Source organism: Mustela nivalis, assembly GCF_964662115.1.
Source record: "Mustela nivalis genome assembly, chromosome: 9".
In the NCBI taxonomy this organism is placed as follows: domain Eukaryota; kingdom Metazoa; phylum Chordata; class Mammalia; order Carnivora; family Mustelidae; genus Mustela; species Mustela nivalis.
In genome coordinates, this window is record NC_139028.1 from 66,548,251 (window position 1) to 66,620,339 (window position 72,089).

Genomic DNA, 72,089 nt, shown 5'->3' on the forward strand with positions numbered 1-72,089 from the left:
ATCTGCAAGTGAAAAGGTCATTCACTGTGTGAGTCTTTCAGAGATAAGTAATAGCAACTGCCATCCTCAGTGTCCTTACAAGTAAACTGGTATAATGGTAACCGGTTTTCCAGAGTAAAGAGACCTACAGGAATGCGGAGTGTTGTTGAGTTAGGGGATGTGAGATTTGAGGATTAAACTGGTGAATTCTGTGTTTGATAAATAGTACATTTTAAAGTTAAATGATTGATTTGACTTTATCTGTGTTTTTTTCTAAGTAATAATTGTTGTAATCATGATCAATTTAAAGAGTATTTGTTAATGGTATATGTGCATACTGTGGTTACGCAGCTAGTAGCAGATTCTCAGATTTCATGGACTGTGTTTCTTAATGTGATAGCTTTCCCTGGAATCAATCCTAAAACTCAGGTCTCATGAATACATTTTGCAAACATGCATTAGATTTGACTAAGTTGGCATACTCTGTCTTTAGATGCAAAACCACGGAGAATATCAAATGATTTTGCAAATTCTGAAGCTTCCTTTCCCACCTTATTAAGCAAAAGAACTTTTCCCAATCTAAATGTTGAGTTCATGCCTACTGGTGATAACTGTCATCTTCTTTACAAGCTTCAAAGTATTCAGATGAGTATTTGTGTTTTGGGAAAATGACCATTCAAAACCAAACTTGTGTATTTTGATAAATAAATAAATATACACAGATATATATAGATATATATCGATATATATATCTATCCTGGGTGAAGAACTAGTTCTAGTATTTAGAGACTTGCTGATCTGCAGCTACAACCGTGTGTTAGTAATATCAGATGCCATAATATTCCTAATCTCAGTTCTCTGTAATGTCACATTAATTTTGCAGAATTACACAAGGAATATTGTTCCTTTACACAGGAAGCATATTTGCTTTTCCCAAATTGATGTTTCCTTAGAATTCTCCTTAAATTCCAGCTCATCAGTGAAGCCTTCACCAGCATTCCCAAGTTAACATATATGGAATGATTTAGTTATGAACGTGAATTAGGTATATACCTCTGAAGCAGACCTCAACACATTAGTCCACAGTAACTTTTATAAGTTTTGCTTTCAATTCTGTCAGCATCACAATAAGCTCTTCTTCTGCTTTCTGTTTAATCTTTCTAAAATGATTACCCATACCTTGACAATAGGAGTATTAGTTCTCAGAAAGACTAAATGACCCTCTGGAGTACATAAGGGTGAATAACAAAGCCAATATTTAAACCTAAATAATTTAGTTTCTTTCATAGTGCTGTTTTATCTGGTTCTGCAACTTGGATGGTATGTGACACAAACAAGGTTCTCTTTAAAAAGTACATAATTGACAAAAGGTAGTATAAAAGAACAACATAACATAATATAACATAACATAATGTAACTTCAAAGGGGAAAGAAGTAAAAGAAAACTTTCAGCAGATGATATAAAATGTATTTAAAGCTAGGTCTTTTCCTTGACCAAAATAATGGATTTATTTTATTTATACATAACTAATGTCATTTATAATTATTATACTATAAATATGTTATATTTATACATTTTTGAATAATGATTTATTTATATATAATCATAGAACATTTATAAATAACATTGTATATATTTATTTATAAGTAATATTTATAATATATATTTATGTATAAAATAATATATAATAATGAAAGCAGGATTAAAGAGCTGGAATCAAATGAATTATTTTCAACTTGTTTGAAGCTTGAGTTGTGGTAAAGCAAAAAGCTTTTATGCTAATAACTAAGATACATGCATAAAAGATAAATGTGAACGAGTGGGGTTTTTTTGTATTGTAACATTTTATTCCTTTACAAAATGTTATCTGAAAAAAAAATGGCAAAATGTTAAATCTGCTAAATGTAGGTAGTGCATACATTGTTATCTTTTAAAGTGGCTTACTTTTCTGAGTTTCTACAGTTTTTATGTAGGGGTTTATGTGTAAGTGCAAGATATTTTTTAACTAGATGTTTTATGTGTTCTTTTTTCTTTTTAAATTTTATTTTATTTTTTAGTGTTCCAAGATCCATTGTTTATGCACCACACCCAGTGCTCCATGCAATACGTACCCTCCTCAATACCTACTACTACTAGGGGCATTTCTCATTTGTACATGTTTAAGATAGAGCCTTCAAAAAATCAAAGTGAAATCTTTTTAAAAATTTGTGTATGAACATAGCTTCTGGTTGGACTTTGCAGGGAAAAATACATACACATATACACACACATATAATGCACTCAATATTCATATATTATTTAGATGTACATTATTTTATATATCATATTTATATTGATTATTTAGTTTGTTTTCTTATAGAAATCCAAGTACTGGGATCTAGGAAATATGTATTGACTTCTTCACTAGTATATGAAAATGGGCCAGGTATCAGCTGTACTTTAATTAATTTTAAATTAATTAAATCAGCTGTACTTTAATTAATTTAACTGTACTTTAATTTTTCCTAAAATTTCCTTTTTCCATTCTTCTTTCCCTCCCTCTTTTTTTTTCTTGTTTTCTTCCATTCTTTCCCTCTGTACCCCTGTCTTGTTCTGCCTCTCTATCTCTGTTTGTGCTGCCTCTTCTTTATCCAACATACAATCAAGCTTCTATTATTGACCTGGAATATTGGTGTGATCAACTATGACCTTAGTTTATTTTTTACTGTTCTTTCAAAAATATGAACAACACACAGAAAAGATTTGATAGCTACACATATGTGTGTATAATTTAGTTTATATATACATATAACTTCTCTGAAATACTATAATGTTTAATAAAATTGATACATGATTTTAATATGAAATTTTAAACTATAAAATAATGTGAGATTTTATTATTTTGCAGAAATATTTTAATATTTCATATTGATCACTATGTGTTCTAATGAAGTTAATATATGATTTTTCTAATCTTTACAATTCACTTACACATACATTTGTATTGAGTTAAGTATTATGAAAGCCAAAAAACAAATGCTGATTGGTAAGTTTTAGGCAGTGAGTGTGTCGCATGCTTTTTTCTCTACCTCACACAATTAATCCTCACAGCACCATTTAATATAGTAACATTATTACAAATTTACTGGGGAAAAAAACTTGAGGTTTAGTGAGATCAAGCAATTTACCTCAATTGTTCTTAAAGAAGTCAATCATTTATTTATATACATTGTTTATCATAATACATAAGGTTTTTCAGAAAAAAAAAATCTCATTGTGAGAAATAAAGAAGCTTATAATCTCAAGTACTTGCAGACTACTCCACAGGGCAGAAAAATAATCACAAATTCAAAACTTTGTGGGTGTAATGATAGAAACATTAAAAAGTACCAGGGAAGAAAGTTTGTTTAATTCTTTTTGAAGGGATTAGGGAATACTTTCTAGATAAATTAAATTTAAGATTAACTTTTAAGACTGAAGAGAAATTCACAAGGCATGTAATAGAGAGGGATATTTCTGAAGAAAGCACAGGAAAAAGTGGTAAGCATCAATAAGGGTTAAATTAGCCCTTATGCTTAGGGTATATACTTGAATTTCCTTTGAAACAGGGGTAGAGATATCTATGGGTCACCTGAATATATATTCAGAAAACAGATCTGGGTTGAGCATGAAAATTTGGGAATTAACTGAAACCTTCAGAGTACTCAGAAATTTTATATGACTCAGAAAAGAAGAGGAGCAGATATGTAAACCAATTTGAAATAAAGAAGCTATGTTTTTTGTCCAAAGGCAGGTTTAGATTTCTAAGGGATAAGATGCATGTAGGGTGTTACAGCTCTTTAAAGACCCTGTCGACAAAAATGGTAAAGAGGACATAGAGATTTTTATTTTTTTCAGTATGGGATGTGGACCATTTAGACAAGAGTCAGATTAATGTGTGAAAAACATAGCCTAGCACTCATCTCAGATATGATATATTTCTGGTAAGAGGGTCAAGTTATTTCACAAACGACAGTGACAGTTCCTTTATGAATGAGTTGAAAGGAAGGATTTGGAGAAGACATCCTAAAGAGATACTTTTTGATGAACTGTAGATTTAAAATAATTATAAAGTTATCCTTCATTCAAAAATCTTATATTTTTCGTTAACATTATTGAGGTGGAACTCACTTAACATAAAATGACCGATTTTAATAGTAGAATTTGATGAATTTTTAAAAGCATAGAAAGTCATGTAATCAGTCATGGTATGGGACATTTTCATCTCCCAAAAAGATAGATCTGCCTGTTTACAACCAATTGCTTCACACTCTGGTTCACCTCGGAAACCTCTGATCAACTATCACTATGATGTTGTCTCTTCTAGAATTTCATATAAATGAGGCCATACAGCATTTGATCTTTTATGTTTGTTTCTTTCACCTGGCATAAATGATTCATTCATATTGTTGGATCTATCAGTAATATCTTCCCTTTTGATTTAAAATATATGGATTGGCCACAGTTTGTTTGTCCAATCAGTAATGGCTGTATATTTGGTTTCTTTCTGCTTTATTTTTGCTATTATGAATAAAGCTGCTATAAATAAATGTGTACAAGCCTTTGTGTGAATATGAGTTTTTATTTCTCTTGGGAAAACTTTTAGAAGGGAAATTTCTGGATGATGCTAACTGTACAAGTAGTACACGTGTAACTTTATAAGAAAACTGCCGAAATGTGTTCCAAAGAGGTGTACTATTTAGATTCCATGTATGAGAGTTACAGATGTTCACATCATCATCAACATATAGCATTTTTGATCTTTTTAATTCTAGCCATTCTATTCATTGTATCTTATTGAATTGAATGAGAAATGACATCTACCTAATAAATAATGATGGTGAACATCTTTCCATGTACTTAGTTGCCAACCACACACCAAAAGAAATAATTATGAAGCTAAAAATATAAACTCAATTTTGAGTTCTCCGTATCTTAATTTGATCATTCTGTGCATTAATTACTTTAAATTTGGCTTTCAAATTTCCTGACACATTGTTTCTCCTTTACAGGTTTGCAAGCACCTTGGACTATCGTCCTTCATACATCCTATCATGTTGGCTTTTAATAGTACTGCCTCTACTTGGCCCACTTTCTCCTTCATTGGTATTCCTGGTCTGGAGGCTGCACATATATGGATCTCCATCCCCTTCTGTGTCCTGTACCTCATAGCCCTTGTGGGTAATGCTCTTCTTCTTATCCTAGTAACAGCTGAGCAGAATCTTCATGAACCTCAGTTCTATTTTTTGGCTGTGCTTGCCCTTACTGACCTAGGCCTTTCATTGTCCACAATGCCTAGTGTCTTGGCTGTCTTCTGGTTTGATGCCCGCCATGTCGGCCTGGATGCCTGCCTAACTCAAATGTTCTTCATCCACACCCTCTCCTCAGTAGAATCAGGTGTTCTGGTGGCCATGGCTTTCGACCGTTTGGTAGCTATCTGTGCTCCACTAAACTACACCAGGATCCTTACCCACTCTACCGTTGCCTGCCTTAGTGGGGCTGCCCTCATACGAGGTGCCACTCTGCTGGCTCCTCTGCCTTTTTTCCTTAAGACCTTTCCTTTCTGTGGGGCTAATATCCTCTCACACTCTTATTGCTACTACCCAGATGTGCTGAACCTGGCCTGTGGGGATGTCTCTTTCAGTAGTGCCTACGGATTGGTTTTTGTACTCTGCACATTTGCAGTGGATGTGGTCTTCATCATAACTTCATACATAAAAATATTGGGCACTATTATGAAGCTAAAGACTCAGGACAGAAACTGGAGATCGCTGCACACCTGTGCCTGTCACATATGCACGGTGCTTGTGTTTTACCTGCCCCTCATCAGTTTAGCAGTGCTGCATCGCTATACCCGGAATGCTTCTCCTATTCTATATACCACCATGAGTAATGCCTACCTCCTCATGACACCACTGCTCAACCCTCTTGTATATAGTCTCAAATCCCAGCAGATCCAGGCTGCCTTACGCAAGCGATTTTGGGTGCAACGTGTTATTGCTGGGGAATGAGTAAGTTTTCTCTATTATCAGAAGGGGTGACCAGTTAAAAAATGCAATTCAAGAACTAGTGTGTGCCAAGTAGTATGTAAGGTACCGTTAATTAAAAGATTAAAAAAAATACTTTGGTTTTCCCCTCAAGAAATACCCAGCTTAACTAAGGAGGGAGAGTGAGCAGAATGCTTGAATAAATGATCATAACTGTGGTCATGAATGATGATTGTTTGGTAGTGGTATGGAGAAATGGCATCAGGAACCCAATGTATTTCGTGTACAAGTCAGATGAAAATCATATTTCCCCATGTGCTAAATTGAGGAGTTTAACTCTGGGTTTTAAAAGATCAATGAGGGATTAATTTTATAGCCGAAAACAGGATGTCACCTGATTCTTGACTGCCAATGGTGTTTAAATTAAAGTGTGAAAATTCAAAATTGAAGATAAATTTATTACTATATATGCTTATTATCTGTCTTCTACTTGTAGCCAGATACTGTCTACTGTCTGAACATTCTGACTCTTAATAAAAGATAAAGGAGCTGTCTGCAAAGAATAATATATAAGGATCTGAGAAATGGTTATTGTTACTCGTCTTGCTTACTTATTCAGAATTCATACTTTATTTAGATCTTATTTTCTATTTCATACTGAGAATAAATAAGGTTACATTCTGACTGCTGAAGGAATAAAACTTCAGTTGGTTTCTCGGTTTGTTTTTCCCCTCTAAAACTCTCAATTTGTTTCTTGGAGTCCACAGGCTCTCGTGGTCCATCTCCCTCTCTGATTCCCCCCCTTCATTTTCTGGTCACCTTTGATATTACCATCTGAATCATAGAAGCCTTTATTCTTTTGGATTTTTGTTTAAATCCTGGCTTGGTCTTTGTCCTCTACCATATTTTTGACCTACAATAAAGTGGTTAATGTTTATTGAACATTTGCAATATGTCTGATATTGTTATAAACACATTAAATAAATTATCACATTTCTTCTTATAATGTCCTTACAAAGTAGATAATATCATTAACTTCTTTTCACTGATGGGAACACTGAGGCATAAGAATCGGGGTCACTATGATCCCTGGATATATAACAGATAAGTTGCAGAGTCTTGATTTTAGCTTAAGCACTCTATACTTATATATTCAACTAAATATGAAATCTAAATTCATACAACCTAGGAAAATCAAGTATACATTACATAAATGGTAGACTTTACATACCTGCTTTGCTGTATTTTTGCCTTAATCTTTCACTGAATTTTTGTGTTATACGGAGCTTATATTGACAAGGTTTCAAAGAATTATAAAATATGAACAGATTTCAATAAAAATTATGCAACTAAACCTTCCTTTCTCTCATTTGGAATATTTCCCTCTATAAAATCTCAAACACCTCAAAGATAATAAATGTCTGTATAACAATATAAATATTTTATTTTGGATCAGATTTTAGCCATATAGCTATCTAAGAGGGAGTCTCAAATAGAAGTATCTGTAGGGTTGTTCGGATCGAAATGAGCTCATAGGTAAGTGGTGTAAACATCAGAAATGAGAAATATAAGTGAAGGTGAAAGGAGCTTTAGGAATCTTTCTTCTAATATTTCAAACGAGAAGGGAATATTATTATATTTCTAGAAATATTATGGTAAAACCATATAGAGATGTACCAAAGAAAGTGCCTCAGCCCACATGGTCTTTTTTTTTTTTTTTTTTCAATATCCCCAGTACTTTCCAGTCAGGCCCTCAAAGTGATCCCACTCTGTTGCATCCTCCTACCTTGAGTACAATCTACATAGTGCCTTTCTATTCTGTTTTGTTTTCACACTGTAAACCAGAGGGTTAAGGGCAGGTGTGAGGAAAAGGAAAATTTTGGACATCTTGACATGGGGGAGAGAGCCCTGTGGATCAGGGCTAAGGCAATAAGTGGAACATAGAAAATGAGGACAGTGACAATACGGGAGACTCATGAATGTTTTAAATTGTCCTTCCTGGAAGCAATGCCCAGAACTATCTTTAAGATCAAAGTATAAGACAGAACAATAAAGAAATAAAGAAAGAAGTACCAAAGTAGCAGAGAACCAATGCCAGCCCATAAATGATATTCACACGAATGGATTCACAAGCTAGCTTCATCACGTCAGGGCAGAAGCAGAATGAGTGGGATAAGATGATGTTCCTACAGAAGGGAAGCCATTTGAGCAGGATGGACAAGGGAGCCATCAGTGCCACTCCTCGAGCCACAGCAGCCAATCCCATCTGAGTAATGCAGGAATGAGTCAGAATAGCAGTGTAGCACAGAGAGTTGCATAAGGCAACAAAGTGGTCAAAAGCCATGGCCAGCAGGATGGCTGACTCCATGGAAGAGAAAGTGTGGATGAAGAGTATGTGAGCCAGACAACCATGGAACTCAATGCTTCTGTGGTTGAGAAGAAAGACATTAAGTGCAGTATGCACTGTAGATGCTGATATGTCTATGTCAGTGGCTGCCAACAGGGACAATAACACATATTGAGGCTTGAGAAGGCTGGGATTCTTGTTTATTATGTGAATAATGATGCTGTTTCCAAGGATGGCAATTATATACCTGATGCCCAGGGGGATGGAGATCCAGATGTGAGACTCCTCTAGCCCTGGAATTCCTGAAGGAAGGAAGAAGGGTGGCTGGTAGTAGGTGCCATTGAACGTAGACCTGATCATAAACCTAAAAAAAAGAACAAGTGTAAGGAAATCAAGTGGTAAATTAATTCGAGTTCATTCAATGGTTCAAGAGAGTCTAGAGGCAGAAGCAAGCTAAGTATCTGTTGCATGCAAAGCAAATTGAATAGAGTAGAATTTGGTTTAATTCAAATAGCCCATGTCAGGGGCGCCACGGTGGCTCAGTCATTAAGCATCTGCCTTCTGCTCAGGTCAGGATCCCAGGGTCCTGGGATCATCAAGTCCTGCACTAGGCTCCCTGCTCAGTTGGAAGCCTGCTTCTCCTTCTCCTACTCCCCCTGTTTGTATTCCCTCTCACTATGTCTCTCTCTGTCAAATAAATAAAATCTTTGGAAACAAACAAACAAACAAACAAACAAAGAAAAAGCCTATGTCAGTAATTTTTAAGTGATTTATAACTTCTATATTGTGGGCACATATATATTATTGACACATTGATAGTGTCCAAATACACTACCAGAAGAACTAAGCAAGTTTTGAACAAAAACGTTCACAGAACAAATTAAGAGTCACAAATCACCTGGTTAACTTAGTCAATTTAAAATACATGGTGAGAAGTGGGAGAACAGAGAGGGCGTTGGTTAAGACACTTAAAATAGCGTACAAGTGGAGAGAAGGCCCTGCAGTATCTGAATGCTGGATTATGCAATACTACTCTGCTCTGTCCCTCTGCTGATGGCATTAGGAAGGCCAGAGATGAAGTCTGAGCAAGAGAACCCCAAAGATGAAAGGTACCTGGGGCCAACCTACACTTTATCAGTCATACAGCATCATGTATGCATGGCCACAGCTCTAACTTATCAATACGAATGCTAAGCATCTATGGATTTTACCTGTATTTCTTGTTCTAAGAATAAGTGTGACCAGAATTAAACTACAAGGGATGTCATTAAAAAGTGGTGATTTAGGTACTACCCAGCCACCATTTTGGACATGACGTATTATGTCTCAGGACCTTTTGTCCTTTCTTGTCTATAAGTAACATTTTTGCTTATTCTATCACATATTCCATATATTTTATCTTTTGTATGTTCTTTTTTAAAAATTTTTTATGTTCAGTTAGCCAACACTAGTTGGCTAGTTTTTAATGTAGTGTTCACTAGTGTTCACTAGTTTTTAATGTAGTGTTCAGTGATTCATTAGTTGCGCATAAGACCCAATGCTCATCAAAATACATGACCTCCTTAATATGTTCTTTAACATCTCTTACAACTTATCTATTATCTGTATTTACCATGATTGGTGAATGATGCCTATATCTTATAAGCTACTTCTCAGTTTATTCCCTATCTATGTTTATTGCATCACATGACTTTCATCTACTCCATTTGTTTTCCTGGGGTTTTTTTGTTTGTTTGTTTTTTGTTTTTTGGTACTCAAATTAAATATTCTCAAATACTGCAATAAATATACATTACGACATTTGGGGATACAAAGTTTATTAAGATAGATTTTTTTTTTAAAGATTATATTTATTTACTTATTTGACAGAGATCACAAGGAGGCAGAGAGGCAGGCAGAAAGAGAGGGAGAGGGAAACAGGCTCCCTGCTGAGCTGAGAGTCCAATGTGGGACTCTATCCCAGGACCCTGAGATCATGACCTGAGCCAGAGGCAGTAGCTTAACCCACTGAGCCACCCAGGCACCCCTTAAGATAGATTTCTTAAGCCAATGTTTGGTGAGTGTGATAAATAAGAACAAATAAGAAAATATATATGTGATGCTATAATAGTGGTATAAAATATATCTATAAATAAAATGAGAACCAAATAAATGAATTACAATTACTTGGGGCAGGCCATAATCAACAAAGGACACAGTACGCTTAAATAAATAACAAAAAACTTGGCATCCAGAACACCAAGCTATCTTAACATATTTCCGTTGTCAGCACAGCCATGAGAATCCTTTCATAGAACTTTGGAAAACAGTGTGTCAGTATAAACCAACAGTTGCTGTTCATGAGTTGTGTAAGGTTATATAACATAAATCTATAGTTTTAATGGCTATAGCCACTGGCTTTTTTTTTTTTTTAAGATTTTATTTATTTATTTGACAGACTGAGATCACAAATAGGCAGAGAGGCAAGCAGAGAGAGAGGAGGAAGCAGGCTCCCCACTGAGCAGAGAGCCCAATGTGGGGCTCTATCCCAGGACCCTGGGATCATGACCTGAGCCAAAGGCAGAGGCTTTAACCCACTGAACCACCCAGGTGCCCCGCCACTGGCTTTTTTAAAGTCCCAAACAAGAATTTATCTCCAGGACCCTAGAAGATCAGCAGAACAGAGTTCCCTGTCATTTTAGGAAGTGATGGAGACACAGTAAGTAGAAGTGACTTATTTAAGAATCAATTGATATAGGCTAAGAACCATTTTCAACTCATTTCCTATATTAATATACATTTTATTAATCATGCTTCCTGTTTAAAAAAAATAGAAATAAAACATTTAAACAAAAGAAACAGTGATAGAAAATTTGTATAATTAATAAATGGAGTAAAAAAAAAGGAAATTTATAAAGGAGAACTAAAGAAGCAGGCATTGTAACCCAGATTTTTGTGGACAATGACAAGCCAAATAATAGAAAGCTGAGATATTATTGAACATGTTAATTTGTTTTTCCCCCCAGGGTATTACTCAGTGAGTTAATAAATTAACACCTTTATAAGTGAGACCACAGTATGTTATAAAACAACAGAAATACAGCACAATAAATTCTAGTTGATCCTTGAACAATACAGGGGTTGAGGGCATTAACCCTCCACATAGTCAAAAATCCATGTATAACTTTTGACTCCCTCAAAACTACTAAGCACCTAGTATGGAATAGAAGCCTTACCCATAATGAAAAAAGATGATGAACACATGTTCTGTATTATATGCATTATATACTGTATACTTACAATAAAGTAATTTAGAGCAAAGAAATTTTTATTAAAATCATAATGAAAAGAAAATACACTCACAGGACTGTACTGCAAAAAAAAAAAAAAAAAAAAAAAAAATCTGCATGTAAGAGGACCCGTGTAGTTTAAACTTGTTTTGTTCAAAGGTCAAATGTATTTGGCTTGCTAGGTAACTATAAATAGTTGATTTTTATGCACAAAGTATCCTGAACATATTTAGCCATTATGTAGTTATTTAAGAATTTAAACAAGAAGATGTAAAAGTTTTTAATTCTTACAATATGTATAATGGCATTAAAGGTTAACAAACTTTTTTTCCATTGATATACTTTTAAAAATAACATATACACTTTTTAAAGTAACATTTTGACCTACTTATTTTGTATCCATGTTTATAATGCATCTTTTATTATTTCTATGTATTGATATACTTTAATAAAAATAATACATTTATTATTTTCTTACACCAGATTCCAGTAAGGCCTGGGGCCCCAGGACCCAGTAAGGCCCATCCCTGAGGGTGGAAGGGGAGACTGATCACCTCCCAGAGACCTCTTAGAGGTCTCACAGGAAAAATGAGGAAAATCTGAAGTGACTGAGGAAATTCAAGTGTCACACAGAAATCTGAGAGAGCACAGCTTTGTTTTCCCTGGCTGGTTGGGTGCCCGACAGGGTTAGGGGTGAGTTTTTGTGATCACCGGTGATGGAGGATGGTGGTGGAATGTTTTTCACAGTCTCTCGGGCCAATTGGCCCCCTTTATGTGGAAGTGTGATCTGTGTGGAGGTATCTTGGGAGAGTTCTAGGTCATCCCCGGGAACTTCTTATCTTTTCTTGGCTGGATGGGATGGCCATTTGGTCTTTTTCTGCCTCAAGAGAGGCGGTGGAGAGCAGTGGACAGGAGGGCTGGGGCCCAGGCGTCTCTATTTGCTTCGCTTTCAAGGGGGAAGTCCTTCAGGTCAGGACCCCTCTCCCCCCACCATAAGGGGGGACAGGAAGGAGTTTCTGGAAGTAATTCCACAGGTCAGGACCTCCTGAGGCTGGGGGGGAGGGGGTGGGGACTATAATAACTTCAGTGTGAATGCATGAGTAAATGTGCAGTTTGACCTGATTTGTCAGGCGGCCTGAGTCTGTGACTCCATGGGCGGGCAACCTTAGGGTCCTCAGAAGCCCATAGGGTCTGACTGGCCCTAACCCACTTCTGCGGTGACCTAATGGGGTCTAAGGAGAGCCCCTTTGGAGTGCCAGTCTGGGGTTTATATGGAGTCACTAAGGCTAAGAGGCATCCAGGTATCTTTCAGGATGGGGACTTTAAGAAATATTCCCAAACAGCTGCCAAAGATCCCTTTGTTTCAGGAAAACTCCCTATATTCTCTGGCCCCATGTGGACTGCCTAACCCCTTTCCCTTGTTAGTGGGAAAGCATGGCATCTGCTCCTCTGTTGGAGCTGACAAGCTTTAAAAGCCAGGAACCCTTTCTCTGCCTTCTGGCAGCACTTTGTTTCTTCTCTCTCCCCTTCTTCTGTTTCTGGACCAACTTGGATATGGCCTACATAACTGAGCTCTAGACCATCCTTGGTGCCTCCTGCACTATGGCTCCTCCTCTCTTCACTGTCAAGGAGCAAGGAGAGCACCCCCTGGACCTAACACCTCCCACTCCAGATTTCCCTACCTGTGTCTTGAAAGTGGAGTGGGCTCAGGTAGAATGTAAATCAGTATTTACACTAAGTTATGTTTGTTGTCTTAATTAAGATAAACATGTCTTTTAACTTATCAGCAGTAAATGTGAAACTTCTATCAAGGTTTACTGAAGGTCAAATAAACTCTTGTTACTTGTTGAAATTTGTTAGCAAAGAAATGACTAAACTGATGGTTAATTGTCTGTCTCAAAATTTTCATGGGTAAGTCTTGAGATAGATTTCAAAGTCTTTGGTAATCTGAAAGTTTAAAATTTTCCTTGGATGACAGATGGAATTAAATTTGTTGGACATCTAAGTCTTTTCCAAATAGGATAAAGTGCTAAAGCACTGAGTGCTGGATGTAGGTTTGTGCTTTTGACTTCTTACTGCAAAGAAACTAAAAATATTTGAATCTGTTGGTAAACGTGTCTTGTGCTTAACTGATTCATAAATTTGCCATTCAAAGAATTCTGTTGTAACAGTTCACAAATGATTAATACTTATCCATCACTAGATATTAAGGTGTTTCTAAGTACAAAATTCTGCTAACTGTAACAATGACTGATAAAAATAAGGGAAACAACTCTGTATATGGAAAAGTAGGAGATATGCAAGAAAGATATAAGGAATGGGAATGCATTTTGTTGAAGAAAAAGAGGTAATTTTGACCTAAATGAGATGGTTGTTTAGAAGGAAATGGCTTGGGACAAAACCTAAATGCAAAGGAAAGTTGTAGAAGGTTTGTGAAGGGAAATCTTCAGAAAAAGAATTTTAAGTGGACTAAGATTGAAGTGAATTTTAAAAAGACACTGGTATAGGAAGCTGGTTTTTTCTCTGCTCAAAAGGACCAAGTTTTCTTAGGTTAATTGATCTGCTGTTAAGAAGAAAATGTAAACAGCTGTTTCCTCTTTGCCTGTTCAGAAAACCATTTTCCACATTTTGCCTATATGAGTTCTTTAACATCCCTAATTATATTTAGACATGTGCTTTAAAACTTTCTAATATTTTAGCAAATGTTGACAAGATTTAAATTGTAAATAAAATCTCTTTAACTCATTAGGCTTTTCCTTGGTATGCTAAGTTACTCAGGAAGTATTGCTAAACAAATAATAAACCTTGGGTTACATTGGGGTAAATGCTATAAGGATTCTAGAGGTTCTATACATTTCCTAAAGTTTTAATGTTTTGATAATTTCATCACTTGATATTTAATTATTGAAGTGTTATGTGTCACTGAAATAACCAGATTTCCTTGCCAGCTAAACTATAAACTCTCATTTCATCAGCTCTTTTACCATACCTATTCTGAGTTTTGTCATTTATAATTTTATTCTTTTGTAAAATGAGTTTCACCTTAGTCCTGAAAAGGACTTTCAGAACAAATACAGGTATTCAATATCTTGAAAATACTAAAACTGAAGTGGGAATTTCCAGAACTAAGTAAAGCTGCATACTAAATGAATTAAAAGATTATAATGTTGTGACTCTTGTTTGAAAGATTGCTGGCTCTCTAATGTTTTCTCTTCTACAGTAAAGAAAATTTTACTTAAGTTATCTGTGACATATAGAAATGCAAAAATATTTATCTGTAAACAAATCAAAGCATTCTACTTTTCTCTCTATATGAACCCTCTAAAACTCAAAAGGTCTCAGTAAGTATTCTTTCTTCCATGGCAATCAGTCATTTGCATAAGTTCAATAAAAATCTGTTCTCCTTGTAACAGGACACCATTGGAAACATGGGTTATTTTACCAAGGCTTTGACTGGAATGTCATATTTAAGAAAGACATGCATAGACTCAGATATTACCAGACAGCTTAAAGGAACTAAGGTTGACTTTATGAAACTTGGAGCCATAAAACCCTTTAGAACTGTTGGCCTGATACCTTGCTTACAGAGTTCCCAGCAGCCTCACTAGGTAAGTAAACAATGTCACTTCCTGGCATGTGCAGGAAGAGGAATTCACCCAAATCAAGAGTTATTATAGGCATGTCTAATGGCAAGTAAGTGGCTTAGCTTCTGGTCTGGAGAGGCTACTAAAAGTTCAACCTAGAGATTCCTTATAAGAAGTTCCAGCAAAGCAGATTATAAAGGATGTATATGATCACTCACTATTCTTGATGAGTTTATGTAAATAATTAGGCCAAGTTTGTTAAAACTGGACTTGTTTTTCAGATAAATTAGCCCTGATTTGGCCATCTCTGGAAATGAGGGTTATTTTAGAGAGAAAAATTATGTTTTAGTAACACACCTTGTGGATTCTTGATTTGATTGTCCTTTAATGTTGTTTACCTAACCTACACAACTTGAGGAAAACTTCAGAGAAGTTACACAATAACTCATTTAGACAATCTTCTTGTTTAATATTCTGTGGGGATAATAACAGGATCCCATGGCACATGATTAAACAGCTGGAGAATAGGACTGATTCCCCAACAGTTGTGTAACTTACCACCTTGACCAGTTCTGTTTGGCTGGAATAAGGAAATCATGCTCTAAAAGGAGAGCATACACCACTCCATATGGTTAACTTGTGGAGATAATGGATAATTCCACTTTATGATTGGTTGGGTAATGCACTTGGGGATAGCCTTATCTCCTGAGACAAGTTTTCTCCTACTTGCCAGTGATCCTTTGTAATTAGAATGTTAATACCTCAAACAAAGAGCTTAATGGTATTTTTTAGTTATATTTATCCTAGAAACCACCTCTATTGAGATACAATTGTAAACAAAGCCTTTCTAAGCATACGACAGTGTTCCTGCTAGAAAGAGCCGCAAAGCTCTTAATGGAGGCCAACTTATTAAATACCAGATCATATTGATAGATATGCCTGAAATAATACCCCAAACCTGTCAGACTTTAAATCCAGCTACCCTTTTGTCTGGACCTGAATGTTGTACAGAGAAAAACTGTTGGAGGTCATTGATAGTGTTTATTCTAGTCAACTGGATTTAAAAGATTGCTGCAGCTATAATTCACCTCAAACTTTCTATGGCTGGCCACTTCCCTGTAGTAAGTAGACTTAGAGGAGACCTCAAACAGATCAGAAACTTAGAAGTGTCCCAATATCTCCAAGCCCTGGGTAAAACTCAAAGGCACATCTGCCCAGAAACTTTAGAAAGGACCCCCTCAAACATGCTGAACAGGGCTCCACGCTGTTGTTCTAACAATCCTTACTGCCCTCAGGGTCTTAGGTGTCACTGAATGAGTCCACTGCTCTAGAGTAAAGAAGGCTCTCACCAGTTGGATGAATCACATCAGTGGAAAGCCCAACCAGATCCTACAGACCTGCTCTGGCTCCACCTTTGATGAGACCCCACTGACTGATGGATATCTGTTCACAGTGGTCCCTGGGTATTGTTGACATGACACTGACACCCTCACCTTGCTCCCCTTTCTGACTGGACTTCCTCCCAGAAACTTTTTATTGTTATTGCTTATTGGGCAGCCTTAGGAACCTTAAGATGGATTGCTAAGATCATAGAAAACAATGTTATCAGGTGAGCCATTGCCCAAATACTAGCCTTGCAGGGCCATCATAATAGATGAAAATGATGCCCTCTAAACTAGGTGTTTAAAGGAGCATCAAAGGGGGAAATGATAGGGAAAAACTGTACTCTAAGATGGCTGACTATACCAACAAGGGAATTCCAGTTCCTGTCTCAAAACCCTTCGAGGTTCTTCTTTCCCACCCCATTTCCCGCATGTGCCAAAAGTGCCAAAAGTACCAAGTATGCAGAAGTAGAAGGGTATAAATCCCCCTCCCTGCTTGTGCTCGGGGCTCAGACCTTTGGAGATTGACCTCATCTGAGCCCACTGGTGTTAAATAAACCTTTGATCCTCCAAAGTCTCTGAGTGCCACTTGATTCTTCCACCAGGATCCAGTCCAGTTTCCACAACATACCTATGCTTTCTGGGATGTCTGGGTAGCTCAGTCAGTTAAGCAGCTGACTCTTGATTTTGGCTCAGGTCATAATCTCACAGTCCTTAGAACCAGCCCCCACCATGCTCTGCACTTAGTTGGAGTCTGCCTGAGATTCTTTTTTCCTCTCTCTCTGTCTCAAATTTTAAAAAAATTAAAAATTAAAAATTAATAAAGATACCTGTGCTTTCAGAAACTCCATGGTGCATCATATGCTCAATCTGAACAAGCCTGACAAGGAAGGAGCTGCTCAGGTATGGAATCTTACTATTTTTGCAAGTGAGTGTAGGGCTACAGAGCAATGGTCTCTCTGAATTACTCCTGGGTTGAGATGGGGAGATGTTTTACTGGTTGTTAAACGACTCCACAGATCAGATGTGAAGAGTAATAAGGAAAAGGTACTGGTAAATCTCATCCCATATATGCTCTTCAAATATTCTAACAAAACAAAGTAGATTATATTCTGTTACACTTTCACAAGAGAGGAAAAATAGTGCTATTATAAACTATGACATTTAACAATTAGATAATTTAGGAAAATTATTTAACTTAGGTCTTGCCACGTTAGGGACTTAACCATCAGAGGGAAAAAAAAAGTGTTTCAGAAAGAGATAATGGATAATGGGGAGTCTTTACTTCAGGCTATGGGAAGGAATGAATGGTAAATGCTAATGCAGATAAACAAAAGAGAGTTGGCAATCTTAATGGTTTGGTTACCTTAAATTCAGCCACTGGGTTTTTATTTCTAGCTTTAACCAGCCTATACCCATCTTGAGCTGTAATAACTTACTGTTTTCAGTTGTCCATACAAGAAAGTCCTCAGTCATATTTGGGGCCAAGGCACCTTGGAAAGACAGTGGCATCTACAGGACCCATTTACTCTGCTGGGTGGAACAGCTAAAAGGCAGTAAAAGGCCTTCTGTCTCTTCCACCTCCCTTGAGGACTGACCAGGTGTATGATGTTTTAGGAGATTACAGAATCCCTGCGGAAATGAGATCAGGAATTGAGAAGTGAACAGCAAAAATAACCAGCTCAGCAAAATGCCCCTCCAATTGCCCTGGTACAGTCATTTGTAGCAAAAAATCCTACTGTAAACAGGGCATTGATATAGCTAGATCCATAGTAAGATTTTATGAGAGGTGAAATACAATGCTGTGACTTACATCAGGGAGTTTAAAATAGAAGCAGGAGTTCATTGAGGAGACACGCCATGAACTTCTGAACTGGTTCAAACCAGAATACCCCAAGGACTCAGCTGAAAGGTGTGCTACAACTTGCTATTAGCAGAAATCAGTCTTCTGCCTTCAACAACAATCAAAATTCCTTGTAAACAATGTATCATAGGCATTCCCTTTGTCTTAAAAAACCTTTGACTTTTGTTTCCCAGGAGGACACAGTTTGGGTTGCCCAAATCACAATTATAATTCTAAGGCTTCAAATAAATGCTTTCCTTTCATTTAAGTCCTACATCTTTTTTCGGTTGACAATTTAATGTTGTGTCTTCGTGTGTGTGTGTGTGTGTGTGTGTGTGTGTGTGAATGATTAGAAGAATATAAGGATAAAGAATTAGAATTTATTATTTTTAGTCAAAAATCTGTATTTCAAGCACCTTCTTTCACAATGTCAGTCTGAATCATATTCATAATGTGAAAACACTATCACATATTTGAGACAAGCAAAGTATAGGCATGAAGTCTAAATACACATTTTGATAGACATAAAGGAATTTGCTAAATTCAGGCAATACATATTTATTTCCATGGGCTCAAATGTAGACACTAGGAATCCACTTATGAATAAAAGAAAGAAAAATACCCACTACTATGGAGTTGGTAGCCCAGTGAATGAAGAAATAAGAAAACAATTAAGACATCTCCCTTTAAAAAAATTTTTTTATTAACATATAATGTATTATTTGCCCCAGGGATACAGGTCTGTGAATTGTCAGACTTATACACTTCACAGCACTCACTATAGCACATACCCTCTCTATACCCCCCACCCCCTGGCAACCCCCAGTTTGTTTTGTGAGATTAAGAGTCTCATATGTTTTTTCTCCCTCCTAATCCCATCTTGTTTCATTTTTTCCTTCCCTACTCCCTGAATCCCCCACTTTGCCTCTCAATTTCCTGATATCAGAGAGATCATATGATAATTGTCTTTCTCTGACTGACTTATTTCACTCAGCATAATAGCCTCAAGTTCCATCCACGTTGTTGCAAATGGCAAAATTTCATTTCTTTTGATGGCTGCATAGTATTTCATTGTATATATATACACCACTGCTTCTTTATCCATTCATCTGTTGATGGACATCTAGGTTCTTTCCATAGTTTGGCTATTGTGGATATTGAGGTTATAAACTTTCAGGTGCACATGGCCCTTTGGATCACTACATTTGTATCTTTAGGGTAGATATCCCGTAGTGCAATTTCTGGGTCATAGTGCAGCTCTATTTTCAACTTTTTCACATAAATACACAGTTATTTATTTTCACATGTCTTCAGAGCAATTGTTATTATGTCTCCTCTGAGCCTGTCCTCAGACTCCCTACTTGATCATTCACTAGACAGTAAGCCCTCCACCTTCAAATAGTAAAACTGTTCTCCATATTCCCTGGTTGTTAACTGGAGAAGTATATTCCCATGTGTATTCCCAAATATATTTCCAAAATGTATTCCCTGACTGCCAAATGGAGAAGACCTGGCCTAGCTGTGCTAAGGAAACACAGATACGGTGTTCTGGGAGAAGAACCGCAGCCCCACTTTTCAAGATATTCCTACTTCTATCACTTACCACTTACACTGCTAAAAGTTTCATCAGACAATAAGACAAATTAAGCCTTCAGTACCAAAGGCAGAAATATCACCTTAGCTAGATCTGCTGGTTTCAAATAATTTAATATAGAATCAGTGTAATAAGTCAGAGAAATCACATTGCATGGACAGGACGAGAGTGCCTCTAAATTCTGGAACAGAGAGCAACTCAAGAATGTATGAGAGGAAGGAATCCTGAAGTTGACTTTGTTCTTTGAGTGTGAATCAGACCTCTTTCAAATCTAGGGTATGTCATAAAAAGGGGATTGAAATATGGATAACCTCAGTTTTTTTAATAGAATATTCCAGTGTTTTTTTTTTTTTTTAAGTGAAAGCAAAATAAAAATATAAACATACTGACCTCCACATACAATCACATTTCACAGTGTGGTAAAGCTATACATTTTGGCAATGTTCTTCTTAGAGGTCAGGTTTTTCAGGCATGAAATATGTGGTGGAGTTGAGAGCATAGACATTTGAAGGAGCACAGACAGATGTGAGTTTAAATCCTAGTTTTACAGTGAGCAGCTTTCTTGGGCACTGTATATTTCATGCAGACATAACTTGATAAGAAAAATAGTGTATTTGTGAGCAAGACAAATGTTTCTGGAATCAGGGAACTCTTGGCTTATCTAGTGTAAGTGAACATGAATACAGATACAATCAGGTTAAAATACTACAATTAGGGGTGTCTGGGTGACTCATTGGGTTAAAGCCTCTGCCTTCTGCTCAGGTCATGATTCCAGGGTCCTAGGATTGAGCCCCGCATCCGGCTCTCTGCTCAGCAGGGAGCCTGCTTCCTCCTCTCTCTCTCTGCCTCTGCCTACTTGTGATCTCTATCTGTCAAATAAATAAATAAAATCTAAAAAAAAATACTACAATGAAATAAATGGTGTTCAATGACACCTATGTGTCTTATATCTTTACGTCTTACATGTGTCAGAAAAAAGTTGGATTTAGTAAACTTTATGTGTTCTTTATATAATATCTTGTGGCATTTAATCCTAGGTCTAATCATTTTAATTAGGCAGATACTAACAAATTGTTTACTCTCTTTTAGCTATCTCCTTTTCACTAAAATGGAGCTAGTAAAACTCATCTCCTTTGGTTTAAATGAGGCTCATTTTGGTAATGTAATTAAAAGTTTGGAGCTTGAGGAAGATATCCAATAATTCAGTTTCCTTTCTTCCTTCCATAATACAGTGTTTTAAAGATTTCTCTCACTTGTTTTATAGTTACATTTTAATGTGTAAATATCATACATTTATATACACTAATGTGTAAATATAGTACTTCTACAGGTATTACATATTACCAAAAACATCTCTGACATATTTATTAATTTATTCAGCAATACACATTTATTATAATTTATAGTATAGATATTTCACAAGGTACTGACAATGAAATGGCAAAGACAAGAGACCTGACTCCTGATTGTTTAGAGGGGGAGAGTCATTAATCAATAATTATGTTAGCAGGAAAGAGTCATGGTTGCCAAGTGCAATTGCCTATGCTCACAAATATTTCTTCATTTATTAAAAGAAAACAGTTGGGATTTATTGTGCCAGTGTATAGGTATACACAAAGATTTAGTATAAAGCAGCACAATGCTTTTCCACAATAATTCTAAATTGAAGAATATATATATGAAGTAAAATTGTGCTGTAGTATAATAAAATTATTAATGGGTTATATTGAGGGGAAAAGGAAAGTGCCAATTTTACTGAAATGTTGGGAATACTCATAACAGAACAATTTCTGTTCCATGTTGGTATTGAAATTGCAAGCCAAGCATTGGTAAATGTTTAGAGTCTTATGAGGGCTGGTATACATGTATAAAAATATATTGAATCACCCAATTTGAAGAAAGGAGCATCATGTAATCAGAATTGAGGTTGGAGAGAAAGGTAAGGATAAGAAAATGGAAAAGTTTCTAAAATATGTAATAACTTGGCCTTTATCTTATATTTAATTGTAAATCACTTAATTAGTTAAACTTAAACATTTAAATAGCAGAGAGACATAAAAATTATTTCAATAAGCTCTTTCATGCAACACATTAATGGATGATAGATTAGATCAAAACAATAATAATAAATTGGCTCAAGACAATAACTCAAATACTACCATCTTTTACTCAGACAAGAAGGAAATACATCCATTCTCACAAAACCGTCCTTGGAAAACAGACAGATGAAAGAGGAAGAGAGAGTCAGGGTATCATTTTCACTAAGCCACCCTTGACAACAGCAAGTTTCCCCTGCCCTTGAATACCTTGTGTATTACAGATCTTATCTGTTTGGTTTTTAGGCTATAAACCAAGGGATTAAGGACAGGGGTCAAAAAGAGAAAGAGATTGGCCATGGTGACATGGAGAACAGGAGATGTGAACGTACCGAATCTGTGAATTAGAGCCAGCACAATGAGTGGCACATAAAAGATACAGACAGTGAAAATGTGGGACACACAAGTATTAAGTGCCTTGAGCTGACCATCTTCTGAGGCAATACCCAGCACTGTTTTCAAAATAAATATGTATGAAATGACAATGAGCACAGAGTCAACTCCGAAGGAGCAGAGGACAAGGGACAATCCGTAGATGATGTTGTTTCTGATGGGGCCACAGGCCAGCTTCATAACATCAGGATGGTAGCAGTAACAATGTGATAGAACAACATCTTTGCAGAAAGACAATTTCTTGAGAAGGATTGGCAAGGGTACCATCAACATCACACCCCTAAACACGGCTGCAATTCCCATCACAATAATTCGAGGAGAGGTTAAGATCACAGTGTAGCGCAGTGGGTTGCGAATAGCTACAAATCGGTCAAAGGCCATGGCCAACAGGATGGCTGACTCCATGGAGGAGAAAGTATGAATGAAGAACATTTGTGTTAGACAAGAATGGAACTCAATTTCTCTGCGATTCAGGAGGAAGACCCTGAGTACTGTAGGTAGAGTTGATAAAGACAGACCTACATCTGTGGTTGCCAACATAGATAGGAAGATGTATTGAGGCTCATGAAGGCTGGACGTGGTTTTGATAACAAAGAGGATGATGCAGTTCCCCAGGAGGGCAGTTAGATACATAACACACAGTGGGATAGAGATCCATATTTGCACAGCCTCCAGTCCAGGAATGCCTGTTAGAAGGAGAGTGGGTGGCTGGAACCAGCTACCATTTACAAGTTCCATAAGGATATTTCTCGGGATCCAGCCAAATCAGGTTCTAGGTGTTTTTATTGGGAGAAAAACATAGATTTTAAGATAGGAGGGCATAGTGCACCCAGCTTCTCTGGGACAGCACTAATCCTAGGCATCCTTAGATATCAAAGAATTAACCCTTAAAATGTTTCCCAGTTTATCTGAATAACTATCTGGAGTGAGGACAATGGATACCTAGTATTAAAATGGAAGAGCTATTAGTATTCCTTTGGCCTAGAACACTCCAATCATTGATCAAGTGACAATGAAAATGAAGTACATGATTTTCTTTTTTATCTCAATGCTTAGAAAAATTTTATTTTTAGAAGTGTATTTTTTTAAATTTATTTAGTTGTTTCCATCTACTTTTATTTTCAATTACTTAAGCTGGAACCCCAAAAGAAACTCCTCCACTTTCTCCAGATCTACATCATACCTATAAATACTCAGGCATCTGGAAACCCGGTCATTTTTCCTGTTAGTTTTACCTGTAGAAATTAAGCATGGAAACATAAACTGCAAATCATCTAAAAAAAAAAAAAAAAAACTTCATGTGACATCATTTATTTTTACAATTAATTTCTATGTTGATTTTTAAAATCATATGCTGATTTTTCAAAATATGAGTTATAAAATCATTAAAGTGGATACTGTCATTACATCTTAGCTAGTGCTAGAATAGTTCAAACATTAACAAATAATTTCTTTTTTTTAACAATTTCCTGAGTAAAATTTGAAGTATGTTTACTTGAAAACACAGACATAATTAATTAGGCAATAGATACCAATACCCACTGAGCCACTCAGGCGCCCCTAGATACCAATACTTTAGGAAAAATCTTAAAAATAGCATAATTGATGTGGAATTTACAAAAAAATAAATAAACAAAAAACAGAACCAGAACTATAAAGACAGAGAACAAGCTAATGGCAAAGGGGAGTGGGGGGATGTGAAAAATGGGTTAAGGGGAGTGGGAGATACAGGTTTCCAGTTATGGAATGAGTAAGTCATGGGAATAAAAGTCATAGGAAATATAGTCAATGGTATCGTAACAGTATATGGTGACAGATGACAGCTACACTTGTGGTGAGCTCAGCATAGCAGACTTGTCAAATCACTATGTGGTATAGCTGAAACTTAACACTGTGTCAATTATATTCAAACAAACAAAAATAACATAATTGGAGGAAATGGTCTTAACACTTATGTCTTTATCTTACAAAGAAGGGCAGGAAGAGATTATATATGATTGGTTGAATACACTTAGATTTCAGTGTTTTGTTTAAGATTGCAAACAGAAACAAAATAGTGGTGTAAATGCATTCGGATAAGTGAGATTGGAGAAGAGGGTAAGTATATAACTAACGTAAACTCTGTCTTGAAGAGCATGAAATCAAAACACAATGTATTTTGTAAAGACATATTATTTAAAAGTATGACGAAATTAAAACAGCAGAAGAGAAACTAAATGGAGATTAATGGATTCCTTTTCAGGAAGAAAGCTAGAGACAGGGAGGATTGGGATAAGAGACCAGGCTTTATTTACCCTCAGACAAAATTAGTACTATACTGTTTAAAAAACATGGCAACATAGCAAAGTTATCTTTTTAAAGAAGCAAATATATTTTTGAAGAGTGGATCTCAGATGAATCACAATACATACATTTCCATGTGTTGATATATAGACCTATGTTTATTCAATCCCTTATTCTCATATTCTTGGCAGTGAATGTCTACTATACCCTACTACATTCTTTCATAGAATGCCAAGTAAAAAGCATTCCTAAAGCATGTCTTTTTAGCTGAAGGAGTGAGTCAATCCCTCATAAGGAGAGACCCTAATACGGAGACAGACTTCTTTGGGGATTAGAATACTAAGCTTTATACATATTTTTTCATCTGTACATATGAAATATCTGAGTCTTCTTTGACATGAGTCAAGAAAGAGAAGGAGAAAGAGGTGGAAGAGGAGGGGAAAACTCATAGTTCATAATAGAAAGGACGTCTGAAGACACCACACACTCACAGTAGCTCTACACATTGCATCGCACCAAACCGAGGCCTGGGACATAAAGTTTTGACTTACACAATGGACCTCATTTAAACATACATAAATACATACACTACAGGGTCATACACACATGTATTAACAGTCTTTACTCTGTTTGCTTTATGCTGCAGAATATCTTGGAATTCACTCCCTTCTCCTTTATACACATTTTTCCCTTCTGATTTTGGCACTGAGCCTCTAGCATTACCGGCACCAGCATCCATGCCACCATCAACATGACTGCACCACCAGTGTAAAACTCAAGTATATACTTAGTCCTATTGGTGGCTGTTTCAGTTTTAATACTTCTAGTGCCCTTATTTCTACCCTGTTCCATGAGAATGTCTTTATTTCAACTAATTTTTTTTTTCTAGTCACTCTCCACTCTAGTCAGATTGGTGGATTAATTCTACCACATATGACTCACTCATTTCAACATCACAATATCTGTACACTTTCTGATAGGATCTCAAATCTGATCTTGCTTTACCTCCACTGATGGTAATTAAATTCATTGATTAAAAGCCAGTCTATATCCAACAATATATAAAATATTCTTCTATTTTTAAAAAATATTTATTTATTTATTTATTTAAAAGAAAGAGAGTACACAAGCATGACCAGGGGGAGGGGCAGAGGGAGATCTGAGCATGGGTCCCTGCTGAGCATGGGACCCTAGGATCCCAGGAATCTGTATTGTGACCTCAGCCAAAAACAGATGCTTAACCAAATGAGCCACCCACATGCCCCTATAAAGTTTTCTCATGACAATTTCATATTACAGGAATTCCTCAAGCCATTACAGTCTTACGGAATGTATTTTTCTCCCAGTGACTGACATTTATATCATATGATTTTATATTGTCTTCCAACTGAATTTTCCTTATAGAATTTGATTTTAAACACCTTTAAGATTAGGACTACACCCTTCACATATAGGAGTAAGGAGAGCCCAATACTCTTTAGACATAGAAGGATCATAGTAAGCTTTGTTTAAACAAATAAATTACTTGTTTAAAGATTCTTACTGTAACATAAATGTGTTAATCCCTAGTGAAGATTAAAAACTCACCAGGAATTCATGCTCCCTTTTAAATTCTGCTGTACAAAATTTTCTGGGAGTCATACTTCTCATAAAGTCTCATTTAGAACTGAAGAGTAGCAAGACAGGTGACAATCAGATGGAGAATATTCACTCTGGTATTTATCAACCTGCTCAATTTCCAGTTATCCTTGTGCTAGAGTTCCATTTAACTGTGGTAGATTGCCCATTCTAACCAGAAAGATATCCTGCAGGTTATTTCTAGAGAGCCAAAGACATTTAATTACCAATTATATGTATGCCCCACCTTCAACCTCCTAAAAGTTCCTTTAAGATGTATCACTTCTCTGGCCTTCCCCCCAGAGCCCCAAACCGAACATTGGTCTCTCACTTATATACTATGAATCCCCATTTGTTAACCTTGAACTCCATAACACAATTCTTAGCTCCTTAATCCTCAATTAGGTGACTACTCTCATCTTTTCCCAATCTTTCCTTCTGATATCCTTTCTAAAGGCACTGAGCTTCCATGACTTTCATTTTGAATCTATGGGAAACTTTGATGAAGCAACTCCTAAAGCCAGTTCCTCATCTTTGTTCTTCTCTTTTTAAAGTTTTATTTATTTAAATAATCTCTACATGCCACATGGGGCTCAAACTCATAACCCAGAGATCAAGAGTCTCATGCTCCTCGACTGAGCCAGCCAGGTGTCCCTCATCTCTTTTCTCTTAAAGAACATACATTCAACAGTTCTTTTTATGTGTGGTACAAACTCCTCACCATGCAGCCTGCATCTTCACATGGACTGAGAATGTGAGCTGAGCAGTATAATTCTCCTCTGAGACTCGCCTTCCTTGGCACAGAGAATGGTTTTTCAGAAGATGTTAGAAGACTCTGATACATGTATTTGCCAAATACTGGAGTTATTTAATGCCACAAGTAGATCTGAGATGTAAGGTGCCAGAGGGAGGTAATCAAAATATCCTCAAGAGATAGTCATTTCAATGTGCTACACATGAAATGTAACAAAAAACAAATCACCTGGAAGCAATGATGTACCACACCTGCTTTTCTCAATGCTCTAGAGTCCCTGTAATTAAGCACACATTCCAGCATGAAACCAGTTTTATCTCTGCTATTCACCACAAACATGCAATAAGCTCTTTCTATAAGAAATGATTTTTCCTGATAGATGACCTTTTGTATCCAGACTTAGTTTAGATCATTTTTTGAAGTGAATCATTTTGAACCATAATTTTTTACTATTTTGGTGGGGGGAAGTTGAGGGTTGGACGCTCTTTCAATATCATTATTGTAAATGTCCATGATTATATTCTTTCTCAACATTGTAATGCTACAGTGTTGTTTTTGTTTTGTTTTGTTTTGTTTTAATCACTTATGTTAGTATGAGTTAGTATAATATTATTAAAAGTTTTGGGTCTTCCCCCTTTTCTTCCTGTAAGGCTGTTAGTTTTAAGTCATTTTCTCTTTTTAAGGTTCACTATGTCTTTTCTGTGGTTGTAACATTTTCCTCTCCTTTCAAATTTATAGTCTTCATTTCCTAGTTCATTCACAATGACTAGAATGGTACCCAGTGTGTAGAGGTATTCAATATATCCTTGATCAATGAAGAATAGTTAGTGATGAGGGCTTCCATTTTGGGCCAGAATGGAGTAAGAGGGATTGAATCATCTTCCAATCTCAAACAACCAAAATAATTAGGCAAAGGGTATGAAGCAATAGTTTTTAAGACAATGAATCTCTGGTAACAAAGGACTATAATCTTGGAGAGTCAGGGAAACATACAAAATAAATCCTAAAATATACAATAAATCCTCAACTCACTGATTTGAAAGAGTTTCCAGGAAGAAAACCAGACAGAGCCTGTGAATTTCCTGAGTTGAGGAACTGTTGCTGAGAATCCAAGAGACAAATTTTTAAGAGCTCATAAGACAGAGTAACCAAAAAGAAGAGAGAACTACACAAAGACAGTCTTGAAGATCTGCAGGGTCCTCTCAAATATTTTTTCAGAGTACTAATTGATGCATTTGTGTAGAAAAGCTGAGACCATAGAAACAACCCTCTAAAAGAAAAATGAAATAAGTTTAATGCTCACACATGGCCTGAATGAGTGCCTCTCCCCAACCACACTGGAAGGACTCATATTCCACAGGGCAGGTCATTTAGAAAAATAATGATCCATTAGTGGGGAGTAGATAATAATTAATTCTAGGTTATATACTGTCTGTTCATGCCTCATAAATCTTAAGCACAAAAATTTAAGGATCAAACTATTTCCAGATAATTTAAAAATTATATCAGAGCAAAGCTTAAGAATATTTATAGGTATATAAATAACTTTTAGGAACATAAATTTTATATAATTTTTTAGTAATTATAAATCCTACTCTTACACCCAACAAATAAAATTCACAATGTCTGGCACTCAATCAAAACATGCATACAAAAAAGCAGGACTCACAAGAAAGAGAAAAAAAAAATCAATTCAATAGAAATTGATCCAGAACTGACATAGATTCTTTTGAAATAGCAGTCAAAGGCATTACAACAGTTGTTATAACTCTATTGCATGTATCAAAAATTAAATATCCACATGGCATATATATATATATATATATATATATATATATATATATAGTATATATAAGAAGATAAATGGAGAAGTATATTTGGTAACTGTATTTAGCTTAGGAAAGATTTTGGTTGGAGTATAGCTATAAGAGTCATCAGATGTCAAATGCATTCAGAATGAGAATAATGTATCAGACAAAGAAATAAGTAGTAAGAATTATCTTGAGTGACTATGAGTGTGTGCAGAGGTGTATACATATACATACACATCGTGTGAGGACAGTAAAGGAGTCCATAAAGGAAGAGCAGACTCAGAGTAGAGGGAGTAGCATGCTGAGCTGAGGTGACATACAAGACTTACAAATCTTATAGACTATTATAGACTGAGAGACATATAAGACTTAATCCTATAAGAGATATCACTGCTGGAATTAAATTTACCCACCATTAACACAGAACTAATAGCTTGTAAAGGGTTGAAATTGCATTAGAAGGCAAGAAAATCCTTCAAGGACTAAGTATGGTGAAGAGGGTGAAGGAACTGATCTTAGAACAGAAGTCCCTCCATGTAAGAAACACAGCAAAGTGGAAAATGCCTTAGAAATCATTTTAAGGAAAAGATTCCTGACTTTTGGGAACAATATTGTTGAAAGACCAATAATACTAGAGGAGACAAGATGGCAGGGAAGTAGGAGGAGGTGTCATTTCAACCTGTACCCTAAAGTGAGCTGATAACCTACCAAAGAACTCCAATCACCCATGAAATCAGCCAGAGATCAGAATTATACATGTCTGGATCTCTACAGGGGCAGAAGATGCCAGTGGGCAGGTAAAGCTGAGTGGAAACATCAGACTGATATTGGAAGATAAACAAAGCATGGAGGGAGCCACCAGAGGTGACAGACTGGAAAGTAATACCCCAATATGAGAGGGCCCTGCCTCTGGGGACCAGCATCAATTTGGAGTCTGGTTGAAAGCATTCAAAAAGAGCAAAGAATCTTGGGGGGAAATTATGGGAATCTGGGCAGTTAGAGACAGGGGCTTAAGTCCCTGGACCCAGGACAGGTGCCCCTGGCACTGAGCCATAGAGAGTGCAGTGGAGAAACCAGGTCTTGGTCCCTGAGCCACCAGCGTGCCCAAGAATGCATGGGGTCCAGATCCTGTGAGGGGTTGGGAGCCTTGCCAGATGGCAAAACACCACACCATGCTATCAGAGCCCGAGATGTGTGTGCCCCACACCCTCCCCTGGGGGGAGAGGTGCACACCATCCCGGTGCTCTCGGACCTGGAAAGACCGGGCAATCCCAGCCCAGGCCAGCAGGAAAATCTCAGTCTGCGATCGCTGCTTGGAACCTCTCTGGCAGTCTGGAGCTGCCCAGACAGCTGCTGCTGCCATGGTTTTGGGTACAAGCAGGAGATTCTGCATCCCCAGGGACTGCGACTTGGAACCTGCTCAGCCAGCAGCCGAGGGGGACCTTATGGGCTCTGCAGCACCTACAGGGGAGCAGACTGAGGCTTTTGAGGGAGGTCGGAGTGCAGTTTGCTTTCCTCTAAACCTCTAAAAACCATCAAAAGCTGTCAAGGTGAGAGAAAACAAATGAACAAACATAAAAACCTCTGGAGAACAAAAGCCTGAAAAAAACTGTTTCCTCAGAGCCCACCCCCTTGATGGGGGTGGGAGGACGTAACTCAGGAAACATCATTGACTGAAAACCCACATGGCAGGCCCCTTGCCCAGAAAACCAACCAGGAAAGAAAAAAAATAAATAAATAAAAGATGACAAGAGAACAACCACCACTACTTCATAGATACAACTTATATTTTTAACTCGTTCCGACTATTCTGATTCATTGTATATATATATATATATATATATATATATATATATATATATATATATATATAATTTCTTAACCTATTTTCCATCACAGTGAGATGTCCAGTATATCAAATTCCATAAGAACCTTCTAACCTGAACTTTTTGATTCATACACCTGTGTTTTTCTTCTGCTTTTCTATTTTTTAAATTTTTAAAAATTTTAGTTTAGTTTAGTCTAGTTTATTCTTTTTTATTTTTATTTTCTAATATTCATATAGAGCTAAACTTCAAGGTAATCCCCTTTCCCCAATCAATGCTACCCTTACAGGTAAACCAGTTTTTAATCCTCCTTTATCTTAGGAAAGTTGAGTCCTTTAACAAACATATCAAGATACATCCAGGAAGAATCAAAATAACCTTCCTCGCCCACACTGAGAATTTATAACCACTCTCCTATCTTTTTTTTTTTTTTAATTTTTAATTTTTTATAAACATATATTTTTATCCCCAGGGGTACAGGTCTGTGAATCACCAGGTGTACACACTTCACAGCACTCACCAAAGCACACACACTCCCCAATGTCAATAACCCCACCCCCCTTCTCCCAACCCCCCCTCCCCCCAGCAACCCTCAGTTTGTTTTGTGAGATTAAGAGTCACTTATGGTTTGTCTCCCTCCCAATCCCATCTTGTTTCATTTATTCTTCTCCTACCCACTTAAGCCTCCATGTTGCATCACCACTTCCTCATATCAGGGAGATCATATGATAGTTGTCTTTCTCTGCTTGACTTATTTCGCTAAGCATGATACGCTCTAGTTCCATCCATGTTGTCACAAATGGCAAGATTTCATTTCTTTTGATGGCTGCATAGTATTCCATTGTGTATATATACCACATCTTCTTGATCCATTCATCTGTTGATGGACATCTAGGTTCTTTCCATAGTTTGGCTATTGTGGACATTGCTGCTATAAACATTCGGGTGCATGGCCCCTTTGGATCACTACATTTGTATCTTTAGGGTAAATACCCAATAGTGCAATTGCTGGGTCATAGGGAAGTTCTATTTTCAACATTTTGAGGAACCTCCATGCTGTTTTCCAGAGTGGCTGTACCAGTTTGCATTCCCACCAACAGTGTAGGAGGGTTCCCCTTTCTCCGCATCCTCGCCAGCATCTGTCATTTCCTGACTTGTTTATTATAGCCATTTTGACTGGTGTGAGGTGATATCTCATTGTGGTTTTGATTTGTATTTCCCTGATGCCGAGTGATATGGAGCACTTTTTCATGTGTCTGTTGACCATCTGGATGTCTTCTTTGCAGAAATGTCTGTTCATGTCCTCTGCCCATTTCTTGATTGGATTATTTGTTCCTTGGGTGTGGAGTTTGCTAAGTTCCTTATAGATTCTGGACACTAGTCCTTTATCTGATATGTCGTTTGCAAATATCTTCTCCCATTCTGTCAGTTGTCTTTTTATTTTGTTAACTGTTTCCTTTGCTGTGCAAAAGCTTTTGATCTTGATGAAATCCCAATAGTTCATTTTTGCCCTTGCTTCCCTTGCCTTTTGCGTTGTTCCTAGGAAGATGTTGCTGCAGCAGAGGTTGAAGAGGTTGCTGCCTGTGTTCTCCTCAAGGACTTTGATGGATTCCTTTCGCACATTGAGGTCCTTCATCCATTTTGAGTCTATTTTTGTGTGTGGTGTAAGGAAATGGTCCAATTTCATTTTTCTGCATGTGGCTGTCCAATTTTCCCAGCACCATTTATTGAAGAGGCTGTCTTTTTTCCATTGGACATTCTTTCCTGCTTTGTCGAAGATTAGATGACCATAGATTTGAGGGTCTATTTCTGGGCTCTCTATTCTGTTCCATTGATCTATGTGTCTGTTTTTGTGCCAGTACCATGCTGTCTTGATGATGACAGCTTTGTAATAGAGCTTGAAGTTCGGAATTGTGATGCCACCAACGTTGGCTTTCTTTTTCAATATCCCTTTGGCTATTTGAGGTCTTTTCTGTTTCCATATAAATTTTAGCATTATTTGTTCCATTTCTTTGAAAAAGATGGATGGTACTTTGATAGAAATTGCATTAAATGTTTAGATTGCTTTAGGTAACATAGACATTTTCACAATATTTATTCTTCCAATCCAGGAGCATGGAACATTTTTCCATTTCTTTGTGTCTTCTTCAATTTCTTTCATGAGTACTTTATAGTTTTCTGAGTATAGATTCAGTGTCTCTTTGGTTAGGTTTATTCCTAGGTATCTTATGGTTTTGGATGCAATTGTAAATGGGATTGACTCCTTAATATCTCTTTCTTCTGTCTTGCTGTTGGTGTAGAGAAATGCAACTGATTTCTGTGCATTGAATTTATATCCTGACACTTTACTGAATTCCTGTACAAGTTCTAGCAGTTTTGGAGTGGAGTCTTTTGGGTTTTCCAGATATAGTATCATATCATCTGCGAAGAGTGATAATTTGACTTCTTCTTTGCCGATTTGGATGCCTTTAATTTCCTTTTGTTGTCTGATTGCTGAGGCTAGGACCTCTAGTACTATGTTGAATAGCAGTGGTGATAATGGACATCCCTGCCGTGTTCCTGACCTTAGCGGAAAAAGCTTTCAGTTTTTCTCCATTGAGAATGATATTTGCGGTGGGTTTTTCATAGATGGCTTTGATGATATTGAGGTATGTGCCCTCTATCCCTACACTTTGAAGAGTTTTGATCAGGAAGGGATGCTGTACGTTGTCAAATGCTTTTTCAGCATCTATTGAGAGTATCATATGGTTCTTGTTCTTTCTTTTATTGATGTGTTGTATCACATTGACTGATTTGTGGATGTTGAACCAACCTTGCAGCCCTGGAATAAATCCCACTTGATCGTGGTGAATAATCTTTTTAATGTACTGTTGAATCCTATTAGCTAGTATTTTGTTGAGTATTTTCGCATCTGTGTTCATCAAGGATATCGGTCTATAGCTCTTTTTTTTGGTTGGATCCTTGTCTGGTTTGGGGATCAAGGTGATGCTGGCCTCATAACATGAGTTTGGAAGTTTTCCTTCCATTTCTATTTTTTGGAACAGTTTCAGGAGAATAGGAATTAGTTCTTCTTTAAATGTTTGGTAGAATTCCCCCGGGAAGCCGTCTGGCCCTGATCTTTTGTTTGTTTGGAGATTTTTAATGACTGTTTCAATCTCCTTACTGGTTGTGGGTCTGTTCAGGCTTTCTATTTCTTCCTGGTTCAGTTGTGGTAGTTTATATGTTTCTAGAAATGCATCCATTTCTTCCAGATTGTCAAATTTATTGCCATAGAGTTGCTCATAGTATGTTTTTATAATAGTTTGTATTTCTTTGGTGTTAGTTGTGATCTCTCCTCTTTCATTCATGATTTTATTTATTTGGGTCCTTTCTCTCTTCTTTTTGATAAGTCGGGCCAGGGGTTTATCAATTTTATTAATTTTTTCAAAGAACCAGCTCCTAGTTTTGTTGATTTGTTCTATTGTTTTTTTGGTTTCTATTTCATAGATTTCTGCTCTGATCTTTATGATTTCTCTTCTCCTGCTGGGCTTAGGGTTTCTTTCTTGTTCTTTCTCCAGCTCCTTTAGGTGTAGGGTTAGGTTGTGTACCTGAGACCTTTCTTGTTTCTTGAGAAAGGCTTGTACCGCTATATATTTTCCTCTCAGGACTGCCTTTGTTGTGTCCCACAGATTTTGAACCGTTGTATTTTCATTATCATTTGTTTCCATGATATTTTTCAATTCTTCTTTAATTTCCCGGTTGACCCATTCATTCTTTAGAAGGATACTGTTTAGTCTCCATGTTTTTGGGTTCTTTCCAAACTTCCTTTTGTGGTTTAGTTCTAGCTTTAGAGCATTGTGGTCTGAAAATATGCAGGGAATGATCCCAATCTTTTGATACCGGTTGACCTGATTTAGGACCGAGGATGTGATCTATTCTGGAGAATGTTCCATGTGCACTAGAGAAGAATGTGTATTCTGTTGCTTTGGGATGAAATATTCTGAATATATCTGTGATGTCCATCTGGTCCAGTGTGTCGTTTAAGGCCTTTATTTCCTTGCTGATCTTTTGCTTGGATGACCTATCCATTTCAGTGAGGGGAGTGTTAAAGTCCCCTACTATTATTGTATTATTGTTGATGTGTTTCTTTGATTTTGTTATTAATTGGTTTATATAGTTGGCTGCTCCCACGTTGGGGGCATAGATATTTAAAATTGTTAAATCTTCTTGTTGGACAGACCCTTTGAGTATGATATAGTGTCCTTCCTCATATCTTATTATAGTCTTTGGCTTAAAATCTAACTGATCTGATATAAGGATTGCCACTCCTGCTTTCTTCTGATGTCCATTAGCATGGTAAATTCTTTTCCACCCCCTCACTTTAAATCTGGAGGTATCTTCGGGCTTAAAATGAGTTTCTTGGAGGCAACATATAGATGGGTTTTGTTTTTTTATCCATTCTGATACCCTGTGTCTTTTGACAGGGGCATTTAGCCCATTCACATTCAGGGTAACTATTGAGAGATATGAATTTAGTGCCATTGTATTGCCTGTAAGGTGACTGTTACTGCATATGGTCTCTGTTCCTTTCTGATCTACCACTTGTAGGCTCTCTCTTTGCTTAGAGGACCCCTTTCAATATTCCCTGTAGAGCTGGTTTGGTATTTGCAAATTCTTTCAGTTTTTGTTTGTCCTGGAAGCTTTTAATCTCTCCTTCTATTTTCAATGATAGCGTAGCTGGATATAGTATTCTTGGCTGCATGTTTTTCTCATTTAGTGCTCTGAAAATATCATGCCAGCTCTTTCTGGCCTGCCAGGTCTCTGTGGATACGTCAGCTGCCAATCTAATATTTTTACCATTGTATGTTACAGACATCTTTTCCCGGGCTGCTTTCAGGATTTTCTCTTTGTCACTGAGACTTGTAAATTTTACTATTAGGTGACAGGGTGTGGGCCTATTCTTACTGATGTTGATGGGCATTCTCTGAACCTCTTCAATTTTGATGCTCATTCCCTTTGCCATATTGGGGAAATTCTCCCCAATAATTCTCTCCAGTATACCTTCTGCTCCCCTCTCTCTTTCTTCTTCTTCTGGAATCCCAATTATTCTAATGTTGTTTCGTCTTATGGTGTCACTTATCTCTCGAATTCTCCCCTCGTGGTCCAGTAGCTGTTTGTCCCTCTTTTGCTCAGCTTCTTTATTCTCTGTCATTTGGTCTTCTATATCACTAATTCTTTCTTCTGCCTCATTTATCCTAGCAGTGAGAGCCTCCATTTTTTATTGCACCTCATTAATAGCTTTTTTGATTTCAACTTGGTTAGATTTTAGTTCTTTTATTTCTCCAGAAAGGGCTTTTATATCTCTCGAGAGGGTTTCTCTAATATCTTCCATGCCTTTTTCGAGCCCGGCTAGAACCTTGAGAATTGTCATTCTGAACTCTAGATCTGACATATTACCGATGTCTGTATTGATTAGGTCCCTAGCCTTCGGTACTGCCTCTTGTTCTTTTTTTTGTGTTGAATTTTTACGTCTTGTCATTTTGTCCAGATAAGAGTAAATGAAGGGGCAAGTAAAATACTAAAAGGGTGGCAACAACCCCAGGAAAATATGCTTTCACCAAATTAGAAGAGATCCAAAATCATGAGTGGGGAGAAAGGGGATAAAAAGAGGTTCAAAAAGGAAGAATGAAAAAAAAAAAAGAAAAAAGAAAAAAAAAGAAAAGAAAAGAAAAGAATTTTTAAAAAAAGAAAACACCTAAGAAAAATGTAAAAAAGAAAAAATATATATATTAGTTATCTAATATAGTAAAAAATCGTTAAAAAAGAAAAAGGTAACAGTTAAAAAAAAATTTGTTTTACCCGAAGGTGAGAAGAAAAAAAAAAAAATGAAAAAGAAAAAATTAAATTAACTGAAGACTAAAAAAAATCACAGGAAAAAAGCCATGAGTTCCGTGCTTGGCTTTCTCCTCCTCTGGAATTCTGCTGCTCTCCTTGGTATTGAAACCGCACTCCTTGGTAGGTGAACTTGGTCTCGGCTGGATTTCTTGTTGATCTTCTGGGGGAGGGGCCTGTTGTAGTGATTCTCAAGTGTCTTTGCCCCAGGTGGAATTACACCGCCCTTACCAGGGGCCGGGTGAGTAATCCGCTCGGGTTTGCTTTCTGGAGCTTTTGTTCCCTGAGCGCTTTCCGTAGAGTTCTGGAGGACGGGAATACAAATGGCGGCCTCCTGGTCTCCGGCCCGGAGGAGCCGAGAGCCCAGGGCCCCACTCCTCAGTGCGCCCTCAGAGAACAGCGCCCAGTTACTCCCGTCTGCCTGACCTCTGGCCGCGCTCCGAGCTCACCGAGCCTGCGATCGGTTCAAGGTAACACCGAGCTGTGAGCTTACTGTCGGCTCTGTCTCTGCAGCCGGCTTTCCCGTTCCAATACCCGCAAGCTCTGCGACACTCAGACACCCCTGATCCTTCTGTGACCCTGCGGGACCTGAGGCCACGCTGACCCCGCGTGGGCTTCGCCCCGGTTTAGCCTCTGGAGCGATGTCCCTCAGCGGAACAGACTTTTAAAAGTCCTGATTTTGTGCGCGGTTGCTCCGCCGCTTGCCGGGAGCCAGCCCCTCCCCCCGGGGTCTCTTCCTGTCGCTTTGGATTCACTTCTCCGCCGGTCCTACCTTTCAGAAAGTGGTTGATTTTCTGTTTCCAGAATTGCTGTTCTTCTTCTCTTCGATCTGCCGATGGATTTTCAGGTGTTTGCAATCTTTAGATAAGCTATCTAGCTGATCTCCGGCTAGCTGAAGCAGTCTCAGCTTGCTACTTCTCCGCCATCTTGACTCCTCCTCCACTCTCCTATCTTTTTTGTTTCTGCCAGTGTTTCTGTGTATTTGTGTTTGTCCTGATAGTATATAAATCTTATACTTGGGGTTCTTTTTGACGAGGTTCTTCCTTTTTTTTCTTTTATATATATATATTTTTCTCTTGTCATATACTTATATCAGTCTTTTTGTTTGTCTGTTTGTGTTTGTATACTTCATAAATCTTACTTTGGGGCCCATTTGGGCTGAGCCTTCTCTTTTATCTTCCCTTTTGTTCCTCTCTCTCTCTCTCTCTTTTTCTTTTTCTTTTCTTTTTTCTCTCATTTGGGTGGGGAATCCTGATTGCTCAGAAGCGTTCCAGGGTGCCCCTAGACTGCACCACAGTTGATACATCCAGCTACTTCCATTCAGTCATCTCTCACCAAAATGACTAGGAGGAGAAATGCCCAATAGAAGAAAAATACAGAGGATGGATCTTCTGCAACAGAGCTAATGGCTATCAACATAGATAATATGTCGGAAAGGGAATTCAGGCTAACAATTATCCAGGCAATAGCTAGGTTGGAGAAAGCCATGGATGACAAAATGGAATTGATTAGGGAAGAACTGAAAGCCACCAGGAATGATGTTCATAATGCTCACAATGAGTTCCAATCTAATCTAAATTCTCTCAACGCTAGGGTAACTGAGACAGAAGATAGAGTTAGTGATCTGGAGGACAAACAGATAGAGAGAAAGGTCCAGGAGGAAGCCTGGATCAAACAGCTTAGAATTTATGAAAACAGAATCAGGGAAATAAATGATGCCATGAAACGTTCCAACATCAGAATTATTGGAATCCCTGAAGTGGAGGAGAAAGAAAGAAGTCTAGAAGATATAGTGGAACAAGTTGTCCATGAAAATTTTCCCAATCTCGTGAATGGAACCAGTGTTCATGTACTAGCAGCAGAACGGTTTCCCCCCAAGATTATAGATTCTCAAAAGTCCTCAAGACACCTAATAGTAAGAATGAAAAATTATAATTGTAGGCAGACCCTTTTGAAAGCAGCTAGGACAAAGAAACTCCTTACATGCAGAGGAAAGCCCATCAGAATAATATCAGACCTATCCACAGAGACCTGGCAAGCCAGAAAGGGCTGGCAAGATATATTCAGGGCACTAAATGAGAAGAATATGCAGCCAAGAATACTTTATCCAGCAAGACTGACATTCAAAATGGATGGAGAGATAAGAGTTTTCAAACCAGCAAGGCTTAAAAGACTATGCAACCACCAAGCTGACACTGCAGGAAATATTAAGGGGGATTCTGTAAAAGGTAAAAAATCCTAAAAATATAATTGAACAGAAGTATAGAGAAAATATACAGAAAGAAAGACTTCAAAGGTAACACAATATCAATAAAAATGTATTTATCAATAATCACTCTCAATGTGAAAGGCCTAAATGCGTCCATAAATGACACAGGGTTGCAGATTGGATAAAATGACAGGACCTATCCATATGTTGTCTACAAGAGACCCATTTTGAACCTAAAGATACACCCAGACTCAAAGTGAAGGGATGGAGAAGAATCTTTCACACCAGTGGGCCTCAAAAGAAGGCCAGGGTAGCGATTCTCATATCAGATAAATTATATTTTAAACTAAAGACTGTAGTAAAGATACAGAAAGACACTACATAATACTTAAAGGTACTATCCACCAAGATGATCTAACAATTATAAATATCTATGCCCCCAATATGGGAGCAGCCAATTACATAAGAAAACTGTTAATCAAGATAAAGAGTCATATTGATATGAATACATTAATAGTAGGAGATCTTAACACACCTCTCTCAGTAATAGACAGATCATTGAAGCAGAAAATTAATAAAGAAACAAAAGCATTGAATGACACATTGGACCAGATGGGCCTCATAGATATATAAAGAACATTCCACCCTAAAACAACAGAATACTCGTTTTTCTCAAGTGTACATGGAGCCTTCTCCAAAATAGACCACATACTGGGTCACACAACACGACTCAATCGATACCAAAAGACTGATATTATTCCCTGAATATTCTCAGATCACAATGCTTTGAAACTGGAGCTCAGTCACAAGGAAAAGTTCCAAAGGAACTCAAACACCTGGAAGCTAAAGACCACCTTGCTTAAGAATGCTTGGATCATATTCACAGACCTGTACCCCTGGGGATAAAAATATATGTTTATAAAAAATAAAAAATTATATTAAAAAAAAAAAAAAAAGAATGCTTGGATCAACCAGGAGATCAAAGAAGAACTGAAACAATTCATGAAAACCAACGAGAACGAAGACACTTCAGTCCAAAACTATGGGATACAGCAAAGATTGTCCTAAGGGGGAAATACATAGCCATCCAAGACACCCTCAAAACATTGAAAAATCCAGAACACAGCAGCTGTCTCTACACCTTAAAGAACTGGAGAATCAACAACAAATCAAACCAACTCCACACACAAGAAGGGAAATCATCAAGATTAGAGCAGAGATCAATGAGGTAGAAACCAAAGAGATACAGTAGAAGATATCAATGAAAGTAGAAGCTGGTTTTTGAAAGAACCAATAAGACCGATAAACCATTGGCCACACTAATCCAAAAGAAAAGAGAGAAAACCCAAATTAATAAAATTATGAATGAAAAGGGAGAGATCACAACTAATACCAAGGAAGTAGAAACAATCATCAGAAGTTATTATCAACAGCTAAATGCCAATAAGCTAAGCAACCTAGATTAAATGGATGCATTCCTGGAAAACTATAAACTCCCAAAATTGAACCAGGAAGAAACTGACAACCTGAATAGACCGATATCTAGTAAAAAGATTGAAGCAGTGATCAAAAACCTCCCCAAAAGCAAGATCCCAGGACCTGACGGATTCCCTCAGGGAATTCTACCAGACTTTCAAGGAAGAAATAGCACCTATTCTCTTGAAGCTGTTTCAAAAAATTGAAGCAGAAGGAAAACTTCCAGACTCTTTTTATAAAGCCAGCATTACCCTGATCCCCAAACAAATTAAAGACCCTACCAAAAGGAGAATTTCAGATGGATGTCACTAATGAATATGGATGCTGAGATTCTCAACAAGATCCTAGCAAACAGGATCCAACAGCACATTAAAAAGATTATCCACCATGACAAGGTGGGATTCATCCCTGGGTTACAAGCATGGTTCAACATTCACAAATCAATCAATGTGGTAGAAGAAATCAATAAAAGAAGAGGGAAGAACCACATGGTCCTCTCAATTGATGCAGAAAAAGCATTTGACAAAATCCAGTATCCGTTCCTGATTAAAACGCTTCCAAGTATAGGTATAGAGGGAACATTCCTGAACTTCATAAAATCTATCTATGAAAGACCCACAGCAAATATCATCCTCAATGGGAAAAAGTTAGCAGCCTTCCTGTTGAGATCAGGAACACGACAAGGATGCCCACTCTCACCATTCTTGTTCAACATAGTATTAGAAGTCTTAGCAACAGCAATCAGAAAACGAAGGGAAATAAAAGGTATCCAAATTTGCAACAAAGAAGTCAAACTCTGTCTCTTCACAGATGACATGATTCTTTATATGGAAAGCCCAAAAGATTCCACCCCCAAACTACTATAACTCATACAGCAATTCAGTAATGTGGCAGGATACAAAGTCAATGTACAGAAATCAGTGGCTTTCTTATACACTAACAATGAAAATACAGAAAGGGAAATTAGAGAATCAATTCCATTTACTATAGCACCAAGAACCATAAGATACCTGGGAATAAACCTAACCAAAGAGGTAAAGGATCCGTTCTTGAGGAACTACAGAACACTCATGAAGAAATTGAAGAAGACAACAAAAAGATGGAAGATCATTCCATGCTTTTGGATTGGAAGAATAAACATTGCTAAAATGTCTACACTGTCTAGAGCAATTTATACTTTTAATGCCATTCCAATCAAAATTCCACCAGTATTCTTCAAAGAGCTGGAGCAAATAATCCTAAAATTTGTTTACTACAAAGCTCTGATCACCAAGACAGCATGGTACTGGCATAAAAACAGACACAGACTGGTGGAACAGAGTAGAGAGCCCAGGTATGGACCTTCAACTCTATGGTCAAAGAATCTTTGACAAAACAGGGAAAAATATACAAGGGAAAAAAGATAGTTTCTTCAATAAATGGCGCTGGGAAAACTCAGCAGTTACATGTAGAAGAATGAAACTCGACCATTCTCTTACCCTGTACACAAAGATAAACTCAAAATGGATAAAAGTCCTCAACTGAGACAGGAATCCATCAGAATCCTAGAGGAGAACATAGGCAGTAACCTCTTTGATATCAGCCACAGCAACTTCTTTCAAGATATGTCTCCAAAGGCAAAGGAAACAAAAGCGAAAATAAACTTTTGGGACTTCATCAAGATCAACAGAAAAAAAAAAAAAATTCAACGAAACAAAGAGGCGACCCACGGAATGGGAGAAGATATTTGTAAATGACAGTACAGACAAAAGGTTGATATCCAGGATCTATAAAAACTCCTCAAACTCAACACACACAAAACTGACAATCATATCAAAAAATGGGCAGAATATATGAACAGACACTTCTCCAATAAAGACATACAAATGGCTATCAGACACTTGAAAAAATGTTCATCATCACTAGTTAACAGGGAGATTCAAATTAAAACCACATTGAGATATCACCTTACACCAGGAAGAATGGCCCAAATTAGCAAGACAGGAAACAACTTGTTTTGGAGAGGATGTGGAGAAAGGGGAACCCTCTTAACACTGTTAGTGGGAATGCAAGTTGGTGCAGCCACTTTGGAGAGCAGTGTGGAGATTCCTCAAGAAATTAAAAACAGAGCTTTCCTATGACCCTGCAATTGCACTACTGAGTATTTACTCCAAAGATACAGATGGAGTGAAAAGAAGGGCCATCTGTACCCCAATGTTTATAGCAGCAATGGCCACGGTCGCCAAACTGTGGAAAGAACCAAGATGCTCTTCAACGGACAAATGGATAAGGAAGGTGTGGTCCACATACACTATGGAGTGTTATGCCTCCATCAGAAAGTATGAATACCCAACTTTTGTAGCAACATGGACGGGACTGGAAGAGATTATGCTGAGTGAAATAAATCAAGCAGAGAGAGCCAATTATCATATGATTCACTTATTTGTGGAGCATAACAAATAACATGGAGGACATGGGGAGATGGAGAGGAGAAGGGAGTTGAGGGAAATTGGAAGGGGAGGTGAACCATGAGAGACTATGGACTCTGAAAAACAACCTGATGCCTTTGAAGGGGCGGGGGGTGGGAGGTTGGGGTACCAGGTGGTGGGTATTAGGGAGGGCAAGTATTGCATGGAGCACTGGGTGTGGTGCAAAAATAATGCACACTGTTACACTTAAAAAAATAATTAAAAAAAATGAAAATCATAACAAAGAGAAAAAAATCAGCAATAGCTGAATGACAATAAATTTCAAAATCTAGATGAAATGAAAAAAAAAAAAAAGAAAGACCAATAATACTTATTCATTGAAAGAAAACTTTTAAGAAGGGTTTGATTAGGTGGGTGGACAGAATAAGAAATAATACAAGACATCTGATTTTGTAACACTGAAAGCAGTTTTATGACGACCATGGCACCATATTTCTGGGGATTAAGACACACTTGTGAAGAACAATGAGTGTTTAAAAAGTTTAAACAGTACTTTGCCTTCATGAAAGACCTCTATTAGTACCTGTTTTTGCTAAACAAAAGAAATCCTAAGACAGCTTTCACTGTCTGAAAAGGCAAAATGCGAAAATAGAATTCCATGCTTGTGCTGCAGGAGCCAAGTCCTTACAGAGGCCGCTCAGACCCTGAGCAGCCAGAGTGGTGCACCACCAGGCTTCTTCCCCAGGAACCACAATCCTTCTCCAGTAGCCACACTCAGCATCTCAACATCAAGCCCTCATGGCTCTGAACCATGTCTGTGAGCATCTGTTCTTTATCTCCATTTATTTTGTGCATCCTTTAACAAGATGTGTCCTAAGGAATCAGAAAAGCTTAAGAGGCATTATGTTTTGAATCTGGAAATGCTAACTTTTTTTATATAAAATTAATTGCTTTTTCAATTTACACCATCTTGGCTTCCAAAAGTTTTCCTAGGAATGCTTTCACTTTTAAATAGGGGGAAACCTGCATTTGTCAAGAATGTAAGGCATTAGAGATTCAGAGCTTTCTCTAACCCCAATCAGACCTTAATCTGGCTTCTCAACACCCTTATCTCATTTCTGCAGGGCATGAACTAAGCATATTGTACCAGTGTACTTGGCCTTACTATACAGAAGAAGTGTACAGCATCCACTGTGCTGCTGGAGTGTACTGATTCCTGAACAAACTGCATGAGGGCATCAGAAAGGATAGGGGTAGAGTTATTGTACAGGGCAGAGACAATCTTTGTCTGATTACACCTGATTGATGCTATACAGTGTCATATAGCTACACAGGTATACAGATAGATCAATTTTCATATTGATTTATCCTCCTTTAAAAATGGGGTTTTTCTGTCTTGGGATTGAGCCCTGCATCAGGCTCCCCACTCAGCAAGGAGTCCGCTTGGCCCTCTTTCTCTCCCCCTGTTCATGCTTTCTCTCTCTCTCAAACAAATAAATAAATAAAATCTTTAAAAAAAAATCCTAAAACATGGGGTCCTTCTTTGTAATCTTACCATTCTGGATTAGATGGGTCCATAATGTGGTGTTGGATCCTTGCCCTATAGTATAAATATAATCCATATAGTCATATACTATTGCATAATATTTCACATACAAAAAATAAATTACACTGAACACGTCCTAGATTCTAATGAATGGTTTTATTTCTGATAAAGAAGCATTTCTTCTTTTACTTGATCACTCTAAAGTTTTATTAATAATAAGGGGGTAGCCTAAGAAGAGCATGAGATTTGGCAAAATAGAACCTGCATTTGATTTTCAGCTTGATTTCTTACTATATGTGCAGGTAAACCAAGTGAGTGGACTTTTTGTACTTCAATATCCTCATCCCGCCAATTGTTACATCTGAAATATGTTTTAAACTTGGTAAGTTTTATGGCAATAGTGGTTGGTCTTAAAGGACATTTTTCCCCAACATGCATATCTCCCTTTCTCTACTAGTCAGTGAGCTGGGTTTGAGCGTTTTATATTACTTTATATTATTTGTGTTTGACACAGATTTAGTACAGGAAAAATATTTCATGATAAATTTCTCTATTCCTCCCCATGGATATTATGCTATTTTTCAGGAGGTAGTAGATTCGAAGGTTCATATTTCCATGACACTAAAAAATAGACCCTCTTCTCTGAAATCACACTCTCCCAAAAACTCATACATTGAATAAGTGAAAACCTCAACAACATCCCATATTTCTGTGATTTGTTCATATCTATCAGAGAGCACTCTTGGTGTTGATCATTGTTGTTGATAGGGCTGCCATTAATTCCCTCTTCCTACAAGTCTACCTACTTACTCCATCATTGGTTCTTTCTTGACCTAACTAAAAATCAAGGGCTCAGAAGACCATATACACTTCATTAGATTCCCCATTTCTCCTGGGTTTTTGGTCTCCTGGGATAGAGAAAGCTATAAAACCAGCCTCAGAGCCAATGTTGAGACCTCAATGAAGAACATCTAGCTTATCTTTCAGGGCCTTGGTTCAGTTGCTGAACAAAGGAGGTAATAAGCCCCTGGTATTTCATACTGGGCAGTAAATGACTGCTATGTTCTGAAGGTGTCCTGTGAATCTCAGGTTTTAGATTAGGCATACTCCTGGTACAGAGGAAAGGATTTGTAAGGTGTTTTTTGCTTTTTGTTTTCCTGCTATATATGCCTATGTATATATGCCTTCCCAGGGTCATGGCTTAAGCAGATCCATGGGAGTGGTGGAGGCAAGTCCAGTGCCTGTGAAATGATATTTGTTATTAATATGAATATCTGGCTACCTGGACAGACCATATTCTTTCAAGTTAATGAAGTGTTAATTGAAAGATGGTATATGGCTATTGACACAGCCAATCTCTGTGAGGAAGAATTAGTTCATAATGTGAAAGTTGGGTTAATTAAAAAATGGGCTCAGCAGAAGAAAAGTGTCCGGGGCTTTGTTGCCTGACTATAGTCATTCACATAAGATTTCTTACAAGAGAAGAAAGATCCCTGAGATGATAATGATGATGATGATGATGATGATGGTGATGATGATTTTAGGTTCTTCTCCAGAAGACTTCTGTCTGTTTGGTTTTCTTTATTTACTTTCAACTTGCTGGTTAAAACTCTTTTGGAACAATTTAGTGCAGAAGAGGTTCGCCTCATTTCATCCAAAGCAGAAAAGTAGCTGAGACATAAGGCTAACAGTTGTGGCCAGTTATGAAAGTTTCTACTTACTGTTTTTTTTTTGTTGTTGTTGTTTGTGGGGGGAGAGGCTTATCTATATATTTGGGGCAGGGAAGAATTAAGGTGGGAAATAAAATGGAAGTGATAAAATAGGACATAATGCAGAGGTCAAGGGTATGAGAAAGATATAAATTGTTGGGAAGAAAGAGGGAGAAAAAGGAGAGCATTTAAGTGAAACTTACTTCTTAGTAAATAAACCATGAGCTCTATTGGACTGCAAGTGTCTGGCAAAGTTCTAGCTATCTCTGTTAAGAGAGTAACAGATTTTCAGATCAGTTGGCTCATTGTTTGTGGCCTCTCCTGCCATAGTTTGTCCGTGTGTTCCCGCAGTTACAGCAGAATGTTGCTTTGAGTGAGGTAAGCAGTGTTAGAGAGAAAGGGAAAAGATGTGAATTATATTAGAATATACTGGGGTTCTGGATGATTCCTAGAACAGAATTAAATGACTGACTGTGAGAAAGGGAGCCTTGACCACAGACTATAAGGGTTATGCCATCTCAGCTTATCAAGAACTGCGGTTGAGTTGATATCTAAGCTGGTTTTCAAAATCAGCTCATTTATGTGGCTTTATGGGATTTACTTTAATATATTAGTGCATACTCATTTAATATATTCAGTTAGCCAACATATATTACATCTTTAGTTTTTGATGTAGTGTTCAACGTTTCATTAGTTGTGTATAACACCCCTTGCTCATCACAATATGTGCATTTAAGATGTGGTATCCTCAGTACTTCTGAAAGGAAAGTGAGTAGAGTGCACACAAGAGAAAAAGATAAATGAAGAAGATCACTGCCTACCTGGATTCCAAGAAGTAAGAAGTTAGAAAGACCAAGAACAGAATCTCTTACTGACTAGCATCAGTTGAAGCAGGCAACAATCCCCTCTCTGACCAAAACTGATCTTTCTTTTGGGGATCCATGACATCTCATCAGTCTTTATAAGCCATTTGTCCTTCCACCCAACATTTCCGTCAAATGCTGGACATTGATTCTCTTCCTGTGATTAGATCCCCTCTCTCTGTCTGACTGTGCTTGATCCTGGAAAGTTGAACTATCCTGGTGAGAAGTCAGTTTCCCCTCTGGCCATGTGTAACCTCTCTTTCTGCTAGGATACCCTTAGCTCTCCTACAAAATCTTTCTTTCTTCTTACCTTAATAACCTTTACTACTGTTGAGCAATTGTTTATTCATTCTTATTTTCTGCTCTATACCCCTTTCTTTCAATAGCCTCTCTTCCAGGTTTCTTTTTTTCCCCCCACATAAGCTTGGCAATAACTATAATAATCATTATCTTTTATTTTATTATAAATATCTGGATTGAATGTGAGTCTTGTGAAAATCTTTCATATATCCCTAAATACTTTTCTGACTACTTTTGGCTTCAGTGGAAGAAGCAGAACACGCATATAATAACCTGGTTGAATTATCTTTTGTCATCAGGGGGCCTTGATCCCAGAATTTGTTCATTTTCTTGCTTCAAATTCCTTTTTGCTACCAAACTCCTCTGACATCAATGGACATGTTCAGCTCTTGTTCAAAAGAACACTTTCCAGTACCTTTTGATCCTTCCAGTTAACTGTTTTCCTTTCCTTCAGTTCCAGTCTTCTCAAGAGTTGTTCACCACTGCTGTTTTCAGCTTTCACACACCCAGTAGCTTGCAATCAGTTGTCAGACTTTACCCACACCAATTCTTTGAAATTGTACTAGCCATTAATGAAAGTCTAATATTTTTCACTAGAAACTAGTAAATATCTAATATTTTTATTTCACATCCTACACTCAACACACATCAACACAACAATTGGGGAATGACAATGAACCATCATCGTCATCATCACCACTACCACCACTGGAAAGAATCAGAAAAATAACATTGGAAAAAACCCCTCAGAATTGTGAAAATTGTTAGGCAGACAAGAATACGATGGAATCAAGACAAGTGAAGAAGAGGAAAGTTTGAAGAAGGGAGTGCTCACTAGTGGCAAATGAAAAAGTGTATTAAAATAAGCATGGAGGGGGTGCCTGGGTGGCTCAGTGGGTTAAGCCTCTGCCTTCAGCTCAGGCCATGATCTCAGGGTCTTGGGATCGAGCCCCGCATTGGGCTCTCTGCTCAGCAGGGAACCTGCTTTCCTCTCTCTCTGCCTGCCTCTCTGCCTAGTTGCAATCTCTATCTCTCTGTCAAATAGATAAATAAATAAATCTTAAAAAAAAAAAAAAGCATGGGGTTTTTAAGCAAAAGAATTTGAGTTTGAATCTTTGCTTGGATAGATACTAGGTTGGACAAATTATTCAAACTAGTTATGTCATAGTTTCCTAAAGTGTGAAGTGGAAACCATTCCCGTAGCCATTCTGTTGGGTTCTTATTATAATTAAATGGCATTTTGTGAACATTTAATTATAGAAAGTAGTTAGCACAGGATATAACTCATGGTAAATACTCAAACATTAGTTAAACAGTATAAATAATGTGGGGAGTACAACATGTTTTTTGGGTTAAAAGCCCAGGTGATTGAAGGCTGTCACTATGATCAAATGGACTACATACTGGACATGCAGCTAGGGTAGAGATTTAGTACCATAACTCTTCTCTTCTTAAGTCTTTCTTTTTTGAATCTAATAGAATGATTTATAGTTACACTAAACTGAAGCATACAGCCTGATATGTATCAATGTATTTTTAAGCTCCAGTTCCACGATTGGATTTTAGTCTTTTGTATCTAGAAGTAGCTATGAGCTAGTTGTTCCAAATTATATGGGCAAAGAATTTGGAAGGGTGAAATGCCTCCCCCAAGGTCCCAGTTGGTTCAGGGGATAGCTGAGGCATCAGCTCAGACAGAGCCTCATGCCTAGTCCAGTTCTCTTGCAGTGCACTATGCAGGTTTGATAGTCTGCCAGATTTATTTCTTTAGTGGTTCCATAGACACATCATATATTAATAGTTTCAAAACAATTGCTTTAACTTTCTCTGAGTCTTGCATGTCCTACTTTATTTTTTGTGTTGGTTAGTGGCATCACATTTCCCAGACAGTAGGTCTCAAATGTTATACTGCCTTTCATTTTTGCTTCATATAATATATCACTTGGAATTCTCCATTTTATTTTTTCAAACACATTTCTTCTCTATCCCCTTTTTTTCACCTAAAGCCAAATTCTTAGTTCTGCTTGATTTGTTGCAAAAGCTTCCTACATTAACTGAGGTAGTTATCCTTCATCTCTTCAATCCATCTTTTTGTTATTTAAACCATATTTACTCAACAAAAATATATTAGATTTTGGAGATATAGCTATCATGGAACTTCAGACAGAGTGGTGAAAAATACTACAAAACTTGCCACTAGGAATTATACTGGTGTGCTACTGGGAAGTAGAGAATAAAAAATAAGCATATTGCCCATCAGCAAAAACTTCTCTGAAAGGGTAAATCTTAAATTTTGATCCCATTATGTTCTCCTTAGGACTATGATAAAATATTAGATATTCAGGAAATATTGTTGAATAAGAAATCAATTCTTAGTATAAAGAACTAAACCCAAAGCTGTTAGCTTGACTTTTAAAACTATGAATCCTTAAGGCACAATCTACTTGTCCAGTCATGTTTCTCAAGTGTGCAAGCCTTTGATACACTACTTGTATTTTTACATGTAGTAAAATACATTGATTTTTACAGTGATTTAAGGCATTCCTCATTTTAGGTTTTTATTTGTCTTGGTTCTTTTTTCTAATGGTAGTCTCTTGGAAGCCTAAAGGTTTTCTGATAAACGGATCTAATGACAACACTTCAGTGAATCTTTGCCTCACCCTCTAGTTAAAGGTAATGTCTCTTCTGTGTTCTATACATGTAACTTCATGTCTCTCATCATTCTTATCCTGATCTGCTTTGGAGGTTACTTTTGTCTATGTCCCATGATCCTCACAAGGGTAAGAGATCCTTGAAATAAAGGATATGTGTAGTTTTCCCAGCACGATTTATTGAAGAGACTATCTTTTTTCCATTGTATATTTTTTCCTGCTTTGTCAAAGATTATTTGACCATAGACTTGAGGGTCATATATGGGCTCTCTACTCTGTTCCACTGGTCTATGTGTCTCTTTTTATGCCAATACCATGCTGTCTTGGTGATCACAGCTTTGTAGTAAAGCTTGAAATCAGGTAACGTGATGCCGCCAGTTTTGTTTTTCTTTTTCAACATTTCCTTAGCAATTCAGGGCCTCTTCTGATTCCATACATATTTTAAAGGATATATGTAGTTTATATTCAATTCCTTCTTTAGCATAGTATTAATCACAGAATTAACTTAAAGAAATATTCATTAACTTATAACTCTTGCATGAGTTTGCAACTCATTTTTCATTGTTGTTTTTTCCTTACCTATGAGTTGCCTTTTTCTTTTCTCCAGTAAAAATTCAAGTTTGACCAGAAAAGAAAAAAAGGGGGGAAGGGAAGGACACATATTTGAACACAAGCTGGAAGGAATAAATAGGAGGAAAAAAAGCAGTGTAGACAAGAGAGAGTGAAGGGAGGATGTAATGTGTGTAAAAGGATACTATCTGCTGAGCTAGAATGATGTCATAGGAGCTCTTGCTTTGCACAGTATTGTTTTAACTGAAACATATGCATACTAGGACTATGGAAAGAGAGAATATGATTCCAATACAAACCATGTTAAGATAATACAGCAGTATACAAAGCAAGGGCTATCTCGATATATCTTTCTCTTTTTCTCCAAGTTATTTTTATTTGGTGATGAAAGACTTAATATTGAATTACAGAAATAATGGTTGTCACTGACTTAGTGGTTGAATTCTCCAAATGCCACACTAGTATCCTGAACTCTTTATTTCTGGAGTGTGTGATTAATAATCAGAAAGAAATTGAGAATTATCATTGTAAAAGAACAGTCAAATGAGAAAGAAAACCATGATGTGCAAGAGTATTTAAGAGACTTCATGTATAATGCTAAGTCAATAAGTATAATGTATCAACCATAGTGTCTAGACCAAATTATAAACCCATAATTTTTGTTATTATTGTAGTTATAACCATTAGCATTACCATAGCATCAGCTCTATACGGTCATGGTAACTTTCACATCAGTGAAGCCTATCTGAATCATCCTTGAATGATCATCCTTGAATCATTACTGAGTACTGATTCTTTTTTAAAGCAATACTTTATTCCAGTGCCAAGATTCATACTGAAACCTGATAAAATAACTCTGCTTCTTCACTCTCTCCCTTTCTCTTTTTCAATTCTAGTGTCCAGTATCAGCAGACGGAGTAAAATATGGCAATCTCTTCAAACCACACCAACCTTAGAGATATTTGGTACACCATGATTGGTATCCCAGGACTAGAAGATGCACACATATGGATTTCCATTCCCATCTGTTCCATGTACATAGTTGCTGTTATAGGCAACACCCTCTTATTATTCCTGATATTTACTGAACGCAGTCTTCATGAACCCATGTACCTTTTCTTGTCCATGTTGGCCCTGGCAGATATCTTTCTCTCCACAGTCACCACACCAAAGATGTTAGCAATCTTCTGGTTCCAAGATGGGGGTATTTCTTTTGGTTGTTGTGTGTCCCAGATGTTTTTTCTACACTTCATCTTTGTGGCAGAGTCTGCCATATTGCTGGCCATGGCATTCGATCGCTATGTAGCCATCTGTTATCCATTACGATATACTACTATTCTAACCCCCTCAGTCATTGGAAAAATGGGTATTGCATCTGTGATTAGGAGTTTCTTTATCTGCCTCCCCTTGGTTTTTCTGGTTTATCGGCTTACTTATTGTGGGAAGAATATTATTCATCACTCATACTGTGAACATATGGGCATTGCCAGGCTTGCCTGTGATAGCATCAAAGTCAACATATACTATGGTGTGATTGTGGCGCTATTTTCTACATGCCTGGATGTCGTGTTAATCATCATTTCCTATGCTCTTATACTCCGTACTGTGTTTAGAATTCCTTCCCAAGATGCCCGACTCAAGGCTCTGGGTACTTGCGGCTCCCATGTCTGTGTTATCCTACTGTTCTATACTCCGGCCTTTTTTTCATTCTTTGCTCACCGATTTGGGGGCCACAATATACCACTCCATGTACATATCCTCCTTGCCAATCTTTATGTGGTGGTACCACCCACTCTCAACCCGATTATTTATGGAGTTAAGACTAAGCAAATTCAGGAGAAGTTTATCCATATCTTTTCTGTGAGCAAAAAATTATGCTGATGTTAACTATACAATTTAATTTTCCCATTCTTCTATGTAATTCCACCAATTGTAGAGTCCCTCAAATTATATCAGACATCTTATATGATGCCAGCATTACGAAAAGACAGTAACAGTGAATTTCTGAATTTTCTTATTTACTTATTCATTTATTTTATTGCTGATTTCTTTCAGGACAGTATCAGATCAGGGACACCTTAGACTCTGTAAATTTTGAGTTTAGTTACAACAGACTTAAAGCACATTAACTCAGTCACTATCTTCAATTTCATATGGACACAGAAAAGTAGGAAAAGTAAAAAATAGGAAAACACAACCCACACCCTAAAAAAGAATGGATAAAACAGAATTCCAAAAAAACTTAACAGGTTCTCTTTCCATTTTCCTATATTACCTTTGAAATTCAGAGAAAATAATATGTGTTTAGTATTGTGATCTAGTAGTGAGCATTTGAGCTCCAAGTTCAAGTTTTGAATTCCAGATGTCTTGCCTTGGTAAGGAGTATTTACCCTTTCTGGGTTTCTATATATTTATCTTTATAGTGAGCAGGAAATACTGCATATTTTATAAGGCTATTGAAAGTATTAAATAAGATGATTTATACAAAACTTGTAAAAGAAGTGTATAACACAGTGAAATTCAAAGAATGTTGCCTATTGCTATTATTACCAGTAGTATATTTGATCTGCATCCCACAAATACTGGACAGGATAGAAAAAGAAGGCTCCTTTCTTTTTTTTTTTTTTTTTTCCATGTATTTTTTTAAATTTTTTATTTTTTATAAACATATATTTTTATCCCCAGGGGTACAGGTCTGTGAATCACCAGGTTTACACACTTCACAGCACTCACCAAAGCACATATCCTCCCCAATGTCAATAACCCCACCCCCCTTCTCCCAACCCCCCCTCCCCCCAGCAACCCTCAGTTTGTTTTGTGAGATTAAGAGTCACTTATGGTTTCTCTCCCTCCAAATCCCATCTTGTTTCATTGATCTTCTCCTACCCACTTAAGCCCCCATGTTGCATCACCACTTCCTCATATCAGGGAGATCATATGATAGTTGTCTTTCTCTGCTTGACTTATTTCGCTAAGCATGATACGCTCTAGTTCCTTTCTTCACATAACGTCAGACATTCTGGGACATAATGACTTAGGTAATCTGGGGGCATCAAACCATTTTAATTTCTCAGTGTGAAGGCAGGAGAAAGATTTTGTTAGAGATAGAAATTGAAGAATTATTATCATATATGTTAGTTAAAGCATTAGGATGGACAAAAAATCCATATCAGCTCCTCAAATGAATATTAAAGTAGTTATAACAATCCTAGTCATTACATGAATGCTATGAACTGTATTTTTTTCACAATAAGAGCAATAATTATTACTGCTACTGGTAACAGTAAAAGATATTTATCAGGGAATTAAAGCAACAATGGGATGTCAGATGAAATAAATATGTAACAAAATAAATAATAAGGAACTTTATATGTATTGAATATGAATATGTATTCACTTGTACAAGTACTCATGCAAATTTACAAATGTGTCTTATTTGCTCATACCATTGCTGATGAAGGTGAAAGCTGAAAACATAAATGCACAGGATGAATACATTACTCAAAATATAGTATAATTATTAATATTACAGAAAAAATTACAACAAAACAGTAATATGTAAATAAGTTAAAATTTTGGGGTTTTTTTGTTTGTTTCAGGGGACTTTTTATTAAAAGAGAAGGAGGGGGAGGATAGAGAGGAAATGAAGAGAAAGAATCAAAGCCGGTTCCACACCCAGAGCTTAAATATTTTTTTTAAAGATTTTTTATTTATTTGAAGGAGAGAGACAGAGAGAACCCCCGTGGGAGGAGGGGCAGAGGGAGAGGCCCAAGCAAACTACCCACTGATCAAGGAGCCCAAACTGGGGTTCCAATGCAGGACCCTGAGATCATGACCTGAGCCCAAGTCAGATCTTTAACTGACTGAGGCACCCAGGGGTCCCTAAGCTAAAATGTTTTAAATAGAAATTACAGGTTCATAAGATGGGACAGACTTATCAGGTAACCTCAAATAAATGGATGTACACACACATACATATTCATATAAGTAATCACATATATATGCATATTTGCATAAAAATTCTGGAAAAATATATAGAATTCTACTAATGTGTAAATTTTTAGAAGAACCATTTACTTGCACATTTAAAGGGACACATTGGGGTTGGGAATTGATATACATGTAGTTTAGTAAAGAAAGTTTAACTTATGCCAAAAATACATAAACATTACCTTATAATAAATAGAAGCAGCCAAAATTAAGAAATAGTACAATGAATAGTTAGTTTAACCTATCAGAATATATCTATATATCTATATCTCATAAAGATATTTAAATTCCATATATATTCCATATATGTGTGTATATATATGTGTGTGTGTGTGTGTGTGTGTATACATACACATGAAATACCAAGATATTCTGCTTTTTGAAAACTATTGAGTTTTCATTTCCTCCACTAAGTCTATTATCATTAAGTACCTCTGTTAAAGGGTACCAGCTAGAATAAGAGTAGAAAGGAAGGAGGTTTAGATGCAGATGAAGTTCCTTTAGACACAAAAGAGAACCCCTTTCAGCATGAGATGAGAAAGAGATATATGGAAAGGAGAGGGAAGATACAGTCTTCAAGGTTCTAGTTTCAGTTTCACACTCTCTGACCCTTGTTCAAAATGTCAGGGAATAAAAGCATAGAAACCCAATGAGTTTTGAACAGGAAGAAAAAGGGAGGGGGGATGAATATCTTATTTTCTGCTTAAATATCTGAAAGAGATTTCATAGCAAGTTGTCTCATGCCTTTATGGGAGAGTAGCATTAGAGTAAAAATGACCATGTGGCACGTTCAGTCAGAGAACTGGTTTCCTTCTATTTCACAAAGACAACAGTGAATATAGGATTTTTTCACAGCATTTTGGGGAACACAAAGACCATGGCAAATGCTGCGTAGGGAAGTTGAAAATAGAGTTGCTTTGGTTAGGGAAAAATGGTTCTGTAGCCAAGGGCCATAGACACAAATGCCAGAGTTGGGGAAGTAAGAGAAAATAGGTCAGGTTTCAGGGCTTGTAGATTAAGATCCAACATTTTGGATGCCTCTCTAAGAGGAATCCAGGAGAAAATTATCAAATAATATATCTAAATCCCATCACTTTCTACCTCCTCAAAATTTGACTTATTATTTAACCTTGATGTGTTTTAAACTATCCATGTATGTAAAAAAATAATACCTACATGGAGTCTTGCTGGGGAGATAAATTAGAAACAAACTGAGAAGTATCTGGATGGCTCAGTTGTTTAAGCATCTGACTCTTGATTCCAGCTCAGTTCATGATCGAAGGGTCATGAGATTAAGCCCTGTGTTGGGCCCTTCACTGTGTATGGAGCCTGCCTGAGATTCTTTCTCTCCTTCTGCCCCTCCCTGATTTCTCTCTCTCTCTCTAAAATAATTAATTGATTATTTTTTTCAAAAAATAAACATTTATATTACTTGGCCATAGTAACATTTTATGCTTTCTCTCTCCTTTTTTTTTTGTTTTTTAAACTGGGCCAGGAAATTTAAATGAAATTAGGAAATATTTTCAAATGGTAGTTGCTATTTGTATTATTTGGGTAAACAAACTGATCACATAAGTCTATTTCATTCTACCCTGGCAATTACTGCTTGTCAATATCTTTAGTTCAATTACTGCTCATAGGAAGGGAGAAGGGAAAGATTGAGTGGCTGGTGAGTAACTTGGTATCAAGATTAGTTTTTCATTGTTTGTCTCACTACTTTTTAAACGGCCCGAAGAGTCAAATTTCTTCATAATATTTACTCCATTACACGACCATGTGATAGAGTGGTTAGCAAGGAGAATGGCTGAATAAACAAGAATGCTACCGAAGGTAGTAGAAATGGACTAAGATCATTGCTGACACCTAAATAATTAATTAAATGATTTTAATCAGTAAAATTTATCTTTTTCTTAATGAGTAGATCCCAAAATACCTTCACTCAGCTGAACATGGTAAGATATACATTTTAATAGTGAATGTACCTTATACATTAATAGGATCCTCAGCCCATTATATATGTATTTTCTTATTTATAAAATTGATCACAATATGACCCATATCAGTTTCACTGACTTATGGTTGTGGGGAAAAATGGAGAGGGAATAACATGAAAAACATACAAATAAAAATCATTAAATATATTTATAACTATTTACTGACTTACCCTTTTAAGCTCTACTTGTTGACTTTCAAATACATTCACATTTGATCTCAAGACTTACATTCTTTTCAGATAAAACAATCTCTGGACTCTCCTTCGTATTTGTTGGGTCTTGATACTATAAATAATGGGGTTCATCAAGGGTGGGAAAAGAATATAGATGTTGCCCATGAGGACATGAACCAACGGTGAGAGGTGTTTTCCAAAGCGGTGCACCATAGTCAGACCAATGATGGGGATATAGAAAACTGAAACAGCACAGATGTGAGATACACAGGTCTGCAAGGACTTGATTCTCTCCTCTCGTGATGCAATAGCTAAGACTGCATACAAGATCATGATATAGGAGATAAGTATGAGCACTGCATCCAACAATAGGTTGCTGATTACCAGGGCTAGACCATAAATGCTGTTGAAGCGGATGTCTGAACAGGCCATTCTAATTAAGTCTTGGTGCAGGCAGAAAGAGTGAGAAAGGATGTGGGGGCGGCAATAATTTAAGAACTTCAGGCGAATGATGACTGGAGGTATGAGTAAAGAACTCCTGCATAAGATTGCCACCGCAATTTTCATGATTTTGTCATTAGTTAAGATGGAAGAGTAGCGTAGCGGGTTGCAAATGGCAATGTATCGGTCAAAAGCCATAGCAAGGAGGACAGAGGACTCCACGAAGGACAGACCATGGATAAAGTAGGACTGGGCAATGCAGGAATCCAGGCTGATCTCATGAATGATCCCCCACAGGACCCCCAGCACTGTGTACATAGTAGACAGTCCCATGCACAGGTCAGTGAGGCCCAGCATGGCAAGGAGGTAAAACATGGGCTGGTGTAGGCTTGGCTCAGTCCGGATCACATGCAGCACCATGCAGTTTCCCAGGAAGACCATCGCATAAATGGAGGAGAAAGGGATGGAGATCCAGAGATAGTGAACTTCAAGGCCAGGAAAACCAGTGAGAATAAATCTGGAACTACTGACATTCAAGATAGAGATGCGAGACATTAGTAGAAGATTGAAAATATTTCTAGAGAGATGTTACAAGTTAGATCAGTTTATGCTCCTCTAATTTCTAGTAACACTTGTCAGCTTTTGAGAAGAAAATAAATTAAAATATAATACAGTTTCCTTAAGTGTCATAAACTTAGAAAAACAGAGACCTGCTTCTGTATTCTTTAAGGTAAAAATCCATTGTCTAGACAGAGATTTTCCAGGACCAGTGGCTATGTATGCCAAGAAACTAGGGGGGTTTTATGCAGAAATAATGATGCTAATGGGATTTGGATTTGGAGCTGGACTTCTGGGAGTCTCTGTTCATTCCTCAAAGAAGGTAACAGCCACGGCTGTTATTATCCTCAGTAAAATATGGAATGCATTGCTAATACTTCTCGAGTACCACAAATGTTTCTGTCACTATTCCCAAGGGGCTATAAGACCCCAGAGGAAACAAACTGATTAAAGTAAACTAACTTGCAGAACATTACAATTTAGTTGAGAGAAACCTAACAAACTAAGAAATCAGAACTTTTTTTTTTTTTACATATTCCACATTGTTTAGCCCCCTCCAAATCAATTATCCTTTTTAGTTGTACTTCATTATATTTTTCTTTATTTTTATGTACCTCATTATTCTGCATGAGATTCCTCCTTTATCTGGTCCTCTGTTTTTATCCCTTTTATCTTTTTATATAACATAAATGACATTTTAAACTGTCAAATACCAAACCAATACTTCATCTCAGGTGATAGCTGGAAAGAGAATGGCTAAATCATATGGTACGTATTTATTTAACTTTCTAAAATACTTGCCAATGTGTCTTCCAAGGCAAGTTACCATTTGACATTCAGGCCAGCAGTGTATGAGAATTACAGTTCCTCCACATCTAGGCCAATATCTTGTATAGTCAGATTTTTTGGTTTTCTTTTGCTTTGCTATATTAATAGATGTGTAGTGATATATCACTATGGTTTTAATTTGTCTTTCCCTTATGATTCTCTTGCATCTTTTTACATGCTTATTTGTTATATATACAAGTCTTGGTGAAATGGTTATTCAAATAACTTTTCTTTTGTGATGAAGTTCTTTTCTTATTGAGTTTGTAGAGTTCTTTACACATTTAAATTACAAAACCCTTAGGAGACACTTGATTTGCAAATAGTTATTTTCAGGTTGCAAATTGTCCTTTATTTCTCCTAACAGTGACTTTTGCAAAGCAATTTTTTTCATGTTGACAAACTCCAATTTATATATATTTTTCTTTGAAGGTATATGTTATGTTATGTTTACAAACTCTGTGTCAAATCCAGGGTCACAAGTCTTCCTTCCTTTGCTCCTAGAAGTGTTATATTTTACCTTTAGTTCTATAATCCATTTTGAATTGGTTTCTGTAAATGGTATCAAGTTTGTTTCTGTCTTCCAGCACTTTCATTTTGAAAAAGGCTACACTTTTTTTTTTAAATCAAGTGTCTTATTTCTTGTTTTTTATTTATTTTTTATTTATTTTCAACATAACAGTATTCATTATTTTTTCACCACACCCAGTGCTCCATACAATCCGTGCCCTCTATAATACCCACCACCTGGTACCCTGACCTCCCACCCCCCGCCACTTCAAACCCCTCAGTTTGTTTTTCAGAGTCCATAGTCTCTCATGGTTCACCTCCCTTTCCAATTTCCCCAACCCCCTTCTCCTCTCTATCTCCCCATGTCCTCCATGCTATTTGTTAAGCTCCACAAATAAGTGAAACCATATGACAATTGACTCTCTCTGCTTGACTTATTTCACTCAGCATAATCTCTTCCAGTCCCATCCATGTTGCTACAAAAGTTGGGTATTCATACTTTCTGGCTACACTTTCTCAATTGGTTTGTCTTTGAACTTCGACCAAAAATCATTTGAATGCATTTATGTGGTGTATCTGACCTCTCTAGTCTGGTGTTAATCTATGTCTTCCTTCTTCCACCACACCATCCTATCTTGATTATTGTGGCTTTATAAGAAAAGTCTTAAAATGCAGCAAGGTTCTCTAAATTTGTTCTGGCTACCACCATTCCTTTGCCCATACCTATAAATATTGGGATACATTTGTAAATATGTGCATAAAACTTGTGGAGAAGTTGATTGAGAGTGTGTTAAACTAGAAAATAAAATTGGGGAAAAATCAGCATGTCTTCCAATGCATTACTATGGAATATATTTAAATCGGTCTATTCTTTGATCTTTCCATTACTATTATTTGGTTTTCATTCTAGCATTTTGAACATTTTTTTAGATTTAATGCCAAATATTTTATTTTGCGGGTGCAATTATAATGGAATTTTTTTTAAATTTCAGAATCAAACTGTTATGCTTCTGGTTTCTGTTCTGACATGTAAAGGCCTCAGAAGTTCCCATTTTTATAGCAACAATAATAAAAACTAAACAAACTGAAAATCATTCTTTTCTCAAACCGATCAGAGAACTGAAGTTACAGGGCAAACCATAGTCTAGAAGTACGAAAAGAAAGGCGAATAAAGAGAATGACAAAAGAAGCCGAGGGAACTATAAATGCTTCTATAAAATAAAATACTTAATCAGCACTGTTGATGAAGTTCAGGGTGCTCAGTATGGGTTAACATGAAAGGGAGTGGGTTCTGCAGACTCTAATAACATGGCAGTGTAATTTTATGAACTTTACTTCAAAGAACCCACAAAATTCTTCCAGTGAAAAGCCAAGGGAAAAAAAAATCATCTTGTGTCTGTAGCGGGGAAGGTTGCAATTAGCCATTTTGGAACACATCCAGTGTGGTGTCCCTGAGAAAGGCCTACTTTCCAGTAGAAGAGACTTTGCTAGTGTCTATCTTAGGCAGAAGCAAAAAAGGGAATTACCCGGCTCCGGCTCTCTGTAGCCTTCCTATCTCACCCAAAAGGGAGGGAAAAGCAAATTAACACAAGTAAATATGATAGCCTAAAGACTCAGGCCCACCAAAAGACAGACTTGCCATAAGGTAAAAGAATGTTTTCCCTCTCTCACTTCTTTCCACAATATCAACAAGGCTTGATATATTAACAGTGGGTTATAGCTGAGAAGCTGCAAGGTGCACACTCTAAGGTATTCTTAGGAAAACTAAAGACAACAGTAGAGACAAAAATAATAGAGGAATTTGAAAGCGTCAGCATGTATGACTCCAGTAAATGTTTAATGTTCCAACCTGTAGCTAGTTTAATATAAAACCATACACTGAATGGTTATGCATCTTAGTACCTATCATTGATGTATTTTGTCCATCCTTCAACAAAAGCTTATTGCTAACTTCCTGCTAAAAAGAAATCAAGATACAATATGAAGATACAAAGCAGCCATCATAACCAGACTCAGATACGAGTCACATTCATAAACAAGGAACAGAAAATTACTATGATTAATACGGTAAGGGCATGGATAGAAAACATATACAATGTACAATAACAGATGGATAATGTAAGCAAGGAGATGGAAATTCTATGAAAAAAATCAAAATAAAATGCTAGAAATAAAAAACACCTTAACAGAAATAAAGAATGACTTCGATGATAACATCAGCAGACTGGCAATGCTGAGTAATGAATCAGTGAACCATATACATCAACAGAACTTTCAAAAATCAATGTAATATTAATTTCAGGTATACAGCACATTGATTCAATGATTATATGCATCACCCTGTTCCTGGTGTATTTAGTGCCATGTTTTAAGAATTTTTGTATTTTGGGTAGTTATTTCACTATTTAAAATGGCCTCCAAGCACAGTGCTGAAGTTTTTCCAGCATTCTTAAGTGCAAGAAGGCTATTTACATACCTTATAGATAAAATATCTGTGTGCATGAGATAAACTTCCTTCAGGCATGATTTATAATAATGGTGTATGTGAGTTTATGTGAGTTCAATGTTAACAAACCAATGATATGGTACTCCTAAGGAAAGAAAAAGAGAATTCTCTCATCTGCAGGGGAGAATTCCCCAGAAAGGGCTAAAACAATGTCTTTAGTGCATGTTAAAGTGATGGAAAAGATGGAAAACCAGCTACATTTGTGGATTCATGAGATGACAGATGGCAAAAGCTGCATAGTGGGCATCCTTCTGAGATTTAGAAATTTAGGGTCACCATACACATTAGTTGGGAAAATGTAAACCTCACTGAGCTAGTACTAGCTGGTTTGCATGTTTCAAAAGGCTATATGGCATGAAAAATGTGAAACTTCAGGCAGGACAGAATCAACAGATCAGGAAGCAGGAGAAACTTTCATTATCTGCTAAATGTTATAGGAAAAGGGTTTTGTGCATAAGCAGGTTTTCAATGCTGATGAGACTGACTTGTTTCATAGTGACACTGGCAAGAGAATCTATACAACATGATGGGGTTTCTGCTAAATGCTATTAAATGCAAAATTCTGTTATACTCACTAATGTGACTAAGGTTTGTAGAAATAGTTCAGTATTCAATGATTCCGTGTTTGTGGCAACTTTATAACCATGAATAAAGGTAATTGACTTGTAACTGTGCATTGACATTTTCAGTGTATGTATATGGAGAAATACATATGAATGTAATATCCTAGCTCATTTCCCCTATAGAAATGACCCACCTAGCATCCACATCTTAAGCTTCTAAATAGTAATCTGTATGAAAAGGCCCCTAGCTTTTTGGGAAAATAGATGCTGATAGGGCCAGCTAGGGAAAGTATGCTGAACATACCATTATGCCAAAAATTAAAGAAGTGGTAAAACAAATGTCAAAAAGATGCAAAAGCCAAATTATGGTCCTCTTAATGACCAAATCTAGAGCAAATTGAACACTAAAAATATAATAGTGACTATAATTACCTATCAAATAAAATAAAAACAATAAAATAGTTCCATAGCATCAAATACTCTCTTGCAAAATACTTTTAAAGTCAAAGGAAAATATACAACTTTACTGTAATGATTCCTGGGAGACCCAACCTTAACAAAAACTCATGTTGATCACCATGAGCATTTGGACAGATTCAAACTACATACGACATGAATATATATACATGAGAAGAATAGAACCTCATTGTCATTACATTGCTGCACAATCTGAATCTAACCATGAGGCCGAATCAAACAAACTCAGATGAGAAGCGTTCTATAAAATAGTTGACTTGTGGGGCACCTGGGTGGCTCAGTGGGTTAAAGCCTCTGCCTTTGGCTCAGGTCATGATCCCAGGGTTGTGGGATCAAGCCTTGCATCAGGCTCTCTGCTCAGTGGGAAGCCTGCTTCTCCCTCTCGCTCTGCCTGCCTCTCTGCCTACTTGTGATCTCTGTCTGTCAAATAAATAAGTAAGTAAAATCTTAAAAAAATAGTTGACGTGTAATTTTCAAAAACTTGTAAGTTATACAAATCAAGGAAATTTGAAGACATTTCACAGGGAAGAAATTTTAAAAAGTAGGAATACTAATACATACATGATTCTGAACTGTATTTTTATTTACTATAAATTACATTGATGGTATAATTGGAGAATTTTTTTTTTAAATAAATGGGGATATAGTACATTACTAAGTATTTCTTTTTTTTTAAGATTTTATTTATTTATTTGACAGGCAGAAATCACAAGTAGGCAGAGAGGCAGGAAGAATGTAGGGCCGGGGGGGGGGGGAAGCAGGCTTCCCACTGAGCAGATGAGCCCAATGTGGGGCTCGATCCCGTGCTCACTTCGGCAGCACATATACTAAAAAAAAGTGGGGCTTGATCCCAGGACCCTGAGATCATGACCTGAGCTGAAGGCAGAGGCTTAACTCACTGAGCCACTCAGGCACCCCATAATGGAAGAAAGTTTATCCGGGGTCTGAAAATTTGATAATAGTAATGTGTCCGAGTTAATTTCATGATGATGATTATTTTATAGTTATGTAAGAGAATGTCCTTGATTATAGAAAACATACACTAAAGAATTCAGGAAGGATAGGGCATTGGGTAGAAAACATCATTAAATCATTCATGAAAATGTTCTATGTAGTTAAAACTTTCCCATAAAACTATTGAAAATATCTCAAAGAAAAAAAATAAAATGTGACCAAAATAGAGAAATGGAGAAAAGTTTTTTTAAATAAAAGATATATTTCTTAAAGATATATTTGTTTATTTTAGAGAGACATGAGCATGCATGAGTTGGGGCAGGTAAAGAATCTTCAAGTGGATTCCCTGCCAAGTGTAGAGCCCAACAAAGGGCTCGATCCCACAGCCCATGAGATCATGACCTAAGCCAAAACCAAGTCAGATGTTTAACTAACTTAGCCACCCAGGTGCCCCATTTCTTTCTCTTTTTTTTCCCCTTTTTTCCCTTTTATTTATTTATTTATTTGTTTGTTTATTTATTTATTAAACTTGAGAGAAAGCAAGTAGGGGAGGTGCACTGAGAGGGAGAGAATCTCAAACAGACTTGCTTAGCATGGAGTCCCCACACAGGGCTTGATCTCTTGACCCTGAGATCATGACCTGAGCAGAAACAGGAGTCATTTTCTTAACCAACTAAGGCACTGAGGCACCCCAGTTATCTATAATTTTTTTATACAGCACTGGTGATTTATTATACAGATAATAAAGAGAAGAAAATATTTTAACTATTTCACTCATGAGAGCATAATTAACGTTGTACTATTGACACTCAAGTGAATGTCAATATATTTTGTGTCATTTTTACAGTATTTTTCCAAATGTTTTATATATGGTTCTTCATATTATGCCTCTCTAAAAGGAGACAAATTTTTCAGGGACTCAGAAAAGGGAGAAATGTTTACTGAGGAAGTCAGTGAACAATAAAAATGAAATTTAGGGAAAAAATGAATAAACCTCATGTAAAACTTATGTAAATATTTTGGTTGATTTCAAACTGAAATAAAGACTAAAGATTCTTCTGGTACTATCTTTTCCCTTGGGTATTTACTTCTTGCTTTTTTCTGAGTAGGTAGTAAATTTTTAGTCAACACGGTGATTCTCTCTCCCTCGAGAATTAAAAAGATCTGTGGACCCTAGACAATGTGGCCTTTTACCCATTCCTCTCAGTCTCAGGGACTCAAACTACTACCCTGCAGTGAGTGACTGGATGAGATCTCTCACTTGCATCAGCCTCCAAATGGGAATGGTGGCCTCCCAGGAGCCTGGGTCCACCTGACCCACACAATCTTGTTCATTCCTTTCTCATAAATCTGAGCGTTCTGACTCCTGGTGCCACAGTCACTGGCAAGAAGACAGTGTTCAGGGGGCTTCCTCGGGAGCAGCACAGTAGGAACAGCCCTATGCCCCTCAAGAACTTTAGCTACTGTCACCTGCTGTGTGTCCTACAAGTGACTCAGAAGGATTAAAAGAGAATGAAGTTAATGATCTAATTTGCCCAAAATGGTCAGGGCATTGACTTGCTTCTATGACCTGAGACCAACTATCAAGGAACTTTCTTGGGAAATCATCCTAGGCTGTGGCTTCTCCTGTAGAGTGGAGCTTTCATGGGATTCTACAATGTGCCTTACCTGTGCTACAATGTGAGTAGCTGTGTCATACTCCACTACTCTCAGCACAGCAGATCATTGGACAAAACTGGTCAGTAAATATCAATCTTCTCTGGAAAATTACCTTCACATAATCATGTCTGCTTCTTCTGCTTCCATTATCAACACCTCAGTATTCATTTCACAGGATTCCCTGGCCTAGACCAGTACTATCCCTGGTTTTCAATTCCCTTCTCCTCCATCTATGCTGTGGTTTTCCTGGGAAACTGCCTGGTGCTGCATGTGATCTGGACAGAGCAGAGCTTGCATGAGCCTATGTTCTACTTCCTGGCCATGCTGGCCCTCACTGACCTGTGCATAGGGCTTTCCACAGTGCACACGGTGCTGGGGGTCCTGTGGGGGCTCAGCCAGGAGATTGGTCTGGATGCCTGCATTTCACAGACTTACTTCGTCTACGGACTTTCCTGCACAGAGTCTGGAGTCCTTCTGGCCATGGCCTTCGATCGCTTCATTGCAATCTGCAATCCTCTACGCTACACATCCATCCTGACTAACAACAGAGTCATTCATGTCATGGTGGCGATTTTGATGAGAAGTGCATTGTCCATTCTTCCTGTCATCATTCGCCTGAAGTTCTTCCATTACTGCCGCCCCCACATCCTCTCCCACTCTTTCTGCCTGCACCAGGACCTACTCCGACTTGCCTGCTCTGACATCCACTTCAATAGCTTCTATGCCCTGGCTCTGGTCATTTGTACCTTGTTGTTGGATGCTGTGCTCATTCTCATCTCCTATGTTTTCATCTTGCATACAGTGCTGGCAATTGCATCCCGGGAGGAGAGGCTCAAGTCCTTGCAGACCTGTGTATCCCACATCTGTGCTGTCCTGGTTTTTTACATCCCCATCATTGGCCTCACCATGGTGCACCGCTTTGGAAAGCATCTCTCACCTTCCGTTCATGTGCTGATGGGCAATATCTATATTCTCTTTCCACCCCTGATGAATCCAATCATCTACAGTGTAAAGACCCAGCAGATCCGAAGCCGGATGAAGAAGTGCTTGGATGCAATCAGTAAGAATGTTTAAGGTCAGAAGAGTGAAGCCACTTCCCATATGTGCAACAACTTGCAATATAAATAATAATTATTATAACATTTTATTGTTTAATGAGGACTTGAGTGTTAAAGAACTTAAGAGGCTTTTCAATACAAGAGGGAAAATAGAACTAATTTTTAAAATACACATTCCAGAAAATATTTCTGAATGTCTGCTGTAGAATAATCATGGCCATCATATAAGGAACAAGTGTCTCTGCATTTTGTTGACATGTTCTTGAAACATGGTTGCTATATGAAAATCATGACTCTCCATTTTTCAATATTTTCATTCCATTTAGACCCTCTTCCTCCTCAATTTTGGACACATGCTTATTGCTTAGATTCTTCCATTAATTAGTCCTTATACCACAATACATAATATGGTGAAATTGGACTTCCTTCATTTCTATAGGTGAGGTGCGGAACATCTGAAACTATAATGTTGAGCTTTCCCCCACCTCTATTATTTTTTCTCCATTAGTGACTAATGCAAGTCTATCAAAGGAATTTTGAAATAAAAAAATATGGAATCCAACTACCCAAAAGATTTTATTCTCACTTTTTCCCATGCTATAAATATTACCTTTTCCACATTAAAATTTCATTCTTCACTTTTTCACTGAGTATCATTGGGATTTTTTTCCATTGGGATTTCTTAATGGTATTTTAAATTCTCCATAGTATACAGAAAAGATTTTAGTTTGAAAGTTCTGCAAAAGCAGGATTGAGAACTGATGATACCTCCCTTAGAGCAATGGTTGTGAAAAGAGAATATCAGATAAGGGATAGAAGAATATTTAGGACCTATGGACACACCTTAATAACTGCATGTGCCTTGCTGAACAGAGTAGCTTCATAGTTGATGCTCATGTTTCTAGTTTGTGAAATCAAATTGATGATGTGTCTTTCAATGAGATAGTGACAAAGAAAGAGCATTATTTATGCAAGTGGAGATAGTGGAAACTACATTGAACATATGAACATTGAACATGAAGAATCTGTGGAGCATTAATAAAATCCATTACAAATATTGAGTAAGTACCCTCAGTGTTTCAGACACAGTGCTAGGCATTGCTCAGGTACAGGAAAACTGTGGAGAGCAAAAAGAGCATTTTGCCTTCAGTATAAGAAATGACACAAATACAAATTTTTAATCATACATCCAAATTAAAAATTCTGAAAAATACCATTATTGAGAAATCAGGAGAGCAGTAAAAAGCTTAACTGGGGATGTAGTAAGAGTACAGAGGAATTGGTGACTGCCCTGTAATGTATAGTTGAGGTTGGAAACAACCAGAGGAAAATAAAAAAGAAGTTTTCAGTCAATCAGAAGAAGAAACAAAAACACTGAAAATACATCAGACTGTATGAAAAGCAAGCAAATACCTGAGATTCAGGTATTTGAGATTCAGACATAAAAGTTGAAATGCAGACAGAAGCAATGTTAGGAAAGATTAAGTTTTAATCCTTAGGGTGATATGTAAGTACTTATGAATTGCAATCAGAATGGTGAAATAATCAATCGTGTATGTTAAGAAAGTCAGTCTTGTGCCAAATTGATGAGAAGGACACGAGGTGACAGCAGAAGACCAGAGAGGAGTGTCTTAATAAAAGGATATAGTAGCTATTGAATAAGGGTTCACTCAGAGAGTTGCAAGAAGTGGGAACATACCAGATATATTTAATTGGTAGGCTCAAAAGGTCTGGTAATTGATTGACTGTCAGGGCTAAGAGACACGGAGGTGCCAGCCATGTTTAGATTTTTGAGATGAGAGATCCTATAGAGATCCTATAGCCACTTACTGAGATAAGCAAGGTGCAGGTGCATGGGACTTGATTTTGATGTAGGCTTTTCAATGTATCATTCTTCCCAGGCTTCACTGAAGAAGAGATGTCCAGCAGAGGTTTGATAAAGGTATCAGGTAGCTGATGAGAAGAGTAAACCTGGATAATGAATTTGAAAGTCATGATCATGAACATGGTATTTGAGATTATGAAGGTGGATAACTTGATCAAGTATGAGTATGCTATACTACTTGAACATTAAAATACAATATAGTTGAACCACCAAAGATAGTTTGAAAAGGATATGATAATAACTAGGGGAGCATTATATCAATGAATCCAAATGGAAAGGTGTTTTAAAGATAGGTATGAGTATACCAAAATCATGTGAGAATGACCAAAATTTATTGAAATATAATTAACATCACCATGGAATTCAGCATTTTTAGCCACTCTGGAAAACAGCATGGAAGTTCATCAAAATGTTGAAAATAGAACTGCCCTATGACCCAGCAATTGCACTATTGGGTATTTACCCTAAAGATACAAACGTAGTGATCCAGAGGGGCACGTGCACCCGAATGTTTATAGCAGCAATGTCCACAATAGCCAAACTATGGAAAGAACCTAGATGTCCATCAACAGATGAATGGATCAAGAAGATGTGGTATATATACACAATGGAATACTATACAGCCATCAAAAGAAATGAAATCTTGCCATTTGCGGCAATATGGATGGAACTAGAGCGTATCATGCTTAGCGAAATAAGTCAAGCAGAGAAAGACAACTATCATATGATCTCCCTGATATGAGGAAGTGGTGATGCAACATGGGGGCTTAAGTGGGTAGCAGAAGTATATTTTTCAATTTTCTCGACAATCTAATTTTAGAAATAAGTCACTCAAAACAGAAAACTTGTACCTATTTAGAATCATTTTCTATTTTCAGCCCCAGTCTTTGACTACCACTTAATCTCCTTACTGTCTGTATAGATTTTCCAGTCTGAATATGTCTTACAAATAGAAACATACAAGGCATTTTTTTTTTGTTTTTTGGTTTTGTTCTTGTTTTTGTTTGACTTCTTTACTTGTGCATAATGCTTTTGATGTCCATCCATGTTGTAACACATATCAGTGTTCCAAATCTTTGCTGAAAAGTACAGGATCATATATACTTGGTCCTACTCTTGATGAATAAGTATTAACTCTTTAATCATTTAAAATAGAGGTTTTCATATATAGAGAACTACCCTATGACCCAGCAATCATACTACTTGGTATTTTCCCTAAAGATACAAATGTAGTAATCCAAAGGGGCACATGCACCCGAATGTTTATAGCAGCAATGTCCACAATAGCCAAACTATGGAAAGAACTTAAACGTCCACTAACAGATGCATGGATAAAGGAGATGTGGTACATAAATATATAGATATAGGTATCTATATCTATATATATGCAATGAAATACTATGCAGCCATCAAAAGAAATGAAATCTTGTCATTTGCAGCAATGTGGGTGGAACTAGAGGGTATTATGCTAAGTGAAATAAGTCAATCAGAGAAAGACAATTATCATATGATCTCTTTGATATGAGGAATTTGAGAGGTGGGGTGGAGGTGGTGGAGGGTAGGGAAGGAAAAATGAAACAAGATGGGACTGGGGAGGGAGACAAACTATAAGACTTAATCTCAGGAAATAAACAGAGTTGCTGAGGGGTAGGGGGTGGGGGAAGAGATAAGATGGCTGGGTGATGGACATTGGGGAGGGTATGTATTATGGTGAGTGCTGTGAAATGTGTAAGATTGATGATTCATAGACATGTGCACCTGAAACAAATAATATATGTTAATAAAAAAATTTTTTAAAAGAAAGTAGAGAATAAAAAAATGATAAGATATTTAAAGTGTACATTGTGGTAATCTGATTAATTTATTTTTTACTGATTATTTTATCTTTCAGACTATAAATATTTGAAGGATGGGGTCTATTCTGTTGGTTTCACTTTCATTTTTTTTTTTTTTACTACTGTATCCTCAATAGCATTAACCAGGATTCAAAGTGCATTCTCAATATAATTTTTCTTTAAAAATGAGTTAGTAAATGAATTCTGAATGAATATATTGGCACTGCTATATATTTTTTCCATAACTTTTTGTATTTTTGTGTTTGTAAGAAGATTGTGAATTTCATCTTTGTGAAGAATACATGTCCAGCGATGTTTATGGGGCTTAAAAGCATTAATTTAGCATTAGTTTGTCCAGAATTGTCTGCATTCTGACACATTTGGAATTATGTTTAAATTTATATAAATAGTGGGATACTTGAACTGTATATATTCTTCTAATTATATGGGAAAATCACTAACTGCCCCCACCAATTGTAGTATACTGTCTTCTAGACAGAAGCAATAGTAAGTGTTACTCTCACCATGCCTCTGCCAAGCAAATCTAAATATCACCATATTGCAATAGAGAGTTTAAATCAATAAATTCGTAATTCCATGGGATTAGAAAGACTTCTAATCCTATTACACAATGGTTTTGAATGTATTGTCTAATTTACTTGTTTCACATAGGATTTTTAATATAATCCAGAAATGCTCTATATGTCTGTTTTCATTTTTCTCCAATTAGATGTGAACCATCTTGAGGACAAAGACAATTTCTGATTCATTACTATGCTCTTTGTGTTTTAGAATCCAATTATCAAATCTCATTAAAAAAAAATCTCACTTTTCTGATAGAACCCTATTGATACTACACCTGTATTAGGATTACTGCAAACATAAATCTCCAAGACTTAAACTATCTTCTATCAGTGTAACAATCCCTATAGGATTAATCTTGCCTCACTCTGGAAGCTGCACCTACTTCTTCAACTGATTGTAAGATATCTTTGTATTAGTTTTCTATTGCTACTATAACAAATTACCCCAAATCTAGTTGTTTAATAAACACAAATTTATTATCTTACAATGCTGGAAGTTAGAAGTCCAAAATGGGTCAGTGGGGTTCTGTTCTTTTAGATAATATAAAGGAAAATCTAATTTCTAGAGGTGGTCTTCATTCTTCAGCTGTAGCCTTAATATGACATTTACTTCTGTTGTCCCTTATCTGTTCTAAGTCTGACCCTTAGACCCTTATGACCCTTAGTCATACAGTAATTTCCCTTTTTTATCTAATTTATTTCACTTAGTATAATGTCTTTAAGTTTCATTCATACTATAACCACTGTCAGAATTACTTTTCTTTTTAAGGCTAAACAATATTAAGTTGTATGAATATATCACATTTTGTTTATCCATACACATTTGTACTGTTTGCATTTTTTAGTTACAAGGACCCTATGATTACATAATTCTACCTAGATAATGCAGAAAAATCTCCCCATCTCAAGTTCCTTAACTTAATCACATCTGCACCCTTTTGCCATGTGAGCTAGCTAATATATTCATAAGTCATGGAGTAAAACATAAACACTTTCAGTCTACCACAATCTCCATTTTTAAATTTCTATATTTAACTCCTTTGATTTGGAATCTATAGGGATACTTTTGTTTATTTCCTTTTAGTTGGAGGGGAATGTTATAAGAACTTTATATTTGTTGTGACAAAATATACATAATAAAAAATTTACAATTTTGGGGCGCCTGGGTGGCTCAGTGGGTTAAGCCGCTGCCTTCGGCTCAGGTCATGATCACAGGGTCCTGGGATCTAGCCCCGCATTGGGCTCTCTGCTCAGCCGGGAGCCTGCTTCCTTCTCTCTCTCTCTCTGCCTGCCTCTCTGCCTGCTTGTGATCTCTCTCTGTCAAATAAATAAAATCTTTAAAAAAAAAATTTACAATTGTCATTATCTTTCAGTGCACAGTTCAGTGGTATTAAATATTTACATTAATGTTCAGTGGTATTAAATATTTACATTGATGTATACCATCACTACCATGCATCTCCACAGCCTTTTCATTACCTTAGACTAAAACTCTGTACCAGTTAAACAATAAAGACTCATTTTGCCCTACCTCAGCCCCTGGCAACAACCATTCTATATTCTGTCTCTGTGAGTTTGAGTATTCCATGTACCTCATTTAAATGGAGTCATACAGTAATTTCCCTTTTTAATCTAATTTATTTCACTTAGTATAATGTCTTTAAGTTTCATTCATACTATAACCACTGTCAGA

The 72,089-nt window shown here is 36.9% G+C and overlaps 4 protein-coding genes and 2 pseudogenes across 6 annotated transcripts; 3 read left to right on the top strand and 3 right to left on the bottom strand.

Annotated features, from left to right (window-relative positions):
• Nucleotides 1–5,052: 5,052 nt before the first annotated feature.
• LOC309840118 (olfactory receptor 51G2-like) lies at nt 5,053–6,009 on the top strand (the record flags this gene model as incomplete). Its single annotated transcript, XM_082682186.1, has 1 exon — nt 5,053–6,009. The coding sequence occupies one exon, from the start codon at nt 5,053–5,055 to the stop codon at nt 6,007–6,009; it is 957 nt and encodes a 318-aa protein (XP_082538312.1).
• A 1,805-nt stretch (nt 6,010–7,814) lies between these two features.
• On the bottom strand, nt 7,815–8,692 carry LOC309840306 (olfactory receptor 51I2-like; annotated as a pseudogene). Its single transcript has one exon. The product of its transcript is annotated as an olfactory receptor 51I2-like (transcript).
• A 13,573-nt stretch (nt 8,693–22,265) lies between these two features.
• LOC309840307 (olfactory receptor 51A4-like) lies at nt 22,266–23,231 on the bottom strand (the record flags this gene model as incomplete). The annotated part of the gene is made up of 1 exon (XM_082682379.1): nt 22,266–23,231. The coding sequence occupies one exon, from the start codon at nt 23,229–23,231 to the stop codon at nt 22,266–22,268; it is 966 nt and encodes a 321-aa protein (XP_082538505.1).
• Nucleotides 23,232–51,308: 28,077 nt separating this feature from the next.
• On the top strand, nt 51,309–52,265 carry LOC309840114 (olfactory receptor 52Z1P-like; the record flags this gene model as incomplete). The annotated part of the gene is made up of 1 exon (XM_082682183.1): nt 51,309–52,265. The coding sequence occupies one exon, from the start codon at nt 51,309–51,311 to the stop codon at nt 52,263–52,265; it is 957 nt and encodes a 318-aa protein (XP_082538309.1).
• Nucleotides 52,266–56,592: 4,327 nt separating this feature from the next.
• Nucleotides 56,593–57,537, bottom strand: LOC309840158 (olfactory receptor 51V1-like; the record flags this gene model as incomplete). The annotated part of the gene is made up of 1 exon (XM_082682231.1): nt 56,593–57,537. One exon carries the CDS (start codon nt 57,535–57,537, stop codon nt 56,593–56,595), a length of 945 nt encoding a protein of 314 aa, XP_082538357.1.
• Nucleotides 57,538–65,158: 7,621 nt separating this feature from the next.
• Nucleotides 65,159–66,108, top strand: LOC309840308 (olfactory receptor 51V1-like; annotated as a pseudogene). The gene has a single exon. The product of its transcript is annotated as an olfactory receptor 51V1-like (transcript).
• The last annotated feature ends 5,981 nt before the right edge of the window (nt 66,109–72,089 follow it).